Genomic DNA, 71883 nt, shown 5'->3' on the forward strand with positions numbered 1-71883 from the left:
TGGGAACGCGGGACGGTAGGCCATGTGTTGCCTGCATCTTGTTTCGATGGGTGAGCCGAGTGAAATGTGCGGAAAATGCATTTTTTCCCCACATTTCAGACTTTGCGGGGGTGTCTGGGTAATAAATTCTGGGCCGATTTGCGCAAATAATACCTCTGCGGATTCCCACGGGTGTGCTCTTTTTGGAAATGCATCGGGTTCCCTGTTTTCATTGGTGGCTTGGACACCCCAGGCCCATATCTGTATGGTTTGCCCATCTGCAGAGAGTGTGAAATTCAGGTGTGAAAACAGACTTGTAGTTACTTGTGTTTTAGGCTTTCCCCTTGGCGCCCAGGTAGGTGCACCCACACATGTGAGGTACTGTTTTCATCGGGACACCTGTGGGAACGCGGGACTGTAGGCCATGTGTTGTTGGCAGCGTGTTTCAATGGGTGAGCCGAGTGAAATGTGCGGAAAATGCGTTTTTTTCCCACGTTTCAGACTTTGCGAGGGTGTCTGGGTAATAAATTCTGGGCCGATTTGCACAAATTATACCTCTGCGGATTCCCACAGGTGTCCTCTTTTTGGAAATGCATGGGGTTCCCTGTTTTCCTTGGTGGCTTGGACAGCCGAGGCCCATATCTGTATGGTGTGCCCGTCTGAAGAGAGTGTGAAATTCAGGTGTGAAAACAGACTTGGGGTTACTTGTGTTTTAGGCTTTCCCCGTGGCGCCCAGGTAGGCGCACCCACACATGTGAGGCACTGTTTTCATCTGGACACCTTTTGGAACGCAGGATGGTAGGCCACGTGTTGCTGGCAGCATGTTTCGATGGGTAAACCGAGTGAAATGTGCGGAAAATGCGTTTTTTTCCCCACGTTTCGGACTTTGCGAGGGTGTCTGGGTAATAAATTCTGGGCCGATTTGCACAAATTATACCTCTGCGGATTCCCACAGGTGTCCTCTTTTCGGAAATGCATGGGTTTCCCTGTTTTCCTTGTGGCTTGGACACCCAAGGCCCACATCTGTGTGGTGTGCCAGTCTGCAGAGAGTGTAAAATTCAGGTGTGAAAACAGATTTGGGGTTACTTGTGTTTTAGGCTTTCCCCTTGGCGCCCAGGTAGGTGCACCCACACATGTGAGGTACTGTTTTTATCGGGACACCTGTGGGAACGTGGAATGGTAGGCCATGTGTTGTTGGTGGTGTGTTTCGAAGGGTGAGCCGATTCAAATGTGCAGAAAAAGCTTTTTTTTCACACATTTCGGACTTTGCGGGGGTGTGTTGGCAATAAATTCTGGGCCGATTTGCACAAATCATACCTCTGCGGATTCCCACGGGTGTGCTCTTTTCGGAAATGCATCGGGTTCCCTGTTTTCCTTGGTGGCTTGGACACCCCAGGCCCATATCTGTATGGTGTGCCCGTCTGCAGAGAGTGTGAAATTCAGGTGTGAAAACAGACTTGTAGTTACTTGTGTTTTAGGGTTTCCCCTTGGCGCCCAGGTAGGTGCACCCACACATGTGAGGTACCGTTTTCCTCGGGACACCTGTGGGAACGCGGGACTGTAGGCCATGTGTTGTTGGCGGCGTGTTTCAATGGGTGAGCCGAGTGAAATGTGCGGAAAATGCGTTTTTTTCCCACGTTTCTGACTTTGCGAGGGTGTCTGGGTATTAAAATCTGGGCCGATTTGAACAAATTATACCTCTGCGGATTCCCACAGGTGTCCTCTTTTCGGAAATGCATGGGGTTCCCTGTTTTCCTTGGTGGCTTGGACAGCCGAGGCCCATATCTGTATGGTGTGCCCTTCTGCAGAGAGTGTGAAATTCAGGTGTGAAAACAGACTTGGGGTTACTTGTGTTTTAGGCTTTCCCCGTGGCGCCCAGGTAGGCGCACCCACACATGTGAGGTACTGTTTTCATCGGGACACCTGTGGAAATGCGGGACGGTAGGTCATGTGTTGTTGGCAGCGTGTTTCGATGGGTGAGCCGAGTGAAATGTACGGAAAATGCATTTTTTGCCCGCATTTCGGATTTTGCGGTTGTGTCTGGGTAATAAATTTTGGGCCGATTTGCGCAAATCATACCTCTGTGGATGGCCACGAGTGTCCTCTTTTCAGAAATGCATGGGTTTCCCTGTTTTCCTTGGTGTCTTGGACACCCAATGCCCATATCTGTGTGGTGTGCCCATCTGCAGAGAGTGTGAAATTCAGGTGTGAAAACAGACTTGGGGTTACTTGTGTTTTAGGCTTTCCCCTTGGCGCCCAGGTAGGTGCACCCACACATGATGTACTGTTTTTATCAGGACACCTGTGGGAACGCGGGACTGTAGGCCATGTGTTGTTGGCGGCGTGTTTCGATGGGTGAGCCGATTGAAATGTGCGGAAAATGTGTTTTTTCCCCACATTTCGGATTTTGCGGGGGTGTCTGGGTAATACATTCTGAGCCGATTTGCGCAAATCATACCTCTTCGGATTCCCACGGGTGGCCTCTTTTCGGAAATGCATGGGGTTCCCTGTTTTCCTTGGTGGCTTGGACACCCGAGGCCCATATCTGTATGGTGTGCCTGTCTGAAGAGAGTGTGAAATTCAGGTGTGAAAACAGACTTGGCGTTACTTGTGTTTTAGGCTTTCCACTTGGCGCCCAGGTAGGTCCACCCACACATGTGAGGTACCGTTTTTATCGGGACACCTGTGGGAACATGGCACGGTAGGCCATGTGTTGTTGGAAGCGTGTTTCGATGGGTGAGCCGAGTGAAATGTGCGGAAAATGTTTTTTTTTCCCCACATTTCAGACTTTGCTGGGGTGTCTGGGTATAAAATACTTGTGTTTTAGGCTTTCCCCTTGGCGCCCAGGTAGGTGCACCCACACATGTAAGGTACCGTTTTCATCGGGCCACCTGTGGGAACGCGGGACGGTAGGCCATGTGTTGTTGGCAGCGTGTTTCGATGGGTGAGCCAAGTGAAATGTGCAGAAAATGCGTTTTTTTTCCCCACATTTCAGACTTTGCAGGGGTGTCTGGGTAATAAATTCTGGGCCGATTTGCGCAAATCATACCTCTGCGGATTGCCACGGGTGTCCTCTTTTCGGAAATGCATGGGTTTCCCTGTTTTCCTTGGTGGCTTGGACACCCAAGGCCCATATCTGTGTGGTGTGCCCGTCTGCAGAGAGTGTGAAATTCAGGTGTGAAAACAGACTTGGGGTTACTTGTGTTTTAGGCTTTCCCCGTGGCGCCCAGGTAGGTGCACCCACACATGTGAGGTACCATTTTTACCGGGACACCTGTTGGAACGCGGGACGGTAGGCCATGTGTTGCTGGCAGCGTGTTTCGATGGGTAAACCGAGTGAAATGTGCGGGAAATGCGTTTTTTTCACCACATTTCTGACTTTGCAGGGGTGTCTGGGTAATACATTCTGGGCCGATTTGCGCAAATCATGCCTCTGCGGATTGCCACGGGTGTCCTCTTTTCAGAAATGCATGGGGTTCCCTGTTTTCCTTGGTGGCTTGGACACCCAAGGCCCATATCTGTGTGGTGTGCCCGTCTGCATAGTGTGTAAAATTCAGGTGTGAAAACAGACTTGTGGTTACTTGTGTTTTAGGCTTTCCCCTTGGCGCCCAGGTAGGTGCACCCACACATGTGAGGTACCGTTTTTATCGGGACACCTGTGGGAACGAGGGACTGTAGGCCATGTGTTGTTGGCGGCGTGTTTCGATGGGTGAGCCGAGTGAAATGTATGGAAAATGCATTTTTTTCCCGACATTTCGGACTTTGCGGGGGTGTCTGGGTAATAAATTCTGAGCCAATTTGCGCAAATCATACCTCTGCGGATTCCCACGGGTGTCCTCTTTTTCGGAAATGCATGGGGTTCCCTGTTTTCCTTGGTGGTTTGGACAGCCGAGGCCCATATCTGTATGGTGTGCCCGTCTGCAGAGAGTGTGAAATTCAGGTGTGAAAACAGACTTGGGGTTACTTGTGTTTTAGGCTTTCCCCGTGGCGCCCAGGTAGGCGCACCCACAAATGTGTGAGGTACTGTTTTCATCGGGACACCTGTTGGAACGCGGGACGGTAGGCCATGTGTTGCTGGCAGCGTGTTTCGATGGGTAAACCGAGTGAAATGTGCGGGAAATTTGTTTTTTTCACCACATTTCTGACTTTGCTGGGGTGTCTGGGTAAAAAATTCTGGGCCGATTTGCGCAAATCACACCTCTGCGGATTCCCACGGGTGGCCTCTTTTCGGAAATGCATGGGGTTCCCTGTTTTCCTTGTGGCTTGGACACCCGAGGCCCATATCTGTATGGTGTGCCCGTCTGCAGAGAGTGTGAATTTCAGGTGTGAAAACAGACTTGGCGTTACTTGTGTTTTAGGCTTTCCCCTTGGCGCCCAGGTAGGTGCACCCACACATGTGAGGTACTGTTTTCATCGGGACACCTGTGGAAATGCGGGACGGTAGGCCATGTGTTGTTGGCAGCGTGTTTCGATGGGTAAGCCGAGTGAAATGTACGGAAAATGCATTTTTTTCCCCGCATTTCAGACTTTGCAGGGGTGTCTGGGTAATAAATTCGGGGCAGATTTGCGCATATCATACCTCTGCGGATTGCCACGGGTGTCCTCTTTTCAGGAATGCATGGGGTTCCCTGTTTTCCTTGGTGGCTTGGACACCCAAGGCCCATATCTGTGTGGTGTGCCTGTCTTAAGAGAGTGTGAAATTCAGGTGTGAAAACAGACTTGGGGTTACTTGTGTTTTAGGCTTTCCCCTTGGTGCCCAGGTAGGTGCACCCACACATGTGAGGTACCGTTTTTATCGGGACACCTGTGGGAACGCGGGACGGTAGGCCATGTGTTGTTGGCGGCGTGTTTCGATGGGTGAGCCGATTGAAATGTACGGAAAATGATTTTTTTTCCCACATTTCGGACTTTGCGGGGGTGTCTCGGTAATAAATTCTTGCCCGATTTGCGCAAATCATACCTCTGCGGATTCGCACGGGTGTGCTCTTTTCGGAAATGCATCGGGTTCCCGGTTTTCCTTGGTGGCTTGGACCCTCGAGGCCCATATCTGTATGGTGTGCCCGTCTGAAGAGAGTGTGAAATTCAGGTGTGAAAACAGACTTGGGGTTACTTGTGTTTTAGGCTTTCCCCTTGGCGCCCAGGTAGGTGCACCCATACATGTGTGTAAAGAAGACCGGTGGGGGGGTCTGTACTTCTGCTCTCTATATGGTAGAGGGGAGGCACAGAGGACCCCAGCCAAGATTCTCTAATACGGTAGCGATGGACGAGCAATCAAGGCCTAGCTTCTCAGGAGGTGATGCAGGCTGGTTCTTAAGTACAGTGTATCCCCAAGCCCCCACAAAGGAATGTCCACACACTGTATTACTGAAAACACAGTCTTTATATAATTAATATTCAAGGGTTATGTACACTTATCACAATAACGCACTTTGTGCTCAGGAAAATCAGCAATGGTAAATATCTACAATTCTAAAGTGGTACCACTAATATTAGACCTCATTAAAGTGCATTCACAATACTGTAGAAATGGCACACAGATCAATAAGAAGGAAACCAGCAATAGAGAGAGGAGAGATAACAGAGGGTTGAAACAATAGGCAGAATACTGGCCCTTGCTACTGGACACAGTTCTGTGTGGAGATCCCCCCACCTGGGCAACCTGCAAAATAAAGAGATATAACCCCAGCCCAGTCCAGATATTGTTCAATAGTCTATTTTTCTCCTATAATGTTTTTACCCCCCCAATGTACCTGGTGGAGTCGAGTTCCTCGAAAAGGCGTCGACAAGCGTCGAGGGACTCGCTGTTCGGCGACGGGGAATCGACGGCCCTTCTTGAATGCCTTCCTTTTCAGGCGGGAGGCACGGGGCGTCGAACGTCCGTCGACGAACGAGGCCGAACGTTGTCGAAGAGGCGGCAGCTCCGTCCGAGCGGTGCTCGTCGGCGTCGGGGCGTCGGCGTCCTGCAAGGCGGAGGTGTGCGGGGCACCTCGATGACAATAGTTCTGGACCGCAAAGATTGTAGAGACGGGAGCCCAGCAAGGGCGTCGAGTCGTCCGAGTCTTTGGGGTCGTCGGGTGGCGGGAAACCCACCGGCAGGTTTCTCCTCGGCGCGTTGGTCGTCCTCGACTTTCTCCGGCAGGATAAGCGGTCGACGATGCGGTCGAGAGAGTCCTTCGATTGAATGTTCTTAGGCAATGGAGCGGACGGCTCCGATCGTCGGCGGCACGGCGTCAAGTGGTTCCCACGGCTGGGCAACACAACTTCGACGGGCCTCCAGCGGTTACACAGACCTGCGAACCCTGGTCGACGGCAATGGACTTCGACAGCGTCGATGTCCGGGTGCTTCACTTCGATCTCCTCGGCGGTCCCGTCTCGGGTCGGCAGCCTTTCGAGGGTCTGACTTCCAGGGCGCTTCGGCGAAGATTCAGCGGTGCTCGATGGTCCCTCGGAGCACGGGAAGAGGGCGCCTTACCAGGTCCTCTCTCGGGTCAGTCCTCGACGATTTCGACAACCTTCAGTTCCGTCGAAGCAAATGCCACAGCAAGTCTTCTTCTTCCAGCTGGACGTCGAGGATCAGCAAATCCAGTTACTCTTGAGTGGAGACTCAGCTTCTGAATGCTTCTGAACAATTTCCAGTGGTGAGAGGTCCCCAGATATACTATTCTGTCTCTCATCCACACTGCTGGCACACACACAGCAGCCAATCACACAGAAGGGCATTCATGCAGTCAGTCAGCCAATCAGGCACACAGTGCATTCAGGCCACACTCCTCCCTTTCAGACACTCACAACAAGGAATGTGGATTGGGACAAGTACCCAGCCATTCAACACTACACACTGCATTCAGGCCAGTTTCGGGCAGGGCTGTCTCAGTCTTTGTCTCTCATGCCAGAAACCAGACAACCACAACAAGGAGTGTATATTGGTCACACACTCCATTCACCCAGGTCCCACCCACAGGAGGTACCCACAACATACAGTCACTGGGAAGGCTCCAGTCAGTCTAGCTGGGCCTTCACAACAACACCATATATGGAACTTCCACCCAACAGCCAGTCAGGGGGAAGGGACAGAGTCAGGGCATCCCAGGACTTTGGGAAAACAAGACAACAGGCAATAGAAAGCAAGAGGCCACAGGGGCCATCTTGTTTCTATCAGGAATCAACTGATCCCAATGGCAGGGCCTGGGTATCCCAAAATGGAGGACACCCAGAGCACCTGTCCAATTCAGCATGGAGCTGCCACCAGCCCATACCCTGCTCTGTGGGCCACCCACAGGTGCCCAAAAACATACACTAGGGGCACAGGGTTGTACCCCCCCACCCATGGGTGCCATAAGGGTATCCCAGGGGTCTGTTCACCAAACCAAAAGAGAGAGCTGCACTGCCAGGAGTCCCAAATGGATTCCTGGGCAGAAAACATAACAGAACACACGATAAAAGGCAGAAGAGGACAAGGATTCAGAGGCCCTGTCCCTCTGATACATTTCCAGCATCACAGTCGCCCCCCCCAGACTGAGGTGGAGGGTGCCTAATCTCCCACGGGATAGACACCCTCATCCAGACGGTCAACATACCTTCTGGAAAGGCCATCTGCATTATCGTGACTCTTCCCTGGTCTGTGCTCTATGGTGAAGTCTAGCCCTTGTAGGCTAATCGACCACCTGAGCAATTTCGGATTCTCACCCTTCATCTGCATAAGCCACTTCAGGGGCTTATGATCTGTTTGGACCTTGAAGGTGGACCCCGTAAGGTAGGGCCTAAAACGCCTAAGGCTCCAAACTATACTAAAACATTCCTTTTCAACAGTAGCCCACCTAAGTTCTCTACCCTTGAGTTGTCTACTGATGAATATGATAGGATGTTCTCTCCCTTTGTCATCTAACTGGGACAAGACAGCTCCAATTCCGGTGTCGCAGGCATCCGTCTGGACGATAAAGGGTCGGCTGTAGTCAGGCGCACTCAACACAGGTGCCCTACACAGACTTTCTTTCAAGCCATCAAAGGCCCTCTGACAGTCTTCAGTCCAATTAACCTTCCTAGGCTGTTTGGGTGAAGTTAGAGCTGTCAGGGGTGCAGCTATGGTTCCATAGTCTGCCATGAAATTGCGATAGTACCCAGTGAGGCCCAAAAAGGCTCTCACCTGGGTTTGAGTAGTGGGAGTCTCCCAGTTCTGTACGTCCTGTACTTTACTGGAGAGAGGTTGGATTTGACCCCCTCCTACCTCATGACCAAGATAGGTAACTTTCCCCTGAGCTATCTGGCACTTGGTGGCCTTGATAGTGAGGTTAGCCCTTTTCAAGGCCTGCAACACCTTATCCAGATGTGTCAAATGCTCTTCCCAGGTGGAACTGTAGACGGCAATGTCGTCTAAGTAAGCCACACAAAAGGCTTCCAGCCCACTGAGCGCATGGTTGACCAATCTCTGGAAGGTGGCAGGGGCATTCTTCAACCCAAAGGGCATGACCCTAAACTGGTAGAGTCCCTCAGGTGTGGAGAATGCCGTCTTTTCCTTGGCATGGTCCGTCAGAGCTATTTGCCAATAGCCTGAGGTAAGGTCAAAGGTGCTCACAAATTTGGCAGCACCTATAGTGTCCACGAGCTCATCAGCCCTGGGCAATGGGTGCGCGTCAGTTTTGGTGACGGCATTGACTCCTCGGTAGTCCACACAGAACCTCCAATCCTTGGTACCCGCCGGGGAACTTGCCTTGGGGACAAGGACCACTGGACTGGACCAGGGACTGGTGGAGGGTTCAATAACACCCAGATCCAACATCTTGGCGACCTCAGCCTGGATGTGGTTTTTGACGGTATCTGACATACGATAGCTCCTGCTTTTGACAGGCACACTGTCACCAGTGTCAATTTCGTGCTTACACCACGGTGTAAGGCCCGGTGTCAGTGAAAACAGAGGGGCATACTGCTGGAGCAAAGCCCGGCAGGCCCTCTGCTGCTCTGTTGTCAAATCGGGAGAGAGTTGTACTCCCTCCACTGAGCCATCCTGAGGGTTGCTATGCAGCAAATCAGGAAGGGGCTCACTCTCATCCTCTTCTTGCCCTGAAGCTAGCAAGAGACATGAGACTTCTGCTCGCCTGTGGAAAGGCTTGAGCCTGTTGACATGGAATACCTGGGGGGCTACCCCAGAGGCTCCCATGTCCACCAGATAATTGACTTCGCCCATCTTGGAGATGATCCTGAAGGGTCCAGTCCACTTGTCTGCCAAAGCTCTAGGCTTGGTAGGCTCCATCACAAGGATTTCCTGTCCCGGAGTCCAATCCACTTGCGAAGCTTTCAGGTCATGCCAGTACTTATTCAATTCCTGGCTGGCCTTGAGATTTGCTGTTGCCTGACCCATCATTTGTGTCATCCTCCGCCTGAGGCCTAACACATAGTCCCCCACTTGCTTGGCGGGACCTGGAGGGGTGGCTTCCAAGCCTTCTCGGATCAAGGCGAGGGGCCCCCTCACGGGATGTCCAAAGAGTAACTCAAAGGGGCTGAAACCAACACCCTCTTGAGGTACCTCTCTGTAAGCAAACAGCAGGCATGGCAGGAGGAGATCCCATTTCCTCCTTAGGGGCTCTTCCAAAGCACCTAGCATGCCCTTGAGAGTTTTGTTAAATCTCTCAACCAGACCATTGGTCTGGGGGTGGTAAGAGGTGGAGAACTTGTAGGTTACCCCGCACTCTTTCCACATGGTTTTCATGTAACTAGACATGAAGTTGGATCCTCGGTCAGAGACAACCTCCTTGGGGAATCCAACACGGGTGAAAATGCCCAGGAGAGCCCTGGCAACCACCTTGGCAGTAACAGTCCGAAGGGGTATTGCCTCAGGGTACCTGGTGGCATGATCTACCAAGACCAGGATGAACCGATGTCCACCTGAAGTGGGAGGGTCAAGGGGACCGACGATGTCGATGCCCACCCTCTCAAATGGGGTGCCAACCACTGGTAATGGCTGCAGTGGGGCAATGACCCTGCCTCCAGTCTTGCCAGACAACTGACAAGTTGGGCAGGTCCTGCAGTGGGACTCCACCTCTACTCCCATCCGTGGCCAGTAGAAATGGGCAGAGAGCCTCTGCTTAGTCTTCTTGGTCCCAAGATGACCAGCCAAGGGCACCTCATGCGCCAACTGCAGTAGGAAGGGCCTGTAAACCTGGGGTACCACCAACCTCTTGCGGGCACCAGGTTCGGGCTTAGTGGGCTCACTAACAAGGAGCTCACCCTCCCAATAAATCTTGAATGTCCTAGGCACTTCACCTTGTGCCTGGGACAGGGCCTGTTTCCTCAGGCCCTCGAGAGAGTGGCACTCTCTCTGTCCCTTACAGAAGTCTGCCCGGGAGGGTCCCCCTTCAGCTAACAAGCATTGAAGGTCGGGATGATCCTCCGGGTTGAGAACCTCTCCCACAGGAGAGTCTTCTGTCTCTTCTCCCACAGGAGTTGAGTTTGGGTTTTCCGCTGGACCCAGCCCGTCCGGAGCATGGATCCCATTGGGTGCTGTCGGAACAGCAGGAAGAGAAGGTGTTCCCTCCACAGAGGTGGCCTTCTTGGTCTTCCTTCTTCTTGCCTTAGGCCTCGCCTTTGGCTCGGATACCTGACTCACAGCCAGACCCGGTGTCACCTGTGACCTAGTGACTGCAGCAGCAGTCATGGGAAGACCATCCGAGATCAACCCCAACTCTACTAGATCGTTTCCTAACAGAATGTTAGCAGGGACATTGTCCTGAACCAGGACAGGAAGCTTTGCTGTCTTGTCTCCAATCATGAGTGTGACTAGGGTTACAGGCGATAATTTGGGAGGCCCACCAGCTAACCTGGTGGTTCTCAGAGGAGCACCTACATAGTCCTCTGGCTTGAGCAGGGTCCTGTCCACCACTGTCATGCTTGCCCCAGTGTCTCTCAAACCAGTAGAAGGCTGGCCATTCAAGAGGACACTTCTCAAAAACCTACGGGTGTTCTGCGGGATAGTCGCCAGTACTTCTGCGTACTGGTCCCAGGCCCCAAGGGACACTAAGGAAATCTCTACTGGAGCACCAAATGTGATTCCTGTAGAGGAGGGGAGGACAGTGGCCTCCACCTCAGACACGGGGTAAGGGTAGGTCAGGCTGACAGCCTGTACTCCAAGTGCCTTACCTTTACACTTGGGGTCACCCCTTTTGTGATCCAGAGCCCCACAATCCCAACAAGTGCCAGGAGTGCGGGGTACGGTACTGGAACCACTGGGAGCCTGCTTTGCAGCAGGTGGACCACTACTCTTATTCCCACCCACAGAGGACTTATCCCCACTAGATTTTTGGGTCTTAGGAGAGGAAGGTTTTGGTTTACCCGACTGTGACTGCTTTTGGGACTCCTCAGCTTTCTGAGAGGCCCCCTTTTCTTTGTCCTTGTCCTTCCCACTGGAGTCCTTAGGGGACACCCGGTGGGAGACCCACTTGTCAGCCAACCTAGCCAGCTTAAAGGGGTCCAAAATGTTCTGGTCAGCCACATACTGACGCAGCTCTGGTGAACAGGCTTCAGAAAAATGCTCAAAAAACAAGAGGTGGGACAACTCAACAAAAGTTTTCACCTTGTATCCATCAATCCACCCCATCATGTTCATGTGCGCAGTACTCACCCAGTCAACCCAAGACACATTCTCTCTTTTCTTAAATTCCCTGAACCTTTTAAGGTATTGGGCAGGTGTCTTGCCAAACTTGGCAATCAAAGCAGACTTCATACACTCATACTGACCCCTTTCTTCCACACTCAGCTTCAGAATACAGTCATATCCAGTTTGAGGCACTCTGCTTAACAAACACTTAGCCCAATCTCTTTTATCTACATCATGAATTGCACAAGCCATTTCAAACGCTTCAATCCATTGGAGGATATCTGAACCCTCCACAAACACACCAACCAAATCTTTCATAAACTTGGTGGCTGGGGACCTGACACTCTCACTGGATCTAGCTGAAGTCTCCACTCTGGCTTTCTCTAGCTGGATTCTCTGACATTCAGTGTCCTGGCTTTTGAGTTCAAGGTCCTTATTTCTGAGTTCAAGATCCCTATTCTTGAGTTCCACTTGCTGTGCCAGCTCCTCTTTCTTAAGCTCAGCTTCTATTTCCAACTTGCGATATTCAAAGGCTAACTTCATCCTCAATAACTCAAGTTCCATGGAATTGCTGGGGTTTGGAACAGAGGCAGCAGGAATGGTGGCATTCCCAGAAACAGATTCAGCGACAACCCCAGGGGCAGAGTCCTCACTGGTTGCATCCCCCCCTTCCTCAAGAGTTTCACCATCAGTCTGGTAATCCACCAGGGCAGCTATCAGCTCAGCCCTAGACTTATCCACAAAGTCTAACTCCCTGGCTTCACAAGCACTCTGGAGAGCCTCTAAGCTCATCCGAGTCAATTTACCATTTGCAATGGCCTCCATTGCTTGTAATGCAGTTATTTGGTACACACCCAAACCTTAATCTAATAAAAGTGCGGATATTTTGTAAGTGGCACGGTTATACACTGAGTCTTAAAACCATAAGCATCCCACCGCTGCCACCAGCTTTGTAAAGAAGACCGGTGGGGGGGTCTGTACTTCTGCTCTCTATATGGTAGAGGGGAGGCACAGAGGACCCCAGCCAAGATTCTCTAATACGGTAGCGATGGACGAGCAATCAAGGCCTAGCTTCTCAGGAGGTGATGCAGGCTGGTTCTTAAGTACAGTGTATCCCCAAGCCCCCACAAAGGAATGTCCACACACTGTATTACTGAAAACACAGTCTTTATATAATTAATATTCAAGGGTTATGTACACTTATCACAATAACGCACTTTGTGCTCAGGAAAATCAGCAATGGTAAATATCTACAATTCTAAAGTGGTACCACTAATATTAGACCTCATTAAAGTGCATTCACAATACTGTAGAAATGGCACACAGATCAATAAGAAGGAAACCAGCAATAGAGAGAGGAGAGATAACAGAGGGTTGAAACAATAGGCAGAATACTGGCCCTTGCTACTGGACACAGTTCTGTGTGGAGATCCCCCCACCTGGGCAACCTGCAAAATAAAGAGATATAACCCCAGCCCAGTCCAGATATTGTTCAATAGTCTATTTTTCTCCTATAATGTTTTTACCCCCCCAATGTACCTGGTGGAGTCGAGTTCCTCGAAAAGGCGTCGACAAGCGTCGAGGGACTCGCTGTTCGGCGACGGGGAATCGACGGCCCTTCTTGAATGCCTTCCTTTTCAGGCGGGAGGCACGGGGCGTCGAACGTCCGTCGACGAACGAGGCCGAACGTTGTCGAAGAGGCGGCAGCTCCGTCCGAGCGGTGCTCGTCGGCGTCGGGGCGTCGGCGTCCTGCAAGGCGGAGGTGTGCGGGGCACCTCGATGACAATAGTTCTGGACCGCAAAGATTGTAGAGACGGGAGCCCAGCAAGGGCGTCGAGTCGTCCGAGTCTTTGGGGTCGTCGGGTGGCGGGAAACCCACCGGCAGGTTTCTCCTCGGCGCGTTGGTCGTCCTCGACTTTCTCCGGCAGGATAAGCGGTCGACGATGCGGTCGAGAGAGTCCTTCGATTGAATGTTCTTAGGCAATGGAGCGGACGGCTCCGATCGTCGGCGGCACGGCGTCAAGTGGTTCCCACGGCTGGGCAACACAACTTCGACGGGCCTCCAGCGGTTACACAGACCTGCGAACCCTGGTCGACGGCAATGGACTTCGACAGCGTCGATGTCCGGGTGCTTCACTTCGATCTCCTCGGCGGTCCCGTCTCGGGTCGGCAGCCTTTCGAGGGTCTGACTTCCAGGGCGCTTCGGCGAAGATTCAGCGGTGCTCGATGGTCCCTCGGAGCACGGGAAGAGGGCGCCTTACCAGGTCCTCTCTCGGGTCAGTCCTCGACGATTTCGACAACCTTCAGTTCCGTCGAAGCAAATGCCACAGCAAGTCTTCTTCTTCCAGCTGGACGTCGAGGATCAGCAAATCCAGTTACTCTTGAGTGGAGACTCAGCTTCTGAATGCTTCTGAACAATTTCCAGTGGTGAGAGGTCCCCAGATATACTATTCTGTCTCTCATCCACACTGCTGGCACACACACAGCAGCCAATCACACAGAAGGGCATTCATGCAGTCAGTCAGCCAATCAGGCACACAGTGCATTCAGGCCACACTCCTCCCTTTCAGACACTCACAACAAGGAATGTGGATTGGGACAAGTACCCAGCCATTCAACACTACACACTGCATTCAGGCCAGTTTCGGGCAGGGCTGTCTCAGTCTTTGTCTCTCATGCCAGAAACCAGACAACCACAACAAGGAGTGTATATTGGTCACACACTCCATTCACCCAGGTCCCACCCACAGGAGGTACCCACAACATACAGTCACTGGGAAGGCTCCAGTCAGTCTAGCTGGGCCTTCACAACAACACCATATATGGAACTTCCACCCAACAGCCAGTCAGGGGGAAGGGACAGAGTCAGGGCATCCCAGGACTTTGGGAAAACAAGACAACAGGCAATAGAAAGCAAGAGGCCACAGGGGCCATCTTGTTTCTATCAGGAATCAACTGATCCCAATGGCAGGGCCTGGGTATCCCAAAATGGAGGACACCCAGAGCACCTGTCCAATTCAGCATGGAGCTGCCACCAGCCCATACCCTGCTCTGTGGGCCACCCACAGGTGCCCAAAAACATACACTAGGGGCACAGGGTTGTACCCCCCCACCCATGGGTGCCATAAGGGTATCCCAGGGGTCTGTTCACCAAACCAAAAGAGAGAGCTGCACTGCCAGGAGTCCCAAATGGATTCCTGGGCAGAAAACATAACAGAACACACGATAAAAGGCAGAAGAGGACAAGGATTCAGAGGCCCTGTCCCTCTGATACATTTCCAGCATCACAATGTGAAGTACCGTTTTTATCAGGATACCTGTGGGAACGCGGGACGGTAGGCCATGTGTTGTTCGCGGCGTGTTTCGTTGGGTGAGCTGATTGAAATGCACGGAAAATTATTTTTTTTCCCACATTTTGGACTTTGCGGGGGTGTCTTGGTAATAAATTCTTGGCCGATTTGCGCAAATCATACCTCTGCTGATTCCCACGGGTGTGCTCTTTTCGGAAATGCATCGGGTTCCCGGTTTTCCTTGGTGGCTTGGACACCGGAGGCCCATATCTGTATGGTGTGCCCGCCTGCAGAGTGTGAGAAATTCAGGTGTGAAAACAGACTTGGGGTTACTTGTGTTTTAGGCTTTCCCCGTGGCGCCCAGGTAGGCGCACCCCCACATGTGAGGTACTATTTTCATCGGGACACCTGTTGGAACGCAAGACGGTAGGCCATGTGTTGCTGGGAGCGTGTTTCGATGGGTAAACCGAGTGAAATGTGCGGGAAATGCATTTTTTTCACCACATTTCTGACTTTGCGGGGGTCTCTGGGTAATAAATTCTGGGCCGATTTGCGCAAATCATACCTCTGCGGATTGCCACGGGTGTCCTCTTTTCGGAAATGCATTGGGTTCCCTATTTTCCTTGGTGGCTTGGACCCTCGAGGCCCATATCTGTATGGTGTGTCCGTCTGAAGAGAGTGTGAAATTCAGGTGTGAAAACAGACTTGGGGTTACTTGTGTTTTAGGCTTTCCCCTTGGCGCCCAGGTAGGTGCACCCACACATGTGAGGTACCGTTTTTATCGGGACACCTGTGGGAACGCGGGACGGTAGGCCCTGTGTTGTTCGCGGCGTGTTTCGATGGGTGAGCCGATTGAAATGTACGGAAAATGATTTTTTTCCCCACATTTTGGACTTTGCAGGGGGTGCTGTGGTAATAAATTCTTGGCCGATTTGCGCAAATCATACCTCTGCGGATTCCCACGGGTGTGCTCTTTTCGGAAATGCATCGGGTTCCCGGTTTTCCTTGGTGGCTTGGACACCCGAGGCCCATATCTGTATGGTGTGCCCGTCTGCAGAGAGTGTGAAATTCAGGTGTGAAAACAGACTTGGGTTACTTGTGTTTTAGGCTTTGCCCTTGGCGCCCAGGTAGGTGCACCCACACATGTGAGGTACCGTTTTTATCGGGACACCTGTGGGAACATGGGATGGTATGCCATGTGTTGTTGGCGACGTGTTTCGATGGGTGAGCCTATTGAAATGTACGGAAAATGCATTATTTTCCCCGCATTTCAGACTTTGCGGGGGTGTCTGGGTAATAAATTCTGGGCCGATTTGCGCAAATCATACCTCTGTGGATTCCCACGGGTGTCCGCTTTTCGGAAATGCATGGGGTTCGTTGTTTTCCTTGGTGGCTTGGACAGCCGAGGCCCATATCTGTGTGGTGTGCCCGTCTGCAGAGAGTGTGAAATTCAGGTGTGAAAACAAACTTGGGGTTACTTGTGTTTTAGACTTTGCCCTTGGCGCCCAGGTAGGTGCACCCACACATGTGAGGTACTGTTTTTATCGGGACACCTGTGGGAACGCGGGATGGTAGGCCATGTGTTGTTGGCGGTGTGTTTCGATGGGTTAGCCGATTGAAATGTGCAGAAAAAGCTTTTTTTTCCCCACATTTCGGATTTTGCGGGGGTGTCTGGGTAATACATTCTGGGCCGATTTGCGCATATCATACCTCTGCGGATTCCCACGGGTGGCCTCTTTTCGGAAATGCATGGGGTTCCCTGTTTTCCTTGGTGGCTTGGACACCCGAGGCCCATATCTGTATGGTGTGCCCGTCTGAAGAGAGTGTGAAATTCAGGTGTGAAAACAGACTTAGGATTACTTGTGTTTTAGGCTTTCCCTTAGGAGCCCAGGTAGGTGCACCCACACATGTGAGGTACCGTTTTTATCGGAACACCTTTGGGAACGCGGGACTGTAGGCCATGTGTTGTTGGCGGCGTGTTTCAATGGGTGAGCCGAGTGAAATGTGCGGAAAATGCATTTTTTTCCCACGTTTCGGACTTTGCGAGGGTGTCTGGGTAATAAATTCTGGGCTGATTTGCACACATTATACCTCTGCGGATTCCCACAGGTGTCCTCTTTTCGGAAATGCATGGGGTTCCCTGTTTTCCTTGGTGGCTTGGACAGCCGAGGCCCATATCTGTATGGTGTGCCCGTCTGCAGAGAGTGTGAAATTCAGGTGTGAAAACAGACTTGGGTTACTTGTGTTTTAGGCTTTCCCCTCGGCGCCAGGTAGGTGCACCCACACTTGTGAGGTACTATTTACATCGGGACACCTGTAGGAACGCAGAACGGTAGGCCATGTGTTGCTGGCAGCTTGTTTCGATGGGTAAGTTGAGTGAAATGTGCGGGAAATGCGTTTTTTTACCACATTTCTGACTGCGGGGTTCTCTGGGTAATAAATTCTGGGCTGATTTGCGCAAATCATACCTCTGCGGATTGCCACGGGTGTCCTCTTTTCGGAAATGCATGGGTTTCCCTGTTTTCCTTGGTGGTTTGGACCCGCGAGGCCCATATCTGTATTGTGTGCCCGTCTGAAGAAAGTGTGAAAATCAGGTGTGAAAACAGACTTGGGGTTACTTGTGTTTTAGGCTTTGCCCTTGGCGCCCAGGTAGGTGCACCCACACATGTGAGGTACCGTTTTTATCGGGACACCTGTGTGAACACGGCACGGTAGGCCATGTGTTGTTGGCAGCGTGTTTCGATGGGTGAGCCAAGTGAAATGTGCAGAAAATGCGTTTTTTTCCCCCACATTTCAGACTTTGCGGGGGTGTCTGGGTAATAAATTCTGGGCCGATTTGCGCAACTAATACCTCTGCGGATTCCCACAGGTGTCCTCTTTTCGGAAATGCATAGGGTTCCCTATTTTCCTTGGTGGCTTGGACAGCCGAGGCCCATATCTGTATTGTGTGCCCGTCTGAAGAAAGTGTGAAAATCAGGTGTGAAAACAGACTTGGGGTTACTTGTGTTTTAGGCTTTCCCCGTAGCGCCCAGGTAGGCGCACCCACACATGTGAGGTACTATTTTCATCGGGACACCTGTTGGAACGCAGGACGGTAGGCCATGTGTTGCTGGCAGCGTGATTCAATGGGTAAACCGAGTGAAATGTGCGGGAAATGCGTTTTTTTCACCACATTTCTGACTTTGCAGGGGTGTCTGGGTAATAAATTCTGGGCCGATTTGCGCAAATGATACCTCTGCGGATTGCCAAGGGTGTCCTCTTTTCGGAAATGCATGGGTTTCCCTGTTTTCCTTGGTGGCTTGGACACCCAAGGCCCATATCTGTGTGGTGTGCCCGTCTGCAGAGAGTGTGAAATTCAGGTGTGAAAACAGACTTGGGGTTACTTGTGTTTTAGGCTTTCCCCGTGGCGCCCAGGTAGGTGCACCCACACATGTGAGGTACCATTTTTACCGGGACACATGTTGTAACGCGGGACGGTAGGCCATGTGTTGCTGGCAGCGTGTTTCGATGGGTAAACCGAGTGAAATGTGCGGGAAATGCGTTTTTTTCACCACATTTCTGACTTTGCAGGGGTGTCTGGGTAATACATTCTGGGCCGATTTGCGCAAATCATGCCTCTGCGGATTGCCACGGGTGTCCTCTTTTCAGAAATGCATGGGGTTCCCTGTTTTCCTTGGTGGCTTGGACACCCAAGGCCCATATCTGTGTGGTGTGCCCGTCTGCATAGTGTGTAAAATTCAGGTGTGAAAACAGACTTGTGGTTACTTGTGTTTTAGGCTTTCCCCGTGGCGCCCAGGTAGGCGCACCCACACATGTGAGGTACTATTTTCATCGGGACACCTGTTGGAACGCAGGACGGTAGGCCATGTGTTGCTGGCAGCGTGATTCGATGGGTAAACCGAGTGAAATGTGCGGGAAATGCGTTTTTTTCACCACATTTCTGACTTTGCAGGGGTGTCTGGGTAATAAATTCTGGGCCGATTTGCGCAAATCATACCTCTGCGGATTGCCAAGGGTGTCCTCTTTTCGGAAATGCATGGGTTTCCCTGTTTTCCTTGGTGGCTTGGACACCCAAGGCCCATATCTGTGTGGTGTGCCCGTCTGCAGAGAGTGTGAAATTCAGGTGTGAAAACAGACTTGGGGTTACTTGTGTTTTAGGCTTTCCCCGTGGCGCCCAGGTAGGTGCACCCACACATGTGAGGTACCATTTTTACCGGGACACATGTTGGAACGCGGGACGGTAGGCCATGTGTTGCTGGCAGCGTGTTTCGATGGGTAAACCGAGTGAAATGTGTGGGAAATGCGTTTTTTTCACCACATTTCTGACTTTGCAGGGGTGTCTGGGTAATACATTCTGGGCCGATTTGCGCAAATCATGCCTCTGCGGATTGCCACGGGTGTCCTCTTTTCAGAAATGCATGGGGTTCCCTGTTTTCCTTGGTGGCTTGGACACCCAAGGCCCATATCTGTGTGGTGTGCCCGTCTGCATAGTGTGTAAAATTCAGGTGTGAAAACAGACTTGTGGTTACTTGTGTTTTAGGCTTTCCCCTTGGCGCCCAGGTAGGTGCACCCACACATGTGAGGTTCCGTTTTTATCGGGACACCTGTGGGAACGGGGGACTGTAGGCCATGTGTTGTTGGCGGCGTGTTTCAATGGGTGAGCCGAGTGAAATGAGCGGAAAATGCGTTTTTTTTCGCACGTTTCGGACTTTGCGGGGGTGTCTGGGTAATACATTCTGGGCCAATTTGCGCAAATTATACCTCTGCGGATTCCCACAGGTGTCCTCTTTTCGGAAATGCATGGGGTTCCCTGTTTTCCTTGGTGGCTTGGACAGCCGAGGCCCATATCTGTATGGTGTGCCCGTCTGCAGAGAGTGTGAAATTCAGGTGTGAAAACAGACTTGGGGTTACTTGTGTTTTAGGCTTTCCACGTGGCGCCCAGGTAGGCGCACCCACACATGTGAGGTACTGTTTTCATCTGGACACCTGTTGGAACGCAGGATGGTAGGCCACGTGTTGCTGGCAGCATGTTTCGATGGGTAAACCGAGTGAAATGTGCGGGAAATGCGTTTTTTTCACCACATTTCTGACTTTGCGGGGGTGTCTGGGTAATAAATTCTGGGCCGATTTGCGCAAATCATACCTCTGCGGATTCCCACGGGTGGCCTCTTTCGGAAATGCATGGGTTTCCCTGTTTTCCTTGGTGGCTTGGACACCCAAGGCCCACATCTGTGTGGTGTGCCAGTCTGCAGAGAGTGTGAAATTCAGGTGTGAAAACAGACTTGGGGTTACTTGTGTTTTAGGCTTTGCCCTTGGCGCCTAGGTAGGTGCACCCACACATGTGAGGTACTGTTTTTATCGGGACACCTGTGGGAACATGGGATGGTAGGCCATGTGTTGTTGGCGGTGTGTTTCGATGGGTGAGCCGATTGAAATGTGCAGAAAAAGCTTTTTTTTTCCCACATTTCGGACTTTGCGGGGGTGTCTTGGTAATAAATTCTGGGCCGATTTGCACAAATCATACCTCTGCGGATTCCCACGGGTGTGCTCTTTTCGGAAATGCATCGGGTTCCCTGTTTTCCTTGGTGGCTTGGACACCCCAGGCCCATATCTGTATGGTGTGCCCGTCTGCAGAGAGTGTGAAATTCAGGTGTGAAAACAGACTTGGCGTTACTTGTGTTTTAGGCTTTCCCCTTGGCGCCCAGGTAGGTGCACCCACACATGTGAGGTTCCGTTTTTATCGGGACACCTGTTGGAACGCGGGACGGTAGGCCATGTGTTGCTGGCAGCGTGTTTCGATGGGTAAACCGAGTGAAATGTGCGGGAAATGCGTTTTTTTCACCACATTTCTGACTTTGCAGGGGTGTCTGGGTAATACCTTCTGGGCTGATTTGCGCAAATAATACCTCTGCGGATTCCCACGGGTGTGCTCTTTTCGGAAATGCATCGGGTTCCCTGTTTACATTGGTGGCTTGGACACCCCAGGCCCATATCTGTATGGTGTGCCCGTCTGCAGAGAGTGTGAAATTCAGGTGTGAAAACAGACTTGTAGTTACTTGTGTTTTAGGCTTTCCCCTTGGCGCCCAGGTAGGTGCACCCACACATGTGAGGTACCGTTTTCATCGGGACACCTGTGGGAACGCGGGACTCTAGGCCATGTGTTGTTGGCGGCGTTTTTCAATGGGTGAGCCGAGTGAAATGAGCGGAAAATGCGTTTTTTTCGCACGTTTCGGACTTTGCGAGGGTGTCTGGGTAATAAATTCTGGGCCGATTTGCACAAATTATACCTCTGCGGATTCCCACAGGTGTCCTCTTTTTGGAAATGCATGGGGTTCCCTGTTTTCCTTGGTGGCTTGGACAGCCGAGGCCCATATCTGTATGGTGTGCCCGTCTGCAGAGAGTGTGAAATTCAGGTGTGAAAACAGACTTGGGGTTACTTGTGTTTTAGGCTTTCCCCGTGGCGCCCAGGTAGGCGCACCCACACATGTGAGGCATTGTTTTCATCTGGACACCTGTTGGAACGCAGGATGGTAGGCCACGTGTTGCTGGCAGCATGTTTCGATGGGTAAACCGAGTGAAATGTGCGGAAAATGCATTTTTTGCCCGCATTTCGGACTTTGCGGTTGTGTCTGGGTGATAAATTTTGGGCCGATTTGCGCAAATCATACCTCTGTGGATGGCCACGAGTGTCCTCTTTTCAGAAATGCATGGGTTTCCCTGTTTTCCTTGGTGTCTTGGACACCCAATGCCCATATCTGTGTGGTGTGCCCATCTGCAGAGAGTGTGAAATTCAGGTGTGAAAACAGACTTGGGGTTACTTGTGTTTTAGGCTTTCCCCTTGGCGCCCAGGTAGGTGCACCCACACATGATGTACTGTTTTTATCGGGACACCTGTGGGAACGGGGGACGGTAGGCCATGTGTTGTTGGCGGCGTGTTTCAATGGGTGAGCCGATTGAAATGTGCGGAAAATGTGTTTTTTCCCCACATTTCGGATTTTGCGGGGGTGTCTGGGTAATACATTCTGAGCCGATTTGCGCAAATCATACCTCTTCGGATTCCCACGGGTGGCCTCTTTTCGGAAATGCATGGGGTTCCCTGTTTTCCTTGGTGGCTTGGACACCCGAGGCCCATATCTGTATGGTGTGCCTGTCTGAAGAGAGTGTGAAATTCAGGTGTGAAAACAGACTTGGCGTTACTTGTGTTTTAGGCTTTCCACTTGGCGCCCAGGTAGGTCCACCCACACATGTGAGGTACCGTTTTTATCGGGACACCTGTGGGAACATGGCACGGTAGGCCATGTGTTGTTGGAAGCGTGTTTCAATGGGTGAGCGGAGTGAAATGTGCGGAAAATGTGTTTTTTTCCCCACATTTCAGACTTTGCTGGGGTGTCTGGGTATAAAATACTTGTGTTTTAGGCTTTCCCCTTGGCGCCCAGGTAGGTGCACCCACACATGTAAGGTACCGTTTTCATCGGGCCACCTGTGGGAACGCGGGACGGTAGGCCATGTGTTGCTGGTAGCGTGTTTCGATAGGTGAGCCAAGTGAAATGTACAGAAAATACATTTTTTTCCCCGCATTTCGGACTTTGCGGGGGTATCTGGGTAATAAATTCAGGGCAGATTTGCGCAAATCATACCTCTGCGGATTGCCACGGGTGACCTCTTTTCGGAAATGCATGGGGTTCCCTGTTTTCCTTGCTGGCTTGGACACCCAAGGCCCATATCTGTGTGGTGTGCCCATCTGCAGAGAGTGTGAAATTCAGGTGTGAAAACAGACTTGGGGTTACTTGTGTTTTAGGCTTTGCCCTTGGCGCCCAGGTAGGTCCACCCACACATGTGAGGTACCGTTTTTATTGGGACACCTGTGTGAACACGGCACGGTAGGCCATGTGTTGTTGGCAGCGTGTTTCGATGGGTGAGCCAAGTGAAATGTGCAGAAAATGCGGTTTTTTTTCCCACATTTCAGACTTTGCGGGGGTGCCTGGGTAATAAATTCTGGGCCGATTTGCGCAAATAATACCTCTGCGGATTGCCAAGGGTGTCCTCTTTTCGGAAATGCATGGGTTTCCCTGTTTTCCTTGGTGGCTTGGACACCCAAGGCCCATATCTGTGTGGTGTGCCCGTCTGCAGAGAGTGTGAAATTCAGGTGTGAAAACAGACTTGGGGTTACTTGTGTTTTAGGCTTTCCCCGTGGCGCCCAGGTAGGTGCACCCACACATGTGAGGTACCATTTTTACCGGGACACCTGTTGGAACGCGGGACGGTAGGCCATGTGTTGCTGGCAGCGTGTTTCGATGGGTAAACCGAGTGAAATGTGCGGGAAATGCGTTTTTTTCACCACATTTCTGACTTTGAAGGGGTGTCTGGGTAATACATTCTGGGCCGATTTGCGCAAATCATGCCTCTGCGGATTGCCACGGGTGTCCTCTTTTCAGAAATGCATGGGGTTCCCTGTTTTCCTTGGTGGCTTGGACACCCAAGGCCCATATCTGTGTGGTGTGCCCGTCTGCATAGTGTGTAAAATTCAGGTGTGAAAACAGACTTGTGGTTACTTGTGTTTTAGGCTTTCCCCTTGGCGCCCAGGTAGGTGCACCCACACATGTGAGGTACCTTTTTCATCGGGACACCTGTGGGAACGAGGGACTGTAGGCCATGTGTTGTTGGCGGCGTGTTTCGATGGGTGAGCCGAGTGAAATGTATGGAAAATGCATTTTTTTCCTGACATTTCAGACTTTGCGGGGGTGTCTGGGTAATAAATTCTGAGCCAATTTGCGCAAATCATACCTCTGCGGATTCCCACGGGTGTCCTCTTTTTCGGAAATGCATGGGGTTCCCTGTTTTCCTTGGTGGCTTGGACAGCCGAGGCCCATATCTGTATGGTGTGCCCGTCTGCAGAGAGTGTGAAATTCAGGTGTGAAAACAGACTTGGGGTTACTTGTGTTTTAGGCTTTCCCCGTGGCGCCCAGGTAGGCGCACCCACAAATGTGAGGTACTGTTTTCATCGGGACACCTGTTGGAACGCGGGACGGTAGGCCATGTGTTGCTGGCAGCGTGTTTCGATGGGTAAACCGAGTGAAATGTGCGGGAAATGTGTTTTTTTCACCACATTTCTGACTTTGCTGGGGTGTCTGGGTAATAAATTCTGGGCCGATTTGCGCAAATCATACCTCTGCGGATTCCCACGGGTGGCCTCTTTTCGGAAATGCATGGGGTTCCCTGTTTTCCTGTGGCTTGGACACCCGAGGCCCATATCTGTATGGTGTGCCCGTCTGCAGGGAGTGTGAAATTCAGGTGTGAAAACAGACTTGGCGTTACTTGTGTTTTAGGCTTTCCCCTTGGCGCCCAGGTAGGTGCACCCACACATGTGAGGTACTGTTTTCATCGGGACACCTGTGGAAATGCGGGACGGTAGGCCATGTGTTGTTGGCAGCGTGTTTCGATGGGTGAGCCGAGTGAAATGTACGGAAAATGCATTTTTTTCCCCGCATTTCAGACTTTGCAGGGGTGTCTGGGTAATAAATTCGGGGCAGATTTGCGCATATCATACCTCTGCGGATTGCCACGGGTGTCCTCTTTTCAGGAATGCATGGGGTTCCCTGTTTTCCTTGGTGGCTTGGACACCCAAGGCCCATATCTGTGTGGTGTGCCTGTTTTAAGAGAGTGTGAAATTCAGGTGTGAAAACAGACTTGGGGTTACTTGTGTTTTAGGCTTTCCCCTTGGTGCCCAGGTAGGTGCACCCACACATGTGAGGTACCGTTTTTATCGGGACACCTGTGGGAACGCGGGACGGTAGGCCATGTGTTGTTGGCGGCGTGTTTCGATGGGTGAGCCGATTGAAATGTACGGAAAATGATTTTTTTTCCCACATTTCGAACTTTGCGGGGGTGTCTCGGTAATAAATTCTTGCCCGATTTGCGCAAATCATACCTCTGCGGATTCCCACGGGTGTGCTCTTTTCGGAAATGCATCAGGTTCCCGGTTTTCCTTGGTGGCTTGGACCCTCGAGGCCCATATCTGTATGGTGTGCCCGTCTGAAGAGAGTGTGAAATTCAGGTGTGAAAACAGACTTGGGGTTACTTGTGTTTTAGGCTTTCCCCTTGGCGCCCAGGTAGGTGCACCCACACATGTGAAGTACCGTTTTTATCAGGATACCTGTGGGAACGCGGGACGGTAGGCCATGTGTTGTTCGCGGCGTGTTTCGTTGGGTGAGCCGATTGAAATGCACGGAAAATGATTTTTTTTCCCACATTTTGGACTTTGCGGGGGTGTCTTGGTAATAAATTCTTGGCCGATTTGCGCAAATCATACCTCTGCTGATTCCCACGGGTGTGCTCTTTTCGGAAATGCATCGGGTTCCCGGTTTTCCTTGGTGGCTTGGACACCGGAGGCCCATATCTGTATGGTGTGCCCGTCTGCAGAGTGTGAGAAATTCAGGTGTGAAAACAGACTTGGGGTTACTTGTGTTTTAGGCTTTCCCCGTGGCGCCCAGGTAGGCGCACCCCCACATGTGAGGTACTATTTTCATCGGGACACCTGTTGGAACGCAAGACGGTAGGCCATGTGTTGCTGGGAGCGTGTTTCGATGGGTAAACCGAGTGAAATGTGCGGGAAATGCATTTTTTTCACCACATTTCTGACTTTGCGGGGGTCTCTGGGTAATAAATTCTGGGCCGATTTGCGCAAATCATACCTCTGCGGATTGCCACGGGTGTCCTCTTTTTGGAAATGCATTGGGTTCCCTATTTTCCTTGGTGGCTTGGACCCTCGAGGCCCATATCTGTATGGTGTGTCCGTCTGAAGAGAGTGTGAAATTCAGGTGTGAAAACAGACTTGGGGTTACTTGTGTTTTAGGCTTTCCCCTTGGCGCCCAGGTAGGTGCACCCACACATGTGAGGTACCATTTTTATCTGGACACCTGTGGGAAGGCGGGACGGTAGGCCCTGTGTTGTTCGCGGCGTGTTTCGATGGGTGAGCCGATTGAAATGTACGGAAAATGCATTATTTTCCCCGCATTTCAGACTTTGCGGGGGTGTCTGGGTAATAAATTCTGGGCCGATTTGCGCAAATCATACCTCTGTGGATTCCCACGGGTGTCCGCTTTTCGGAAATGCATGGGGTTCATTGTTTTCCTTGGTGGCTTGGACAGCCGAGGCCCATATCTGTGTGGTGTGCCCGTCTGCCCGTCTGCAGAGAGTGTGAAATTCAGGTGTGAAAACAAACTTGGGGTTACTTGTGTTTTAGACTTTGCCCTTGGCGCCCAGGTAGGTGCACCCACACATGTGAGGTACTGTTTTTATCGGGACACCTGTGGGAACGCGGGATGGTAGGCCATGTGTTGTTGGCGGTGTGTTTCGATGTGTTAGCCGATTGAAATGTGCAGAAAAAGCTTTTTTTTCCCACGTTTCGGACTTTGCGAGGGTGTCTGGGTAATAAATTCTGGGCCGATTTGCACACATTATACCTCTGCGGATTCCCACAGGTGTCCTCTTTTCGGAAATGCATGGGGTTCCCTGTTTTCCTTGGTGGCTTGGACAGCCGAGGCCCATATCTGTATGGTGTGCCCGTCTGCAGAGAGTGTGAAATTCAGGTGTGAAAACAGACTTGGGTTACTTGTGTTTTAGGCTTTCCCCTCGGCGCCAGGTAGGTGCACCCACACTTGTGAGGTACTATTTACATCGGGACACCTGTAGGAACGCGGGACGGTAGGCCATGTGTTGCTGGCTGCTTGTTTCGATGGGTAAGTTGAGTGAAATGTGCGGGAAATGCGTTTTTTTACCACATTTCTGACTGCGGGGTTCTCTGGGTAATAAATTCTGGGCCGATTTGCACAAATTATACCTCTGCGGATTCCCACGGGTGTCCTCTTTATGGAAATGCATGGGTTTCCCTGTTTTCCTGGGTGGCTTGGACACCCGAGGCCCATATCTGTATGGTGTGCCCGTCTGCAGAGAGTGTGAAATTCAGGTGTGAAAACAGACTTGTAGTTACTTGTGTTTTAGGCTTTGCCCTTGGCGCCCAGGTAGGTGCATCCACACATGTGAGGTACCGTTTTTATCGGGACACCTGTGTGAACAAGGCACGGTAGGCCATGTGTTGTTGGCAGCGTGTTTAGATGGGTGAGCCAAGTGAAATGTGCAGAAAATGCGTTTTTTTCCCCGACATTTCAGACTTTGCGGGGGTGTCTAGGTAATAAATTCTGGGCCGATTTGCGCAACTAATACCTCTGCGGATTCCCACAGGTGTCCTCTTTTCGGAAATGCATAGGGTTCCCTATTTTCCTTGGTGGCTTGGACAGCCGAGGCCCATATTTGTGTGGTGTGCCCGTCTGCAGAGAGTGTGAAATTCAGGTGTGAAAACAGACTTGGGGTTACTTGTGTTTTAGGCTTTCCCCGTGGCGCCCAGGTAGGTGCACCCACACATGTGAGGTACCATTTTTACCGGGACATATGTTGGAACGCGGGACGGTAGGCCATGTGTTGCTGGCAGCATGTTTCGATGCGTAAACCGAGTGAAATGTGCGGGAAATGCGTTTTTTTCACCACATTTCTGACTTTGCAGGGGTGTCTGGGTAATACATTCTGGGCCGATTTGCGCAAATCATGCCTCTGCGGATTGCCACGGGTGTCCTCTTTTCAGAAATGCATGGGGTTCCCTGTTTTCCTTGGTTACTTGGACACCCAAGGCCCATATCTGTGTGGTGTGCCCGTCTGCATAGTGTGTAAAATTCAGGTGTGAAAACAGACTTGTGGTTACTTGTGTTTTAGGCTTTCCCCTTGGCGCCCAGGTAGGTGCACCCACACATGTGAGGTACCGTTTTCATCGGGACACCTGTGGGAACGAGGGACTGTAGGCCATGTGTTGTTGGTGGCGTGTTTCGATGGGTGAGTGTTAGGCAGAAACCTGTGCAGTTCCCTTGGGGAACACTGCAAAAGATTTAAGACTACAGGTATAGCAGTAAACCCACTTGGTAGCAGTCTGCACCACCCAGATTTACCTGGTAGCTGTGGCTGAGCAGTCAGACTTCCCTCAAGAAGAGTTAGGCAGTATGCAAAGTATACACAATATGTACTCAGGCACAATAGCACAAGCAAACACTGACCAGAGCTTGGTTTCAAAAGTATATAGTTATTTATTGTTTAGAACACACAAATTGAAAACACTCTAGCAAAATATAATAAAACACTCCAAACACAGTTATATGGAAAGCAGTCCCAATCCTTATTCCTATCTAGACAACTCTAGGTTAACACCACATAATTAAAACAGAGGTGAGCGCTTAACGTTAGATGACACTCTAGTAGGTTAAAGAAGGGAGGGAAAAAGAGCAGAATTAGGATAAACACACCACTCTAAGGTCAAGAACGCTTTTGGTAAGCTCAAAGAAGCACAAAGTCACAGGTGAGCAAAAGTCACTAAGCAGGGCCCACTCTTAGAGCAGACAGAGCGAAAACGTGCCCAAGATCACACAGTTGGTAGGGATTCAGAGTCTTGCAAAAGAGTTCGGAAAAGAGTTAGAGAGGCTCAGAAAGTTTAGCCAAAGTGTCCCAGGCAATCCCAGGATCGAAAGCCGAGGGCTAAAACTACCTCGTACAGTCGGTGGCAAGGGAAGCCAGGCGGAACACGGTACCTTAACGGAAAGGATCCTCCAGCAGGGGCAGTTGTTCCAGGCAGTGGCAGCAAGGCTCGACGTCGGTCAGGGGAGAAGAAGATCTCGCTGAAGAGCAGAAGAAGAAGGTCGTTGCACTGCCCGGGAAGAAACCAGCCGCGGAGTCCTCCGGTTAAAGGGTTGTACCGACTTTCGCGGTTGGGGTAAAAGTGGTGGGGTTCCGGTTGCCGGGGTGCTTGGCACTGGCAAGGCGGCCACGGGATACCTCGAAGAACGGAAAGAAGGTGAAAACTGGTTGTCCCCACCAGTCAAGGGAAGGAGCCACTCCGTTAAGAGTTCTCCTCGGTCGTCGGGAAAAGTGGTGAGATGGTTCAGCAGGGCTCCACCGGCGGTGTCGTCGTAGCAGATCAGCTCAGCTCGTCCCTCGTTGGATTCTTAGGTCCTGTGGCGACTTCTGAAGTTCCAGTCCCCAAAGCCCTGCTTTTATGCAGCAAACCCCCATTCACCCAGCCTAGCTGTCACTCAAACATGCTAAGTGGTGAGCCGGCCGGCTCACCATTTGGGCCAATCAGGATGGAGTGCGACTTGAGTTACCAAGGTAACTCAGTCCAGGGTGCCTAAATCCCCCTCGACCCCTCCTAAGTACCCCAGACAGAGTGGCACCACTTTGGAGGGCTTCTGTGGAGAAGCCCGCCAAAAGTGGGACAAAGGGCTCCACTTTGGGTCAGAGTTACAGAGGCTAACGCCACCGCCATTTTAGTATCAAGTTTTGGCAAAAAATACCAACCGGAGTTATAATAATAAATATATAAACCGGCGGTATGTTTAAGGCTACCGTAAATAAATAATTAAATGTGTTAGCCTAAAACAATGGGAAATCCCATAGGAAAATATTCGCGGTCGAATATAAAAAGTAGTTTCCACTGCCACCAGCCAAAACTCGATCAGGGGGGACGGAGACGTGCCCCCGCGACTAACAGACCCTGGGGCAATCGAATTGCCCCAGCCAGTACGTCCACAATATGATGGTTTGTACTGGTTCTGTTCAGGATTTAAGACTAGTAAAGTCTTTGGTGACTTTACATGCCCTGGGAGACAGTAGTCAGTCCCAGGGTATGGAGTCTATGTTGGGGAGTCCCTAGGACACCCCTGGGTTACGGCACAGAGGGTGCTGTGTAACCCACATCCAAAAAATACATGAGGCCCTATGGAGTAAACGACCCCATAGCCCATCCAACACAAGGTTTAACCAAGGAAACACACTTCAACATGCCCAAGAGTGAGGGTAAAAGAGTCTCACTCTTGGCAGGAGAAAAAAAGAAACCCTAGAAATCCAGCAAAGCTGCTGGGGGACTCACTAGGTAGGGAAATTCAGCCTAAACAGAGAATTCTCCCTAACACTCGCCCCCCCCCAGACTAAGGGACAGGAGGATTTAATCCACTCCTGGATGATCCTCATACCTCTAGTCGATGATATACATCCTAGAGAGTCCATCAGCGTTTTGATGGTGACACCCTGACCTGTGCTCAATGGTGAAATCAAACCCTTGCAGGCAGATTGACCATCTCAATAGTTTTGGATTTTCCCCTTTCATTTGCATTAACCATCTCAAGGGTTGGTGGTCAGTCTGAATAAAAAAAGTAGAACCATACAAGTATGGCCTAAACTTCTTCAGTGCCCACACAATAGCAAAGCATTCTCTTTCGATAGTTGCCCACCTTGTCTCAGGATCCTTCAGTTTCCTACTGATGAAGCAAATGGGGTGCTCCCTACCCTTCTCATCCAGTTGGCTTAGAACTGCACCTATACCTACATTGGAAGCATCAGTTTGTACAATGAAAGTTTGGTGGTAGTCAGGAGCTCTTAACACTGGAGCTTGGCAAAGAGCTCTCTTCAGTTTTTCAAAGGCCTGATTGCACTCCTCATTCCATTTTACCTTTTTAGGGAATTTGGGAGAGGAGATTACATTCAGTGGAGAAGCTATGGTCCCATAGTTCTCAATGAAATTCCTGTAATACCCAGTGAGGCCTAGGAAAGCTCTCACTTGGGTTTGAGTAGTTGGTGTTGTCCAATTTTGCACAGCTTCAATCTTGCTGAGCAAAGGCCTTATTTCTCACCTCCTACCTCATGTCCAAGGTAGACCACCTTACTTTGACCAATCTGGCACTTACTGGCTTTGATTGTCAAATGGGCCTGTTCAAGGGCCTGCAACACATGTCCTAGGTGGTTCACATGCTCCTCCCAGGAGTGGCTGAAGACTGCAATGTCATCCAAGTATGCCATGCAGAAATCTTCCATCCCAGCTAGAACTTGGTTCACCATCCTTTGGAATGTGGCAGGTGCATTTTTTAGTCCAAAAGGCATGACCTTAAACTGGTACAAGCCAACTGGGGTTGAAAATGCAGTTTTCTCCTTGGCATGGTCTGTCAGGGCTATTTGCCAATAGCCTGACGTCAGGTCAAATGTGCGGGGGTACTTGGCTGCACCAAGTTTATCCACCAACTCATCTGTCCTGGGCAAAGGGTGGGCATCAGTCTTTGTGACTGCATTTAGAGCTCTATAGTCCACACAGAATCTCAAGTCTTTGGATCCTGCCTTTGGTACTAACACAACTGGGCTAGACCATGGACTAGTAGAGGGCTCTATTACCCCGAGATCAAGCATCTTCTTGACCTCTCCTTTGATGTGGGTTCTGATATGTTCTGACATTCTGTATCCTCTGCTTTTGACTGGCAGACAGTCACCAGTGAGTATCTCATGCTGGCCCCAAGGGGTCAAGCCTGGTGACAGTGAGAACAGGGAGGCAAACTGATTTAACATAGATTTGCACTCCTCTTGTTGCTCAGGTGTCAGGTCTGAAGAGAGATTGACTCCTTCAACTTTTTCATCTAAAGGCACACCTCTGGGGAGATCAGGGAGAGATTCACTCTCTTCTTCCTCTGCAGCTGAAGCTAGAAGCAAGGCTCCTACATCAGGTCTGGAGATGTATGCTTTTAGTCGGTTGGTGTGGAAGACTCTAGGAGCTTCCCTGGGTCTGCCCAGATCCACCAGATAGTTGACCTCTCCAAGTTTTCCCACAATCTTGAAGGGTCCCATCCATTTGTCTTGCAAGGCCCTCTGCCTTGTTGGGAGCATAACTAGAACTAGCTGGTCTTGAGTAAACTCAACCATGTTAGCCTTCTGGTCGTGCCAATGTTTGACCAGAGCTTGACCAGCTTTCAAGTTGTCACTTGCTTCTGCCATCATGTGTGACATTCTCCTCCGGAGACCTATCACATAGTCAGTCACTCGGACTGGCTTGAGGGGAGGAGCACCTTCCAATCCCTCCTTAATCAGGGCCAATGGACCTCTGACTGGATGGCCATGGAGAAGCTCAAAGGGAGAATAACCTACTCCCTTCTGAGGGACTTCTCTATAAGCAAAGAGAAGGCATGGCAGTAGAAGGTCCCACTTTTTCTTAAGGGGTTCTTCTAAAGCACCTATCATGCTCTTCATGGTTCTGTTAAACCTTTCAACCAACCCGTTTGTCTGAGGGTGGTATGCGGTTGAGAACTTGTAGGTAACTCCACAGGTTTTCCACATGGCTTTCATGTAGTGGGACATAAAGTTTGACCCCCTGTCAGAGATTACCTCCTTAGGAAACCCAACCCTGGTAAAAATACCAAGGAGGGCCTTAGCCACAGCCGGAGCTGTAACAGTCCTCATAGGAATTGCCTCAGGGTACCTAGTAGCATGGTCTACTACAACAAGGATAAACCTGTTGCCTGAGGAGGTTGGGGGGATCAAGGGGACCAACAATGTCAATCCCTACCCTCTCAAATGGGACTCCCACAACTGGGAGAGGCACTAAAGGTGCCACATTCTTGGCACCAACCTTACCAGAAGTCTGGCAGGTGTGGCAGCTCTTACAATATCTGTCTACTTCAGCCCCCATCTTTGGCCAATAAAAGTAGAGAGAGAGCCTTTCCTTGGTCTTCTTGAAACTCAAGTGACCAGCCAAAGGTATCTCATGGGCTAGTTGTAAGAACTGTTGTCTGTTCTCTTGTGGGACTACAAGGCGTTTGTAGTCTCCAGGTTCAGACTCAGTTGGTTCACTGTAGAAGAGGCCATCTTCCCAGTGTAACCTATACTTCCCAGGCTCTTGCCCATCAGCCTGAGAAGCTGCCTGGTGGCGGAGACCTTCCAGAGTTGGACATTCTCTTTGCCCCTTACGAAAAGCTGCCCTGCTAGGCCCACCTTCTGCCAGTAAAGACTGCAGCTCAGGATGGTCCTCAGGGTCCAAATCTCCAATAAGGTTGGGGCCTCCTTCTAGCTCTTCCTCAGAGTCTAGCTCAACCACACAGGGTTGTACCTCCCTCTCAGCCTCAGCTGGAGGTGGAGTTACAGGTGTAACTTTGGACAACCTAGGGGAAGTCCTTGTTGGAAGCACTGGAGTGCTTGCTGCTGGCTTTTTCCTAGGAGTCTTGGGTTGCCCCTTTGCTCCTGATCTGGTAGTTACTGCAGTAAGTTGCTCCAGTGGGAGAGGAGTGATTTCTGTCATCACCTCCTGAGATAACCCTCGCAGGGTTTTCTCTCTTGCAGGTTTTGTGAGCTCCTGTAACCTTTTGCTAGGTGGTCTGGGGGTATGTGACACAACTCCAAGAGCCTTGAGGTCATTACCCAACAGAACCCTACCTGGCACTTCACATTGTACACTGACAGGTATTTTTACAGCCATATCATTACATTGGATGAGAACTGGTAACTGGGGACACATGTGCACAGGCCCACCAGCTAACTTGGTGAGGCATTTGGGTGCCTTAGCAACATCCTCTGCCTTGAAAAATGATTCATCCACCACAGTTATGCTGGCTCCAGTGTCCCTAATGGCAGGAGTCTCCTGACCATTCACCTGGACACTGTCCTTATAATACTCTTTAGTATTATCTGGGATGGAGTTATAGACATCTAAATTCTGTTGCTCCCACAACCCCAGAGAGACTAAAGAAACACTACCTGAGACTCCAGTGGGTTCATCAGCTAGTAATAGAAAGTTTCCACTTGCCATATGTACTTCCTCTTCTGGAGCGAAGGCTAAGGAGGCAAGCTGGACCCCTGAAGGTTTACCCTTACATCTGGGATCTCCTTTCACATGGTCAGTAGCCTTACAAACAAAGCATGAGCCAAAGGCTCGCTGGAATGGAGGCTTGGTCTGACCCCCTTCTGGTCTGCGACCAGAAGGTACACTAGCCTGATTCGGTTTCCCTGGTGGCTTACCCTTATAGTTTTGTTTGGGGCCCTCTTTGGAATTTGTAGTATTAGAATTCTCTTTGGAGTCCTTTTTAGGCTGTTTCTCCCCATCCCTCTTCTGAGTTACCCCAGAGTCCTTGTGAGTGGCCCTGTTGGCAACCCACAAGTCAGCAGCCCTAGCTAGCTTCCGGGAATCTAATTCCTTGGAATCAGCCAAGTGTTGTCTGAGCTCAGGAGAGCAGGCATCATAAATAGTCTCCAACATAAACAAATTCTTCATACCTTCATAAGTGTTCACCTTGTAACCCTTAATCCATCCCTCTAAGTTTTTCAACCCTTCACTCACCCAGGTAGCCCAAGGGGTACCATCATGCTTTTTGAGGCTCCTAAACCTCTTAAGATACTGGGAAGGGGTCTTCCCAAATCTAGCTATCAAAGCTAGCTTCACACATTCATAGTCCTTCTTATCCTCCTCCCCCATCTCCATTACCACATCAGTTGCAACAGGGGGAAGCCTAGAGAACAACCAGGTGAGTAAGTCATTTCCTGTGATGTTCTGGAGCCCATGATTATATTCAAACAGAGACAACCAATCCAACACATCCAACTTAGGTTCATACATACCAACCAATTCTTTAGGCATCCGGGGTCTTTTAGGACTGGAACTTCTAGATGAGCCAGAGAGAGAAGCATTTTCAACAGATAATTTCTTCATTTCTAAGTCATACTTGAGCTCCATTTCCCTTAGCCTTAGTTCTTTGTCAGTTTGAGCATTAAGTTTCTTATACTCCAATTCTAGTTTCATTTTCTCCAGTTCAAAGTACTGAGGACTAAATGTGGGACCTGGTAAAGGTCCAGTAGGTACAGCAGGTAGAGCAGGCAGAGGCCTAGGGGGGACAGTCACAACAGCCTCACCCTCCTCTTCTGACTCTTCCTCAGAATCATCAACATTTTGCTCCATGTTAATTTCAATACTGTCATCTACAGTTGCTGGAGTGGTAGGTTCCTCTGAACCATCACCCAGACTTTGGTTAGCTAACAATCTTTCAATCAGCTCCATTTTCTTGCCCTTAGTCAGGAGATCCTTATGTTTACAGAGCACTCTTAAACAATCAGCAGTTTTGGCTGCAAGGGACTCTTGACTATAGCTTTCTATAACTGACATGTTAGAGGATTACTTTTACAGTGCTAAGCTTTGTGGTTAGTTGCACTAAGGTATCTAGAGCACAATAAAATGTATACTCAATACAAATCCCACCGCTGTACACCAGTGTTAGGCAGAAACCTGTGCAGTTCCCTTGGGGAACACTACAAAAGATTTAAGACTACAGGTATAGCAGTAAACCCACTTGGTAGCAGTCTGCACCACCCAGATTTACCTGGTAGCTGTGGCTGAGCAGTCAGACTTCCCTCAAGAAGAGTTAGGCAGTATGCAAAGTATACACAATATGTACTCAGGCACAATAGCACAAGCAAACACTGACCAGAGCTTGGTTTCAAAAGTATATAGTTATTTATTGTTTAGAACACACAAATTGAAAACACTCTAGCAAAATATAATAAAACACTCCAAACACAGTTATATGGAAAGCAGTCCCAATCCTTATTCCTATCTAGACAACTCTAGGTTAACACCACATAATTAAAACAGAGATGAGCGCTTAACGTTAGATGACACTCTAGTAGGTTAAAGAAGGGAGGGAAAAAGAGCAGAATTAGGATAAACACACCACTCTAAGGTCAAGAACGCTTTTGGTAAGCTCAAAGAAGCACAAAGTCACAGGTGAGCAAATGTCACTAAGCAGGGCCCACTCTTAGAGCAGACAGAGCGAAAACGTGCCCAAGATCACACAGTTGGTAGGGATTCAGAGTCTTGCAAAAGAGTTCGGAAAAGAGTTAGAGAGGCTCAGAAAGTTTAGCCAAAGTGTCCCAGGCAATCCCAGGATCGAAAGCCGAGGGCTAAAACTACCTCGTACAGTCGGTGGCAAGGGAAGCCAGGCGGAACACGGTACCTTAACGGAAAGGATCCTCCAGCGGGGGCAGTTGTTCCAGGCAGTGGCAGCAAGGCTCGACGTCGGTCAGGGGAGAAGAAGATCTCGCTGAAGAGCAGAAGAAGAAGGTCGTTGCACTGCCCGGGAAGAAACCAGCCGCGGAGTCCTCCGGTTAAAGGGTTGTACCGACTTTCGCGGTTGGGGTAAAAGTGGTGGGGTTCCGGTTGCCGGGGTGCTTGGCACTGGCAAGGCGGCCACGGGATACCTCGAAGAACGGAAAGAAGGTGAAAACTGGTTGTCCCCACCAGTCAAGGGAAGGAGCCAGTCCGTTAAGAGTTCTCCTCGGTCGTCGGGAAAAGTGGTGAGATGGTTCAGCAGGGCTCCACCGGCGGTGTCGTCGTAGCAGATCAGCTCAGCTCGTCCCTCGTTGGATTCTTAGGTCCTGTGGCGACTTCTGAAGTTCCAGTCCCCAAAGCCCTGCTTTTATGCAGCAAACCCCCATTCACCCAGCCTAGCTGTCACTCAAACATGCTAAGTGGTGAGCCGGCCGGCTCACCATTTGGGCCAATCAGGATGGAGTGCGACTTGAGTTACCAAGGTAACTCAGTCCAGGGTGCCTAAATCCCCCTCCACCCCTCCTAAGTACCCCAGACAGAGTGGCACCACTTTGGAGGGCTTCTGTGGAGAAGCCCGCCAAAAGTGGGACAAAGGGCTCCACTTTGGGTCAGAGTTACAGAGGCTAACGCCACCGCCATTTTAGTATCAAGTTTTGGCAAAAAATCCCAACCGGAGTTATAATAATAAATATATAAACCGGCGGTATGTTTAAGGCTACCGTAAATAAATAATTAAATGTGTTAGCCTAAAACAATGGGAAATCCCATAGGAAAATATTCGCAGTCGAATATAAAAAGTAGTTTCCACTGCCACCAGCCAAAACTCGATCAGGGGGGACGGAGACGTGCCCCCGCGACTAACAGACCCTGGGGCAATCGAATTGCCCCAGCCAGTACGTCCACAATATGATGGTTTGTACTGGTTCTGTTCAGGATTTAAGACTAGTAAAGTCTTTGGTGACTTTACATGCCCTGGGAGACAGTAGTCAGTCCCAGGGTATGGAGTCTATGTTGGGGAGTCCCTAGGACACCCCTGGGTTACGGCACAGAGGGTGCTGTGTAACCCACATCCAAAAAATACATGAGGCCCTATGGAGTAAACGACCCCATAGCCCATCCAACACAAGGTTTAACCAAGGAAACACACTTCAACATGCCCAAGAGTGAGGGTAAAAGAGTCTCACTCTTGGCAGGAGAAAAAAAGAAACCCTAGAAATCCAGCAAAGCTGCTGGGGGACTCACTAGGTAGGGAAATTCAGCCTAAACAGAGAATTCTCCCTAACAGTGAGCCGAGTGAAATGTATGGAAAATGCATTTTTTCCCCGACATTTCAGACTTTGCGGGGGTGTCTGGGTAATAAATTCTGAGCCAATTTGCGCAAATCATACCTCTGCTGATTCCCACGGGTGTCCTCTTTTTCGGAAATGCATGGGGTTCCCTGTTTTCCTTGGTGGCTTGGACAGCCGAGGCCCATATCTGTATGGTGTGCCCGTCTGCAGAGAGTGTGAAATTCAGGTGTGAAAACAGACTTGGGGTTACTTGTGTTTTAGGCTTTCCCCGTGGCGCCCAGGTAGGCGCACCCACAAATGTGAGGTACTGTTTTCATCGGGACACCTGTTGGAACGCGGGACGGTAGGCCATGTGTTGCTGGCAGCGTGTTTCGATGGGTAAACCGAGTGAAATGTGCGGGAAATGTGTTTTTTTCACCACATTTCTGACTTTGCTGGGGTGTCTGGGTAATAAATTCTGGGCCAATTTGCGCAAATCATACCTCTGCGGATTCCCAAGGGTGGCCTCTTTTCGGAAATACATGGGGCTCCCTGTTTTCCTTGTGGCTTGGACACCCGAGGCCCATATCTGTATGGTGTGCCCGTCTGAAGAGAGTGTGAAATTCAGGTGTGAAAACAGACTTGGCGTTACTTGTGTTTTAGGCTTTCCCCTTGGCGCCCAGGTAGGTGCACCCACACATGTGAGGTACCGTTTTTATCGGGACACCTGTTGGAACGCGGGACGGTAGGCCATGTGTTGCTGGCACCGTGTTTCGATGGGTAAACCGAGTGAAATGTGCGGGAAATGCGTTTTTTTCACCACATTTCTGACTTTGCAGGGGTGTCTGGGTAATACCTTCTGGGCTGATTTGCGCAAATCATGCCTCTGCGGATTGCTACGGGTGTCCTCTTTTCAGAAATGCATGGGGTTCCCTGTTTTCCTTGGTGGCTTGGACACCCAAGGCCCATATCTGTGTGGTGTACCCGTCTGCAGAGAGTGTGAAATTCAGGTGTGAAAACAGACTTGGGGTTACTTGTGTTTTAGGCTTTGCCCTTGGCGCCCAGGTAGGTCCACCCACACATGTGAGGTACCGTTTTTATCGGGAAACCTGTGGGAACATGGCACGGTAGGTCATGTGTTGTTGGCAGCGTGTTTCGATGGGTGAGCCAAGTGAAATGTGCGGAAAATGCGTTTTTTTTCCCCACATTTCAGACTTTGCGGGGGTGTCTGGGTAATACATTCTGGGCCGATTTGCGCAAATAATACCTCTGCGGATTCCCACGGGTGTGCTCTTTTCGTAAATGCATCAGGTTCCCTGTTTTCATTGGTGGCTTGGACACCCCAGGCCCATATCTGTATGGTGTGCCCGTCTGCAGAGAGTGTGAAATTCAGGTGTGAAAACAGACTTGTAGTTACTTGTGTTTTAGGCTTTCCCCTTGGCGCCCAGGTAGGTGCACCCACACATGTGAGGTACCGTTTTCATCGGGACACCTGTGGGAACGCGGGACTGTAGGCCATGTGTTGTTGGCGGCGTGTTTCAATGGGTGAGCCGAGTGAAATGAGCGGAAAATGCGTTTTTTTCGCACGTTTCGGACTTTGCGAGGGTGTCTGGGTAATAAATTCTGGGCCGATTTGCACAAATTATACCTCTGCGGATTCCCACAGGTGTCCTCTTTTCGGAAATGCATGGGGTTCCCTGTTTTCCTTGGTGGCTTGGACAGCCGAGGCCCATATCTGTATGGTGTGCCCGTCTGCAGAGAGTGTGAAATTCAGGTGTGAAAACAGACTTGGGGTTACTTGTGTTTTAGGCTTTCCCCGTGGCGCCCAGGTAGGCGCACCCACACATGTGAGGTACTGTTTTCATCTGGACACCTGTTGGAACGCAGGATGGTAGGCCACGTGTTGCTGGCAGCATGTTTCGATGGGTAAACCGAGTGAAATGTGCGGGAAATGCGTTTTTTTCAACACATTTCTGACTTTGCGGGGGTGTCTGGGTAATAAATTCTGGGCCGATTTGCGCAAATCATACCTCTGCGGATTCCCACGGGTGGCCTCTTTTCGGAAATGCATGGGTTTCCCTGTTTTCCTTGGTGGCTTGGACACCCAAGGCCCACATCTGTGTGGTGTGCCAGTCTGCAGAGAGTGTAAAATTCAGGTGTGAAAACAGACTTGGGGTTACTTGTGTTTTAGGCTTTCCCCTTGGCGCCCAGGTAGGTGCACCCACACATGTGAGGTACTGTTTTTATTGGGAGACCTGCGGGAACGCGGGACGGTAGACCATGTGTTTTGGCGGCGTGTTTCGATGGGTGAGACGATTGAAATGTGCAGAAAATTCGTTTTTTTCCCACATTTCGGATTTTGCGGGGGTGTCTGGGTAATACATTCTGGGCCAATTTGCGCAAATCATACCTCTGCGGATTCCCACGGGTGGCCTCTTTTCAGAAATGCTTGGGGTTCCCTGTTTTCCTTGGTGGCTTGGACACCCGAGGGCCATATCTGTATGGTGTGCCCATCTGAAGAGAGTGTGAAATTCAGGTGTGAAAACAGACTTGGGGTTACTTGTGTTTTAGGCTTTGCCCTTGGCGCCCAGGTAGGTGCACCCACACATGTGAGGTACTGTTTTTATCGGGACACCTGTGGGAACATGGGATGGTAGGCCATGTGTTGTTGGCGGTGTGTTTCGATGGGTGAGCCGATTGAAATGTGCAGAAAAAGCTTTTTTTTTCCCACATTTCGGACTTTGCGGGGGTGTCTTGGTAATAAATTCTGGGCCGATTTGCACAAATCATACCTCTGCGGATTCCCACGGGTGTGCTCTTTTCGGAAATGCATCGGGTTCCCTGTTTTCCTTGGTGGCTTGGACACCCCAGGCCCATATCTGTATGGTGTGCCCGTCTGCAGAGAGTGTGAAATTCAGGTGTGAAAACAGACTTGTAGTTACTTGTGTTTTAGGGTTTCCCCTTGGCGCCCAGGTAGGTGCACCCACACATGTGAGGTACCGTTTTCATCGGGACACCTGTGGGAACGCGGGACTGTAGGCCATGTGTTGTTGGCGGCGTGTTTCAATGGGTGAGCCGAGTGAAATGTGTGGAAAATGCGTTTTTTTCCCACGTTTCTGACTTTGCGAGGGTGTCTGGGTAATAAATTCTGGGCCGATTTGCACAAATTATACCTCTGCGGATTCCCACATGTGTCCTCTTTTCGGAAATGCATGGGGTTCCCTGTTTTCCTTGGTGTCTTGGACACCCAAGGCCCATATCTGTGTGGTGTGCCCATCTGCAGAGAGTGTGAAATTCAGGTGTGAAAACAGACTTGGGGTTACTTGCGTTTTAGGCTTTCCCCTTGGCGCCCAGGTAGGTGCACCCACACATGTGAGGTACTGTTTTTATCGGGACACGTGTGGGAACGCGGGACGGTAGGCCATGTGTTGTTGGCGGCGTGTTTCAATGGGTGAGCCGATTGAAATGTGCGGAAAATGTGTTTTTTTCCCCACATTTCGGATTTTGCGGGGGTGTCTGGGTGAAATGTACGGAAAATGCATTTTTTTCCCCCGCATTTCAGACTTTGTAGGGGTGTCTGGGTAATAAATGCGGGGCAGATTTGCGCAAATCATACCTCTGCGGATTGCCACGGGTGTCCTCTTTTCGGGAATGCATGGGGTTCCCTGTTTTCCTTGGTGGCTTGGACACTCAAGGCCCATATCTGTGTGGTGTGCCCGTCTGCAGAGAGTGTGAAATTCAGGTGTGAAAACAGACTTGGGGTTACTTGCGTTTTAGGCTTTGCCCTTGGCGCCCAGGGCACCCCACACATGTGAGGTACCATTTTTATCGGGACACCTGTGGGAAAACGGCACGGTAGGCCATGTGTTGTTGGCAGCGTGTTTCGATGGGTGAGCCGAGTGAAATGTGCGGAAAATGCGTTTTTTACCCACATTGTAGACTTTGCGGGGGTGTCTGCGTAATAAATACTGGGCCGATTTGCGCAAATCATACCTCTGCGGATTCCCACGGGTGGCCTCTTTTCGGAAATGCATGGGGTTCACTGTTTTCCTTGTGGCTTGGACACCTGAGGCCCATATCTGTATGGTGTGCCCGTCTGAAGAGAGTGTGAAATTCAGGTGTGAAAACAGACTTGGCGTTACTTGTGTTTTAGGCTTTCCCCTTGGCGCCCAGGTAGGTGCACCCACACATGTGAGGTACCGTTTTCATCGGGACACCTGTGGAAATGCGGGACGGTAGGCCATGTGTTGTTGGCAGCGTGTTTCGATGGGTGAGCCGAGTGAAATGTATGGAAAATGCATTTTTTCCCCGACATTTCGGACTTTGCGGGGGTGTCTGGGTAATAAATTCTGAGCCAATTTGCGCAAATCATACCTCTGCTGATTCCCACGGGTGTCCTCTTTTTCGGAAATGCATGGGGTTCCCTGTTTTCCTTGGTGGCTTGGACAGCCGAGGCCCATATCTGTATGGTGTGCCCGTCTGCAGAGAGTGTGAAATTCAGGTGTGAAAACAGACTTGGGGTTACTTGTGTTTTAGGCTTTCCCCGTGGCGCCCAGGTAGGCGCACCCACAAATGTGAGGTACTGTTTTCATCGGGACACCTGTTGGAACGCGGGACGGTAGGCCATGTGTTGCTGGCAGCGTGTTTCGATGGGTAAACCGAGTGAAATGTGCGGGAAATGTGTTTTTTTCACCACATTTCTGACTTTGCTGGGGTGTCTGGGTAATAAATTCTGGGCCGATTTGCGCAAATCATACCTCTGCGGATTCCCACGGGTGGCCTCTTTTCGGAAATACATGGGGTTCCCTGTTTTCCTTGTGGCTTGGACACCCGAGGCCCATATCTGTATGGTGTGCCCGTCTGAAGAGAGTGTGAAATTCAGGTGTGAAAACAGACTTGGCGTTACTTGTGTTTTAGGCTTTCCCCTTGGCGCCCAGCTAGGTGCACCCACACATGTGAGGTACCGTTTTTATCGGGACACCTGTTGGATCGCGGGACGGTAGGCCATGTGTTGCTGGCACCGTGTTTCGATGGGTAAACCGAGTGAAATGTGCGGGAAATGCGTTTTTTTCACCACATTTCTGACTTTGCAGGGGTGTCTGGGTAATACCTTCTGGGCTGATTTGCGCAAATCATGCCTCTGCGGATTGCTACGGGTGTCCTCTTTTCAGAAATGCATGGGGTTCCCTGTTTTCCTTGGTGGCTTGGACACCCAAGGCCCATATCTGTGTGGTGTACCCGTCTGCAGAGAGTGTGAAATTCAGGTGTGAAAACAGACTTGGGGTTACTTGTGTTTTAGGCTTTGCCCTTGGCGCCCAGGTAGGTCCACCCACACATGTGAGGTACCGTTTTTATCGGGAAACCTGTGGGAACACGGCACGGTAGGTCATGTGTTGTTGGCAGCGTGTTCCGATGGGTGAGCCAAGTGAAATGTGCGGAAAATGCGTTTTTTTTCCCCACATTTCAGACTTTGCGGGGGTGTCTGGGTAATACATTCTGGGCCGATTTGCGCAAATAATACCTCTGCGGATTCCCACGGGTGTGCTCTTTTCGGAAATGCATCGGGTTCCCTGTTTTCATTGGTGGCTTGGACACCCCAGACCCATATCTGTATGGTGTGCCCGTCTGCAGAGAGTGTGAAATTCAGGTGTGAAAACAGACTTGTAGTTACTTGTGTTTTAGGCTTTCCCCTTGGCGCCCAGGTAGGTGCACCCACACATGTGAGGTACCGTTTTCATCGGGACACCTGTGGGAACGCGGGACTGTAGGCCATGTGTTGTTGGCGGCGTGTTTCAATGGGTGAGCCGAGTGAAATGAGCGGAAAATGCGTTTTTTTCGCACGTTTCGGACTTTGCGAGGGTGTCTGGGTAATAAATTCTGGGCCGATTTGCACAAATTATACCTCTGCGGATTCCCACAGGTGTCCTCTTTTCGGAAATGCATGGGGTTCCCTGTTTTCCTTGGTGGCTTGGACAGCCGAGGCCCATATCTGTATGGTGTGCCCGTCTGCAGAGAGCGTGAAATTCAGGTGTGAAAACAGACTTGGGGTTACTTGTGTTTTAGGCTTTCCCCGTGGCGCCCAGGTAGGCGCACCCACACATGTGAGGTACTGTTTTCATCTGGACACCTGTTGGAACGCAGGATGGTAGGCCACTTGTTGCTGGCAGCATGTTTCGATGGGTAAACCGAGTGAAATGTGCGGGAAATGCGTTTTTTTCAACACATTTCTGACTTTGCGGGGGTGTCTGGGTAATAAATTCTGGGCCGATTTGCGCAAATCATACCTCTGCGGATTCCCACGGGTGGCCTCTTTTCGGAAATGCATGGGTTTCCCTGTTTTCCTTGGTGGCTTGGACACCCAAGGCCCACATCTGTGTGGTGTGCCAGTCTGCAGAGAGTGTAAAATTCAGGTGTGAAAACAGACTTGGGGTTACTTGTGTTTTAGGCTTTCCCCTTGGCGCCCAGGTAGGTGCACCCACACATGTGAGGTACTGTTTTTATTGGGGGACCTGCGGGAACGCGGGACGGTAGACCATGTGTTTTGGCGGCGTGTTTCGATGGGTGAGACGATTGAAATGTGCAGAAAATGCATTTTTTTCCCACATTTCGGACTTTGCGGGGGTGTCTGGGTAATACATTCTAGGCCAATTTGCGCAAATCATACCTCTGCGGATTCCCACGGGTGGCCTCTTTTCAGAAATGCTTGGGGTTCCCTGTTTTCCTTGGTGGCTTGGACACCCGAGGGCCATATCTGTATGGTGTGCCCATCTGAAGAGAGTGTGAAATTCAGGTGTGAAAACAGACTTGGGGTTACTTGTGTTTTAGGCTTTGCCCTTGGCACCCAGGTAGGTGCACCCACACATGTGAGGTACCGTTTTCATCGGGACACCTGTGGGTGTTAGGACAGTTTTTCTGAAGTCCAGTTAAGGGCCTAGCAAAACCATTCTACTGAGGCAGTACAAGACTCCACTCTTAGAATAAGGCTGTACCACCTGAGTTCGGGGTAGCGTAGACAGAGCAGCCAGGCTTATCTTAGGAGGGAGAGAGGGCAGTAGATACAGTACAAGTGAAAATTGTAATACAAATGATCCAAAGAAACACTGAAACACTATGTATTATAAAAATAAAGGATTTATTTAAATACAAGTAGGCCCAGATAAATCTAGGGGTTAAGTAAATACTGAAACATTATATGAAATCACAATATAAAACACAACACTATACTTGAAAGTACACAGACCCAAGTATAGACCTTATTTGGAACACCTAACAGTAGTTCTAGGGAAGTCAAAACCTTGTTATACACATTTAGTGTAGGCCAAGCCTATTCCTTGGGAGTAAAAGACCAATGGTTATTTTTAGATTACTTTTGTTAATACAAGGACAGTAGGCCCTTCCAGTTGTACAGTGACTCTTGTAACAAATCACATAAACAGTCAACTGGACAATATACTTTTGATGAATAGTGAAACACTTATTCTAGGTGCAGTAAAAACCTATCACTACTTTTGTCATAACACACAGTTATACCAGGTGAGCAAAACCTAATGGATGTAATATACAATTACAGATGCTTTGGAAATCAGGGAACCCCAGATGGAGATAAGCAATAACTCTTGTAACTTGTTTTGGATGGCACACAGCTAACACAAGGTAAGTAAAACCCACTTACTTTAACTTTAAACCCAATGTCACACTTTACAGAATAGATATTCTAGGTAGGCAACAACCTATTGTAGACTTATTAAAGACAGGCTAGCAGCAAGTCAGGGGAAGCAAGACCCAGTTGGGGGACACTCATACAGTTATCCTAACAGGACTAACCTGGTGATACCAACAGTTGGAGGACACTCATACAATTACCCTTCAGGAATAATCTGGTGAAACCAACACATTACTTTTGTAAAGAGGCACAACCTAATCACAGGAGAGTAAAATACCTTCACATCTACTTTCTTTTAGACTGGCAAAACAGTGGCTAAGGAAGGAAAGATGTTAACCATACTTTTAAGAATAGTGCATCACACATCCAAGATCAGTAAGAACTTTTGTAACTGTTCACTCTTAGAATTACAGTTACCAACCAACCAACTCTTTACAAGTAAGTAAAACCACTTGATTTCTTTTCTAGGCAGAAGTCCCAATCCCTTCAAAGTCTTTCCCTTTGAGCATGAGTGTTCTCAGTGGCAGAAGGGGGGTCACTAGGACTAGTGACCAACAGGCAGTGTTAGAATAAGTTCTTTAGTAGCAAAAGCCAGAGTTTCCTTAGGAAAACTGGGCAAACAAGTGAGTACTTTACTTCTAGGGTTAGAAGAGGGTCCAGGGGCTTCACAGAAGACACCCCAGCAGGATTCTAGCAGTGGGACTGGGTGTACTGGACGAGGGACCTCCCAATCACAGAAAACACCCCAGGACTACACAGAAATCCCAACAGGCTTAAGGTAAGTATATACCCAAGCCAACACAGTACCTCAGCAATGAAGAAGAGATTGCAGCAGGAGAACTTCAGGGACTGCAGCCAAATACCCGGTCACTGGATTCCTTGTCCTGGAGACTGAACACAAGACCTCAGAAGGGACTTTGCAGCAGGGATCAATGAAGAAGGCTCTAGGCAAAATTTCTCTCACGGCTGAATGCGGTTCTGCGGGTTTGGCGCCTTTTCAAGGAGCACAGATGAAGACAGAAAATCGCGGTTGAATTCTCGTCGTTTAAAAGGTCCAGCACTCTTGTGAGGGGACTTTTTGGACTCGATTCGTGTCTCTGGAGATAGACCAAGGTGCCCACGAAGTTTCAGCGAGATTCGGAATTCGGAAGACCATGCACCGCACAGTGGCAGGAGGTCCCAGGGTATTGGGGTATTGCAAGAACGCAAGGTCGCAGGAACCCGTGGGATGGCTCAAAATGCAGGTCGTCTTGAGTCTAGTGGGTCTCATCAGGCTCTGGGTTCGGGTCGTCGTTTTCGGAGACCCCAGGTCGATCGGAAGGAAGGGCTGCAGCAGGCTCCGGTTACAAAGCAGGCTCTCCGGCCGCTGGAAATCATTCCCGCCGCTTTTCCTTCGTCATCCTCTTCGGTTTTCGGTTCCAGTGGTCGACATGACTTCAGCTTCCAGGTTTCCAGTATTTATTAGGAACTGCAACACAACCTCTGCATTCTCTCCCCGCATTTTACAAGAAAGGGGCGTTTGGCTGTCCAATCAGGACAGCCAACCCCCCACTGGGATTTGGCCCAGTTGAAGGAAGACCTAAGACAAAGGAGGGGGAAGTTTGGGACCCCTCCCCCACTTCCTGTGCTTACAGACTGACTGGAGCCTGGGCGGGGTGTCCGGGGGACTCCCGCCGAAGACAAAACTCAAAAAAAGGATTTTCCCGCCCTGGATGTCAGGGGAAGGAACAAGAAACGACAAGAAACACTAAAATGGCAGAAAAAGAAGACAGGGGCCATTTTGGTAAAAATGAGCACCCTTAGGTGCCTTTACGGCAGCTGTGATTACAGCACGCGGTAAAGGTGCACCAAATTAGTAAAAGGTATCACTGCCACCAGCCATTAAAGGTAAGCTTGTCACTGTAACAGAATTGTTACAGTTTAAATGTGAAAGGGGATACATTGTATCTCCCCAGCACTCCACATAAGGTGGGGTGTGCTGGTTTCACAGAAGTAAATGTAAAAGGGATCCAAAGATCCTTTCTACCCTTGGGAACTGTAGTTCACTCAAGGTTAGCACAAGAAAGTTAAATGGGGAGCCCAGCAACAACAGGCACTTATTGCCAATAAGTTGTTAGACATGATAACTTTAAAAAGACACTATGGAGAGTCTTAAAAATGACACCCATAAAAAGAGTTAAAGACAGGTGAGTGTGGAAAAAGGTTCCCACTCACTGAGGTATTAATGGAAAATATCTCACTAGAAAAGCAAAAAGTTCTGGAGTTGAACCAGGCAAGGAAGATTTACCAGCCCTGTGGAAATCTTACCTAACAGTGGGAACGCGGGACTGTAGGCCATGTGTTGTTGGCGGCGTGTTTCAATGGGTGAGCCGAGTGAAATGTGTGGAAAATGCGTTTTTTTCCCACGTTTGTGACTTTGCGAGGGTGTCTGGGTAATAAATTCTGGGCCGATTTGCACAAATTATACCTCTGCGGATTCCCACATGTGTCCTCTTTTCGGAAATGCATGGGGTTCCCTGTTTTCCTTGGTGGCTTGGACAGCCGAGGCCCATATCTGTATGGTGTGCCCTTCTGCAGAGAGTGTGAAATTCAGGTGTGAAAACAGACTTGGGGTTACTTATGTTTTAGGCTTTCCCCGTGGCGCCCAGGTAGGAGCACCCACACATGTGAGGTACTGTTTTCATCGGGACACCTGTGGAAATGCGGGACGGTAGGTCATGTGTTGTTGGCAGCGTGTTTCGATGGGTGAGCCGAGTGAAATGTACGGAAAATGCATTTTTTCCCCGCATTTCGGACTTTGCGGTTGTGTCTGGGTAATAAATTTTGGGCCGATTTGCGCAAATCATACCTCTGTGGATTGCCATGGGTGTCCTCTTTTCAGAATTGCATGGGTTTCCCTGTTTTCCTTGGTGTCTTGGACACCCAAGGCCCATATCTGTGTGGTGTGCCCATCTGCAGAGAGTGTGGAATTCAGGTGTGAAAACAGACTTGGGGTTACTTGCGTTTTAGGCTTTCCCCTTGGCGCCCAGGTAGGTGCACCCACACATGTGAGGTACTGTTTTTATCGGGACACGTGTGGGAACGCGGGACGGTAGGCCATGTGTTGTTGGTGGCGTGTTTCAATGGGTGAGCCGATTGAAATGTGCGGAAAATGTGTTTTTTTCCCCACATTTCGGATTTTGCGGGGGTGTCTGGGTGAAATGTACGGAAAATGCATTTTTTTCCCCCGCATTTCAGACTTTGCAGGGGTGTCTGGGTAATAAATTCGGGGCAGATTTGCGCAAATCATACCTCTGCGGATTGCCACGGGTGTCCTCTTTTCGGGAATGCATGGGGTTCCCTGTTTTCCTTGGTGGCTTGGACACTCAAGGCCCATATCTGTGTGGTGTGCCCGTCTGCAGAGAGTGTGAAATTCAGGTGTGAATTTACTTGCGTTTTAGGCTTTGCCCTTGGCGCCCAGGGCACCCCACACATGTGAGGTACCATTTTTATCGGGACACCTGTGGGAAAACGGCACGGTAGGCCATGTGTTGTTGGCAGCATGTTTCGATGGGTGAGCCGAGTGAAATGTGCGGAAAATGCGTTTTTTACCCACATTTTAGACTTTGCGGGGGTGTCTGCGTAATAAATACTGGGCCGATTTGCGCAAATCATACCTCTGCGGATTCCCACGGGTGGCCTCTTTTCGGAAATGCATGGGGTTCCCTGTTTTCCTTGTGGCTTGGACACCTGAGGCCCATATCTGTATGGTGTGCCCGTCTGAAGAGAGTGTGAAATTCAGGTGTGAAAACAGACTTGGCGTTACTTGTGTTTTAGGCTTTCCCCTTGGCGCCCAGGTAGGTGCACCCACACATGTGAGGTACCGTTTTCATCGGGACACCTGTGGAAATGCGGGACGGTAGGCCATGTGTTGTTGGCAGCGTGTTTCGATGGGTGAGCCGATTGAAATGTACGGAAAATGTTTTTTTTTCCCCACATTTCAGACTTTGCTGGGGTGTCTGGGTATAAAATACTTGTGTTTTAGGCTTTCCCCTTGGCGCCCAGGTAGGTGCACCCACACATGTGAGGTACCGTTTTCATCGGGACACCTGTGGGAACGCGGGACGGTAGGCCATGTGTTGGCGGCGTGTTTCGATGGGTGAGCCGAGTGAAATGTGCGGAAAATGCGTTTTTTTCCCACATTTCGGATTTTGCGGGGGTGTCTGGGTAATACATTCTGGGCTGATTTGCGCAAATTATACCTCTGCGGATTCCCACGGGTGTCCTCTTTTCGGAAATGCATGGGGTTCCCAGTTTTCCTTGGTGGCTTGGACACCGAAGGCCCATATCTGTGTGGTGTGCCCATCTGCAGAGAGTGTGAAATTCAGGTGTGAAAACAGACTTGGGGTTACTTGTGTTTTAGGCTTTACCCGTGGCGCCCAGGTAGGCGCACCCACGCATGTGAGGTACTGTTTTCATTGGGACACCTGTTGGAACGCGGGACGGTAGGCCATGGGTTGCTGGTAGCGTGTTTCGATAGATGAGCCGAGTGAAATGTACAGAAAATGCATTTTTTTCCCCGCCTTGCGGACTTTGCGGGGGTATCTGGGTAATAAATTCGGGGCAGATTTGCGCAAATCATACCTCTGCGGATTGCCACGGGTGTCCTCTTTTCGGAAATGCATGGGGTTCCCAGTTTTCCTTGGTGGCTTGGACACCGAAGGCCCATATCTGTGTGGTGTGCCCATCTGCAGAGAGTGTGAAATTCAGGTGAGAAAACAGACTTGGGGTTACTTGTGTTTTAGGCTTTGCACTTGGCGCCCAGGTAGGTCCACCCACACATGTGAGGTACCGTTTTTATCGGGACACCTGTGGGAACGCGGGACGGTAGGCCATGTGTTGCTGGCATCTTGTTTCGATGGGTGAGCCGAGTGAAATGTGCGGAAAATGCGTTTTTTCCCCACATTTCAGACTTTGCGGGGGTGTCTGGGTAATAAATTCTGGGCCGATTTGCGCAAATAATACCTCTGCGGATTCCCACGGGTGTGCTCTTTTCGGAAATGCATCGGGTTCCCTGTTTTCATTGGTGGCTTGGACACCCCAGGCCCATATCTGTATGGTGTGCACATCTGCAGAGAGTGTGAAATTCAGGTGTGAAAACAGACTTGTAGTTACTTGTGTTTTAGGCTTTCCCCTTGGCGCCCAGGTAGGTGCACCCACACATGTGAGGTACCGTTTTCATCGGGACACCTGTGGGAACGCGGGACTGTAGGCCATGTGTTGTTGGCGGCGTGTTTCAATGGGTGAGCCGAGTGAAATGTGCGGAAAATGCGTTTTTTTCCCACGTTTCGGACTTTGCGAGGGTGTCTGGGTAATAAATTCTGGGCCGATTTGCACAAATTATACCTCTGCGGATTCCCACGGGTGTGCTCTTTTCGGAAATGCATCGGGTTCCCTGTTTTCCTTGGTGGCTTGGACACCCCAGGCCCATATCTGTATGGTGTGCCCGTCTGCAGAGAGTGTAAAATTCAGGTGTGAAAACAGACTTGGGGTTACTTGTGTTTTAGGCTTTCCCCTTGGCGCCCAGGTAGGTGCACCCACACATGTGAGGTACTGTTTTTATCGGGACACCTGTGGGAACGTGGGATGGTAGGCCATGTGTTGTTGGCGGTGTGTTTCGATGGGTGAGCCGATTGAAATGTGCAGAAAAAGCTTTTTTTTCCCACATTTCGGACTTTGCGGGGGTGTGTTGGTAATAAATTCTGGGCCGATTTGCACAAATCATACCGCTGCGGATTCCCACGGGTGTGCTCTTTTCGGAAATGCATCGGGTTCCCTGTTTTCCTTGGTGGCTTGGACACCCCAGGCCCATATCTGTATGGTGTGCCCGTCTGCAGAGAGTGTGAAATTCAGGTGTGAAAACAGACTTGTAGTTACTTGTGTTTTAGGGTTTCCCCTTGGCGCCCAGGTAGGTGCACCCACACATGTGAGGTACCGTTTTCATCGGGACACCTGTGGGAACGCGGGACTGTAGGCCATGTGTTGTTGGCGGCGTGTTTCAATGGGTGAGCCGAGTGAAATGTGCGGAAAATGCGTTTTTTTCCCACGTTTCTGACTTTGCGAGGGTGTCTGGGTATTAAATTCTGGGCCGATTTGCACAAATTATACCTCTGCGGATTCCCACAGGTGTCCTCTTTTTGGAAATGCATGGGGTTCCCTATTTTCCTTGGTGGCTTGGACAGCCGAGGCCCATATCTGTATGGTGTGCCCTTCTGCAGAGAGTGTGAAATTCAGGTGTGAAAACAGACTTGGGGTTACTTGTGTTTTAGGCTTTCCCCGTGGCGCCCAGGTAGGCGCACCCACACATGTGAGGTACTGTTTTCATCGGGACACCTGTGGAAATGCGGGACGGTAGGTCATGTGTTGTTGGCAGCGTGTTTCGATGGGTGAGCCGAGTGAAATGTACGGAAAATGCATTTTTTGCCCGCATTTCGGACTTTGCGGTTGTGTCTGGGTAATAAATTTTGGGCCGATTTGCGCAAATCATACCTCTGTGGATGGCCACGAGTGTCCTCTTTTCAGAAATGCATGGGTTTCCCTGTTTTCCTTGGTGTCTTGGACACCCAATGCCCATATCTGTGTGGTGTGCCCATCTGCAGAGAGTGTGAAATTCAGGTGTGAAAACAGACTTGGGGTTACTTGCGTTTTAGGCTTTCCCCTTGGCGCCCAGGTAGGTGCACCCACACATGATGTACTGTTTTTATCGGGACACCTGTGGGAACGCGGGACGGTAGGCCATGTGTTGTTGGCGGCGTGTTTCGATGGCTGAGCCGATTGAAATGTGCGGAAAATGTGTTTTTTCCCCACATTTCGGATTTTGCGGGGGTGTCTGGGTAATAAGTTCTGAGCCGATTTGCGCAAATCATACCTCTTCGGATTCCCACGGGTGGCCTCTTTTCGGAAATGCATGGGGTTCCCTGTTTTCCTTGGTGGCTTGGACACCCGAGGCCCATATCTGTATGGTGTGCCTGTCTGAAGAGAGTGTGAAATTCAGGTGTGAAAACAGACTTGGCGTTACTTGTGTTTTAGGCTTTCCACTTGGCGCCCAGGTAGGTCCACCCACACATGTGAGGTGCCGTTTTTATCGGGACACCTGTGGGAACATGGCACGGTAGGCCATGTGTTGTTGGAAGCGTGTTTCGATGGGTGAGCCGAGTGAAATGTGCGGAAAATGTGTTTTTTTCCCCACATTTCAGACTTTGCTGGGGTGTCTGGGTATAAAATACTTGTGTTTTAGGCTTTCCCCTTGGCGCCCAGGTAGGTGCACCCACACATGTAAGGTACCGTTTTCATCGGGCCACCTGTGGGAACGCGGGACGGTAGGCCATGTGTTGCTGGTAGCGTGTTTCGATAGGTGAGCCAAGTGAAATGTACAGAAAATACATTTTTTTCCCCGCATTTCGGACTTTGCGGGGGTATCTGGGTAATAAATTCAGGGCAGATTTGCGCAAATCATACCTCTGCGGATTGCCACGGGTGTCCTCTTTTCGGAAATGCATGGGGTTCCCTGTTTTCCTTGCTGGCTTGGACACCCAAGGCCCATATCTGTGTGGTGTGCCCGTCTGCAGAGAGTGTGAAATTCAGGTGTGAAAACAGACTTGGGGTTACTTGTGTTTTAGGCTTTGCCCTTGGCGCCCAGGTAGGTCCACCCACACATGTGAGGTACCGTTTTTATCGGGACACCTGTAGGAACGCGGGACGGTAGGCCATGTGTTGCTGGCATCTTGTTTCGATGGGTAAGCCGAGTGAAATGTACGGAAAATGCATTTCTTTCCCCACATTTTGGATTTTGCGGGGGTGTCTGGGTAAATATATCTGGGCCGATTTGCGCAAATCATACCTCTGCAGATTGCCACGGGTGTCCTCTTTTCAGAGATACATGGGGTTCCCTGTTTTCCTTGGTGGCTTGGACACCCAAGGCCCATATCTGTGTGGTGTGCCCATCTGCAGAGAGTGTGAAATTCAGGTGTGAAAACAGACTTGGGGTTACTTGTGTTTTAGGCTTTGCCCTTGGCGCCCAGGTAGGTCCACCCACACATGTGAGGTACCGTTTTTATCGGGACACCTGTGTGAACACGGCACGGTAGGCCATGTGTTGTTGGCAGCGTGTTTCGATGGGTGAGCCAAGTGAAATGTGCAGAAAATGCGTTTTTTTCCCCCATATTTCAGACTTTGCGGGGGTGTCTGGGTAATAAATTCTGGGCCGATTTGCGCAAATCATACCTCTGCGGATTCCCACGGGTGGCCTCTTTTCGGAAATGCATGGGGTTCCCTGTTTTCCTTGTGGCTTGGACACCCGAGGCCCATATCTGTATGGTGTGCCCGTCTGCACAGAGTGTGAAATTCAGGTGTGAAAACAGACTTGGCGTTACTTGTGTTTTAGGCTTTCCCCTTGGCGCCCAGGTAGGTGCACCCACACATGTGAGGTACTGTTTTCATCGGGACACCTGTGGAAATGCGGGACGGTAGGCCATGTGTTGTTGGCAGCGTGTTTCGATGGGTGAGCCGAGTGAAATGTACGGAAAATGCATTTTTTTCCCCGCATTTCAGACTTTGCAGGGGTGTCTGGGTAATAAATTCGGGGCAGATTTGCGCATATCATACCTCTGCGGATTGCCACGGGTGTCCTCTTTTCAGGAATGCATGGGGTTCCCTGTTTTCCTTGGTGGCTTGGACACCCAAGGCCCATATCTGTGTGGTGTGCCTGTCTTAAGAGAGTGTGAAATTCAGGTGTGAAAACAGACTTGGGGTTACTTGTGTTTTAGGCTTTCCCCTTGGTGCCCAGGTAGGTGCACCCACACATGTGAGGTACCATTTTTATCGGGACACCTGTGGGAACGCGGGACGGTAGGCCATGTGTTGTTGGCGGCGTGTTTAGATGGGTGAGCCGATTGAAATGTACGGAAAATGATTTTTTTTCCCACATTTCGGACTTTGCGGGGGTGTCTCGGTAATAAATTCTTGCCCGATTTGCGCAAATCATACCTCTGCGGATTCCCACGGGTGTGCTCTTTTCGGAAATGCATCGGGTTCCCGGTTTTCCTTGGTGGCTTGGACCCTCGAGGCCCCTATCTGTATGGTGTGCCCGTCTGAAGAGAGTGTGAAATTCAGGTGTGAAAACAGACTTGGGGTTACTTGTGTTTTAGGCTTTCCCCTTGGCGCCCAGGTAGGTGCACCCACACATGTGAAGTACCGTTTTTATCAGGATACCTGTGGGAACGCGGGACGGTAGGCCATGTGTTGTTCGCGGCGTGTTTCGTTGGGTGAGCCGATTGAAATGCACGGAAAATGATTTTTTTTCCCACATTTTGGACTTTGCGGGGGTGTCTTGGTAACAAATTCTTGGCCGATTTGCGCAAATCATACCTCTGCTGATTCCCACGGGTGTGCTCTATTCGGAAATGCATCGGGTTCCCGGTTTTCCTTGGTGGCTTAGACACCGGAGGCCCATATCTGTATGGTGTGCCCGTCTGCAGAGTGTGAGAAATTCAGGTGTGAAAACAGACTTGGGGTTACTTGTGTTTTAGGCTTTCCCCGTGGCGCCCAGGTAGGCGCACCCCCACATGTGAGGTACTATTTTCATCGGGACACCTGTTGGAACGCAAGACGGTAGGCCATGTGTTGCTGGGAGCGTGTTTCGATGGGTAAACCGAGTGAAATGTGCGGGAAATGCATTTTTTTCACCACATTTCTGACTTTGCGGGGGTCTCTGGGTAATAAATTCTGGGCCGATTTGCGCAAATCATACCTCTGCGGATTGCCACGGGTGTCCTCTTTTCGGAAATGCATTGGGTTCCCTATTTTTCTTGGTGGCTTGGACCCTCGAGGCCCATATCTGTATGGTGTGTCCGTCTGAAGAGAGTGTGAAATTCAGGTGTGAAAACAGACTTGGGGTTACTTGTGTTTCAGGCTTTCCCCTTGGCGCCCAGGTAGGTGCACCCACACATGTGAGGTACCGTTTTTATCGGGACACCTTTGGGAACGCGGGACGGTAGGCCCGGTGTTGTTCGCGGCGTGTTTCGATGGGTGAGAAGATTGAAATGTACGGAAAATGATTTTTTTCCCCACATTTTGGACTTTGCAGGGGGTGCTGTGGTAATAAATTCTTGGCCGATTTGCGCAAATCATACCTCTGCGGATTCCCACGGGTGTGCTCTTTTCGGAAATGCATCGGGTTCCCGGTTTTCCTTGGTGGCTTGGACACCCGAGGCCCATATCTGTATGGTGTGCCCGTCTGCAGAGAGTGTGAAATTCAGGTGTGAAAACAGACTTGGGTTACTTGTGTTTTAGGCTTTGCCCTTGGCGCCCAGGTAGGTGCACCCACACATGTGAGGTACCGTTTTTATCGGGACACCTGTGGGAACATGGGATGGTAGGCCATGTGTTGTTGGCGACGTGTTTCGATGGGTGAGCCTATTGAAATGTACGGAAAATGCATTATTTTCCCCGCATTTCAGACTTTGCGGGGGTGTCTGGGTAATAAATTCTGGGCCGATTTGCGCAAATCATACCTCTGTGGATTCCCACGGGTGTCCGCTTTTCGGAAATGCATGGGGTTCGTTGTTTTCCTTGGTGGCTTGGACAGCCGAGGCCCATATCTGTGTGGTGTGCCCGTCTGCAGAGAGTGTGAAATTCAGGTGTGAAAACAAACTTGGGGTTACTTGTGTTTTAGACTTTGCCCTTGGCGCCCAGGTAGGTGCACCCACACATGTGAGGTACTGTTTTTATCGGGACACCTGTGGGAACGCGGGATGGTAGGCCATGTGTTGTTGGCGGTGTGTTTCGATGGGTTAGCCGATTGAAATGTGCAGAAAAAGCTTTTTTTCCCCACATTTCGGATTTTGCGGGGGTGTCTGGGTAATACATTCTGGGCCGATTTGCGCAAATCATACCTCTGCGGATTCCCACGGGTGGCCTCTTTTCGGAAATGCATGGGGTTCCCTGTTTTCCTTGGTGGCTTGGACACCCGAGGCCCATATCTGTATGGTGTGCCCGTCTGAAGAGAGTGTGAAATTCAGGTGTGAAAACAGACTTAGGATTACTTGTGTTTTAGGCTTTCCCCTTGGAGCCCAGGTAGGTGCACCCACACATGTGAGGTACCGTTTTTATCGGAACACCTGTGGGAACGCGAGACGGTGGGCCATGTGTTGTTGGCGGCGTGTTTCGATGGGTGAGCCGATTGAAATGTACAAAAATGCATTTTTTTTCCCCACATTTCGGACTTCGCGGGGGTGTCTTGGTAATACATTCTTGGCCGATTTGCACAAATCATACCTCTGTGGATTCCCACGGATGTGCTCTTTTCGCAAATGCATCGGGTTCCCTGTTTTTCTTGGTGGCTTGGACATCCCAGACCCATATCTGTATGGTGTGCCCGTCTGCAGAGAGTGTGAAATTCAGGTGTGAAAACAGACTTGTAGTTACTTGTGTTTTAGGCTTTCCCCTTGGCGCCCAGGTAGGTGCACCCACACATGTGAGGTACCGTTTTCATCGGGACACCTGTGGGAATGCGGGACTGTAGGCCATGTGTTGTTGGCGGCGTGTTTCAATGGGTGAGCCGAGTGAAATGTGCGGAAAATGCGTTTTTTTCCCACGTTTCGGACTTTGCGAGGGTGTCTGGGTAATAAATTCTGGGCCGATTTGCACACATTATACCTCTGCGGATTCCCACAGGTGTCCTCTTTTCGGAAATGCCTGGGGTTCCCTGTTTTCCTTGGTGGCTTGGACAGCCGAGGCCCATATCTGTATGGTGTGCCCGTCTGCAGAGAGTGTGAAATTCAGGTGTGAAAACAGACTTGGGTTACTTGTGTTTTAGGCTTTCCCCTCGGCGCCAGGTAGGTGCACCCACACTTGTGAGGTACTATTTACATCGGGACACCTGTAGGAACGCGGGACGGTAGGCCATGTGTTGCTGGCAGCTTGTTTCGATGGGTAAGTTGAGTGAAATGTGCGGGAAATGCGTTTTTTTACCACATTTCTGACTGCGGGGTTCTCTGGGTAATAAATTCTGGGCTGATTTGCGCAAATCATACCTCTGCGGATTGCCACGGGTGTCCTCTTTTCGGAAATGCATGGGTTTCCCTGTTTTCCTTGGTGGTTTGGACCCGCGAGGCCCATATCTGTATTGTGTGCCCGTCTGAAGAAAGTGTGAAAATCAGGTGTGAAAACAGACTTGGGGTTACTTGTGTTTTAGGCTTTCCCCTTGGCGCCCAGGTAGATGCACCCATACGTGTGAGGTACCGTTTTCATTGGGACACCTGTGGGAACGTGGGACGGTAGGTCATGTGTTGTTGGCGGCGTGTTTCGATGGGTGAGCCGAGTGAAATGTGCAGAAAATGCGTTTTTTTCCCCACATTTCGGACTTTGCGAGTGTGTCTGGGTAATAAATTCTGGGCCGATTTGCACAAATTATACCTCTGCTGATTCCCACGGGTGTCCTCTTTTCGGAAATGCATGGGTTTCCCTGTTTTCCTGGGTGGCTTGGACACCCGAGGCCCATATCTGTATGGTGTGCCCGTCTGCAGAGAGTGTGAAATTCAGGTGTGAAAACAAACTTGTAGTTACTTGTGTTTTAGGCTTTGCCCTTGGCGCCCAGGTAGGTGCACCCACACATGTGAGGTACCGTTTTTATCGGGACACCTGTGGGAACGTGGGATGGTAGGCCATGTGTTGTTGGCGACGTGTTTCGATGGGTGAGCCTATTGAAATGTACGGAAAATGAATTTTTTCCCCGCATTTCGGACTTTGCGGGGTGTCTGGGTAATAAATTCTGGGCCGATTTGCGCAAATCATACCTCTGCGGATTCCCACGGGTGTCCGCTTTTCGGAAATGCATGGGGTTCCCTGTTTTCCTTGGGGGCTTGGACAGCCGAGGCCCATATCTGTGTGGTGTGCCCGTCTGCAGAGAGTGTGAAATTCAGGTGTGAAAACAAACTTGTGGTTACTTGTGTTTTAGGCTTTCCCCTTGGCGCCCAGGTACGTGCACCCACACATGTGAGGTACTGTTTTTATCGGGACACCGGTGGGAACGCGGGACGGTAGGCCATGTGTTGTTGGCGGTGCGTTTCGATGGGTGAGCCGAGTGAAATGTGCGTAAAATGTGTTTTTTTCCCACATTTCGGACTTTGCGGGGGTGTCTGGGTAATAAATTCTGGGCCGATTTGCACAAATCACACCTCTGCGGATTCCCACGGGTGTGCTCTTTTCGGAAATGCATCGGGTTCCCTGTTTTCCTTGGTGGCTTGGACACCCCCCCAGGCCCATATCTGTATGGTGTGCCCGTCTGCAGAGAGTGTGAAATTCAGGTGTGAAAACAGACTTGTAGTTACTTGTGTTTTAGGCTTTGCCCTTGGCGCCCAGGTAGGTGCACCCACACATGTGAGGTACCGTTTTTATCGGGACACCTGTGGGAACGTGGGATGGTAGGCCATGTGTTGTTGGCGACGTGTTTCGATGGGTGAGCCTATTGAAATGTACGGAGAAATGCATTTTTTTCCCCGCATTTCGGACTTAACGGGGGTGTCTGGGTAATAAATTCTGGGCCGATTTGCGCAAATCATACCTCTGCGGATTCCCACGGGTGTCCGCTTTTCGGAAATGCATGGGGTTCCCTGTTTTCCTTGGTGGCTTGGACAGCCGAGGCCCAAATCTGTGTGGTGTGCCCGTCTGCAGAGAGTGTGAAATTCAGGTGTGAAAACAAACTTGGGGTTACTTGTGTTTTAGACTTTGCCCTTGGCGCCCAGGTAGGTGCACCCACACCTGTGAGGTACTGTTTTTATCGGGACACCTGTGGGAATGCGGGATGGTAGGCCATGTGTTGTTGGCGGTGTGTTTCGATGGGTGAGCCGATTGAAATGTGCAGAAAAAGCTTTTTTTCCCCACATTTCGGACTTTGCGGGGGTGTCTGGGTAATACATTCTGGGCCGATTTGCGCAAATCATACCTCTGCGGATTCCCACGGGTGGCCTCCTTTCGGAAATGCATGGGGTTCCCTGTTTTCCTTGGTGGCTTGGACACCCGAGGCCCATATCTGTATGGTGTGCCCGTCTGAAGAGAGTGTGAAATTCAGGCGTGAAAACAGACTAAGGATTACTTGTGTTTTAGGCTTTCCCCTTGGAGCCCAGGTAGGTGCACCCACACATGTGAGGTACCGTTTTTATCGGGACACCTGTGGGAACACGAGACGGTGGGCCATGTGTTGCTGGCGGCGTGTTTCGATGGGTGAGCCGATTGAAATGTACTGACAATGCATTTTTTTCCCCACATTTCGGATTTCGCGGGGGTGTCTTGGTAATAAATTCTGGGCCGATTTGCACAAATCATACCTCTGCGGATTCCCACGGATGTGCTCTTTTCGGAAATGCATCGGGTTCCCTGTTTTCCTTGGTGGCTTGGACACGCCAGACCCATATTTGTATGGTGTGCCCGTCTGCAGAGAGTGTGAAATTCAGGTGTGAAAACAGACTTGGGGTTACTTGTGTTTTAGGCTTTCCCCGTGGCGTCCAGGTAGGCGCACCCACACATGTGAGGTACTGTTTTCATCTGGACACCTGTTGGAACGCAGGACGGTAGGCCACATGTTGCTGGCAGTGTGTTTCGATGGGTAAACCGAGTGAAATGTGCGGGAAATGCGTTTTTTTCACCACATTTCTGACTTTGCGGGGGTGTCTGGGTAATAAATTCTTGGCCGATTTGCGCAAATCATACCTGTGCGGATTGCCACGGGTGTCCTCTTTTCAGAAATGCATGGGTTTCCCTGTTTTCCTTGGTGTCTTGGTCACCCAAGGCCCATATCTGTGTGGTGTGCCCATCTGCAGAGAGTGTGAAATTCAGGTGTGAAAACAGACTTGGGGTTACTTGTGTTTTAGGCTTTCCCCTTGGCGCCCAGGTAGGTGCACCCACACATGTGAGGTACTGTATTTATCGGGACACCTGTGGGAACGCGGGACGGTAGGCCATGTGTTGTTGGCGGCGTGTTTCGATGGGTGAGCCGATTGAAATGTGCGGAAAATGTGTTTTTTCCCCACATTTCGGATTTTGCGGGGGTGTCTGGGTAATACATTCTGAGCCGATTTGCGCAAATCATACCTCTGCGAATTCCCACGGGTGGCCTCTTTTCGGAAATGCATGGGGTTCCCTGTTTTCCTTGGTGGCTTGGACACCCGAGGCCCATATCTGTATGGTGTGCCTGACTGAAGAGAGTGTGAAATTCAGGTGTGAAAACAGACTTGGCGTTACTTGTGTTTTAGGCTTTCCCCTTGGCGCCCAGGTAGGTCCACCCACACATGTGAGGTACCGTTTTTATCGGGACACCTGTGGGAACACGGCACAGGAGGCCATGTGTTGTTGGAAGCGTGTTTCGATGGGCGAGCCGAGTGAAATGTGCGGAAAATGCATTTTTTTTCCCACATTTCGGACTTTGCGGGGTGTCTGGGTAATACATTCTGGGCCGATTTGCGCAAATTATACCTCTGCGGATTGCCACGGGTGTCCTCTTTTCGGAAATGCATGTGGTTCCCTGTTTTCCTTGGGGGCTTGGACACCCAAGGCCCATATCTGTGTGGTGTGCCCGTCTGCAGAGAGTGTGAAATTCAGGTGTGAAAACAGACTTGGGGTTACTTGTGTTTTAGGCTTTGCCCTTGGCGCCCAGGTAGGTCCACCCACACATGTGAGGTATCGTTTTTATCGGGACACCTGTGGGAACACGGCACGGTAGGCCATGGTTGTTGGCAGCGTGTTTCGATGGGTGAGCCAAGTGAAATGTGCGGAAAATGCGTTTTTTCCCCCACATTTCGGACTTTGCGAGCAAATTATACCTCTGCGGATTCCCACGGGTGTCCTCTTTTCGGAAATGCATGGGGTTCCCTGTTTTCCTTGGTGCCGTGGACAGCCGAGGCCCATATCTGTATGGTGTGCCCGTCTGCAAAGAGTGTGAAATTCAGGTGTGAAAACAGACTTGGGTTTACTTGTGTTTTAGGCTTTCCCCGTGGCGCCCAGGTAGGCGCACCCACACATGTGAGGTACCGTTTTTATCGGGACACCTGTTGGAACGCGGGACGGTAGGCCATGTGTTGCTGGCAGCGTGTTTCGATGGGTGAGCCGATTGAAATGTACGGAAAATGCATTTTTTTCCCCGCATTTCGGACTTTGCGGGGGTGTCTGGGTAATACATTCTGAGCCAATTTGCGCAAATCATACCTCTGCGCATTCCCACGGGTGGCCTCTTTTCGGAAATGCATGGGGTTCCCTGTTTCCCTTGGTGGCTTGGGCACCCCAGGCCCATATCTGTATGGTGTGCCCGTCTGCAGAGAGTGTGAAATTCAGGTGTGAAAACAGACTTGGGGTTACTTGTGTTTTAGGCTTTCCCCGTGGCGCCCAGGTAGGCGCACCCACACATGTGAGGTACCGTTTTTATCGGGACACCTGTTGGAACGCGGGACGGTAGGCCATGTGTTGCTGGCAGCGTGTTTCGATGGGTGAGCCGATTGAAATGTACGGAAAATGCATTTTTTTCCGCGCATTTTGGACTTTGCAGGGGTGTCTGGGTAATAGATTCTGGGCCGATTTGCGCAAATCATACCTCTGCGGATTCCCACGGGTGCCCTCTTTTTCAGAAATGCATGGGGTTCCCTGTTTTCCTTGTGGCTTGGACACCCGAGGCCCATATCTGTATGGTGTGCCCGTCTGAAGAGAGTGTGAAATTCAGGTGTGAAAACAGACTTGGCGTTACTTGTGTTTTAGGCTTTCCCCTTGGCGCCCAGGTAGGTCCACCCACACATGTGAGGTACCGTTTTTATCGGGACACCTGTGGGAACACGGCACGGGAGGCCATGTGTTGTTGGAAGCGTGTTTCGATGGGTGAGCCGAGTGAAATGTGCGGAAAATGTGTTTTTTTCCCCACATTTCAGACTTTGCTGGGGTGTCTGGGTATAAAATACTTGTGTTTTAGGCTTTTCCCTTGGCGCCCAGGTAGGTGCACCCACACATGTGAGGTACCGTTTTCATCGGGACACCTGTGGGAACGCGGGACGGTAGGCCATGTGTTGGCGGCGTTTTTCGATGGGTGAGCCGAGTGAAATGTGCGGAAAATGCGTTTTTTCCCACATTTCGGACTTTGCAGGGGTGTCTGGGTAATAAATTCTGGGCCGATTTGCGCAAATCATAACTCTGCGGATTCCCACGGGTGTCCTCTTTTCGGAAATACATGGGGTTCCCTGTTTTCGTTGGTGGCTTGGACACCCAAGGCCCGTATCTGTGTGGTGTGCCCGTCTGCAGAGAGTGTTAAATTCAGGTGTGAAAACAGACTTGGGGTTACTTGTGTTTTAGGCTTTGCCCTTGGCGCCCAGGTAGGTGCACCCACACATGTGAGGTACTGTTTTCATCGGGACACCTGTGGAAATGCGGGACGGTAGGCCATGTGTTGTTGGCAGTGTGTTTTGATGGGTGAGCTGAGTGAAATGTGCGGAAAATGAGTTTTTTCCCCACATTTCAGACTTTGCGGGGGTGTCTGGGAAATAAATTCTGGGCCGATTTGCGCAAATCGTACCTCTGCGGATTGTCACGGGTGTCCTCCTTTCGGAAATACATGGGGTTCCCTGTTTTCCTTGGTGGCTTGGACACCCGAGGCCCATATCTGTGTGGTGTGCCCGTCTGCAGAGAGTGTGAAATTCAGGTGTGAAAACAGACTTGGGGTTACTTGTGTTTTAGGCTTTCCCCTTGGGGCCCAGGTAGGTGCACCCACACATGTGAGGTACCGTTTTCATCGGGAGACCTGTGGGAACGCAGGACGGTAGGTCATGTGTTGTTGGCGGCGTGTTTCGATGGGTGAGCTGAGTTAAAATGTGCGGAAAATGTGTTTTTTTCCACATTTCGGACTTTGCGAGGGTGTATGGGTAATAAATTCTGGGCCGATTTGCGCAAATTATACCTCTGCGGATTCCCACAGGTGTCATCTTTTGCGAAATGCATGGGGTTCCCTGTTTTCCTTGGTGGCTTGGACAGCCGAGGCCCATATCTGTATGGTGTTCCCGTCTGCAGAGAGTGTGAAATTCAGGTGTGAAAACAGACTTGGGTTTACTTGTGTTTTAGGCTTTCCCCGTGGCGCCCAGGTAGGTGCACCCACACATGTGAGGTACCGTTTTTATCGGGACACCTGTTGGAACGCGGGACGGTAGGCCATGTGTTGCTGGCAGCGTGTTTCGATGGGTAAACCGAGTGAAATGTGTGGAAAATGCGTTTTTTTCCCCACATTTCAGACTTTGCGAGGGTGTCTGGGTAATAATTTCTGGGCCGATTTGAGCAAATTATACCTCTGCGGATTCCCACGGGTGTCCTCTTTTCGGATATGCATGGGGTTCCCTGTTTTCCTTGGTGCCGTGGACAGCCGAGGCCCATATCTGTATGGTGTGCCCGTCTGCAGAGAGTGTGAAATTCAGGTGTGAAAACAGACTTGGGGTTACTTGTGTTTTAGGCTTTCCCCTTGGTGCCCAGGTAGGTGCACCCACACATGTGAGGTACTATTTTCATTGGGACACCTGTGGAAACGCGGGACTGTAGGCCATGTGTTGTTGGCAGCATGTTTCGATGGGTGAGCCGAGTGAAATGTACGGAAAATGCATTTTTTTGCCCGCATTTTGGACTTTGCAGGGGTGTCTGGGTAATAAATTCTGGGCCGATTTGCGCAAATCATACCTCTGCGGATTCCCAAGGGTGTCCTCTTTTTCAGAAATGCATGGGGTTCCCTGTTTTCCTTGGTGGCTTGGACAGCCGAGGCCCATATCTGTATGGTGTGCCCTTCTGCAGCGAGTGTGAAATTCAGGTGTGAAAACAGACTTGGGGTTACTTGTGTTTTAGGCATTCCCCTTGGCGCCCAAGTAGGTGCACCCACACATGTGAGGTACTGTTCTCATCGGGACACCTGTGGGAATGCAGGACGGTAGGCCATGTGTTGTTGGCGGCGTGTTTCGATGGGTGAGCCGAGTGAAATGTACGAAAAATGCGTTTTTTTTCCCCCCGCATTTCTGACTTTGCGGGGGTGTCTGGGTAATAAATTCTGGGCCGATTTGCGCAAATCATGCCTCTGCGGATTCCCACGGGTGGCCTCTTTTCGGAAATGCATGGGGTTCCCTGTTTTCCTTGTGGCTTGGACACCCGAGGCCCATATCTGTATGGTTTGCCCGTCTGAAGAGAGTGTGAAATTCAGGTGTGAAAACAGACTTTGCGTTACTTGTGTTTTAGGCTTTCCCCTTGGCGCCCAGGTAGGTGCACCCACACATGTGAGGTACTGTTTTCATCGGGACACCTGTGGAAATGCGGGAGGTAGGCCATGTGTTGTTGGCAGCGTGTTTCGATGGGTGAGCCGAGTGAAATGTACGGAAAATGCATTTTTTTCCCCGCATTTCAGGCTTTGCAGGGGTGTCTGGGTAATACATTCTGGGCCGATTTGCGCAAATCATACCTCTGCGGATTGCCACGGGTGTCCTCTTTTCAGAAATGCATGGGTTTCCCTGTTTTCCGTGGTGTCTTGCACACCCGAGGCCCATATCTGTATGGTGTGCCCGTCTGAAGAGAGTGTGAAATTCAGGTGTGAAAACAGACTTTGCTTTTCCTTGTGTTTTAGGCTTTCCCCTTGGCGCCCAGGTAGGTGCACCCACACATGTGAGGTACTGTTTTTATCGGGACACCTGTGGGAACATGGGACGGTAGGCCATGTGTTGTTGGAAGCGTGTTTCGATGGGTGAGCCGAGTGAAATGTGCGGAAAATGTGTTTTTTCCCCACATTTCAGACTTTGCTGGGGTGTCTGGGTATAAAATACTTGTGTTTTAGGCTTTCCCCTTGGCGCCCAGGTAGGTGCACCCACACATGTGAGGTACCGTTTTCATCGGGACACCTGTGGGAACGCGGGACGGTAGGCCATGTGTTGGCGGCGTGTTTCGATGGGTGAGCCGAGTGAAATGTGCGGAAAATGCATTTTTTTTCCCACATTTCGGAATTTGCGGGGGTGTCTGGGTAATACATTCTGGGCCGATTTGCGCAAATTATACCTCTGCGGATTGCCACGGGTGTCCTCTTTTCGGAAATGCATGTGGTTCCCTGTTTTCCTTGGGGGCTTGGACACCCAAGGCCCATATCTGTGTGGTGTGCCCGTCTGCAGAGAGTGTGAAATTCAGGTGTGAAAACAGACTTGGGGTTACTTGTGTTTTAGGCTTTGCCCTTGGCGCCCAGGTAGGTCCACACACACATGTGAGGTACCGTTTTTATCGGGACACCTGTGAAAATGCGGGACGGTAGGCCATGTGTTGTTGCCAGTGTGTTTTGATGGGTGAGTTGAGTGAAATGTGCGGAAAATGAGTTTTTTCCCCACATTTCAGACTTTGCGGGGGTGTCTGGGAAATAAATTCTGGGCCGATTTGCGCAAATCATACCTCTGCGGATTGTCACGGGTGTCCTCTTTTCGGAAATACATAGGGTTCCCTGTTTTCCTTGGTGGCTTGGACACCCAAGGCCCATATCTGTGTGGTGTGCCAGTCTGCAGAGAGTGTGAAATTCAGGTGTGAAAACAGACTTGGGGTTACTTGTGTTTTAGGCTTTGCCCTTGGCGCCCAGGTAGATCCACCCACACATGTGAGGTATCGTTTTTATCGGGACACCTGTGGGAACACGGCACGGTAGGCCATGTGTTGTTGGCAGCGTGTTTCGATGGGTGAGCCAAGTGAAATGTGCGGAAAATGCGTTTTTTCCCCCACATTTCGGACTTTGCGAGCAAATTATACCTCTGCGGATTCCCACGGGTGTCCTCTTTTCGGAAATGCATGGGGTTCCCTGTTTTCCTTGGTGCCGTGGACAGCCGAGGCCCATATCTGTATGGTGTGCCCGTCTGCAGAGAGTGTGAAATTCAGGTGTGAAAACAGACTTGGGTTTACTTGTGTTTTAGGCTTTCCCCGTGGCGCCCAGGTAGGCGCACCCACACATGTGAGGTACCGTTTTTATCGGGACACCTGTTGGAACGCGGGACGGTAGGCCATGTGTTGCTGGCAGCGTGTTTCGATGGGTGAGCCGATTGAAATGTACGGAAAATGCATTTTTTTCCCCGCATTTCGGACTTTGCGGGGGTGTCTGGGTAATACATTCTGAGCCAATTTGCGCAAATCATACCTCTGCGCTTTCCCACGGGTGGCCTCTTTTCGGAAATGCATGGGGTTCCCTGTTTCCCTTGGTGGCTTGGACACCCCAGGCCCATATCTGTATGGTGTGCCCGTCTGCAGAGAGTGTGAAATTCAGGTGTGAAAACAGACTTGGGGTTACTTGTGTTTTAGGCTTTCCCCGTGGCGCCCAGGTAGGCGCACCCACACATGTGAGGTACCGTTTTTATCGGGACACCTGTTGGAACGCGGGACGGCAGGCCATGTGTTGCTGGCAGCGTGTTTCGATGGGTGAGCCGATTGAAATGTACGGAAAATGCATTTTTTTCTCCGCATTTTGGACTTTGCAGGGGTGTCTGGGTAATAGATTCTGGGCCGATTTGCGCAAATCATACCTCTGCGGATTCCCACGGGTGTCCTCTTTTTCAGAAATGCATGGGGTTCCCTGTTTTCCTTGTAGCTTGGACACCCGAGGCCCATATCTGTATGGTGTGCCCATCTGAAGAGAGTGTGAAATTCAGGTGTGAAAACAGACTTCGCGTTACTTGTGTTTTAGGCTTTCCCCTTGGCGCCCAGGTAGGTGCACCCACACATGTGAGGTACTGTTTTCATCGGGACACCTGTGGAAATGCGGGACCGTAGGCCATGTGTTGTTGGCAGCGTGTTTCGATGGGTGAGCCGACTGAAATGTACGGAAAATGCATTTTTTTCCCCGCATTTCTGACTTTGCAGGGGTGTCTGGGTAATAAATTCGGGGGCAGATTTGCGCAAATCATACCTCTGCGGATTGCCACGGGTGTCCTCTTTTCGGGAATGCATGGGGTTCCCTGTTTTCCTTGGTGGCTTGGACACCCAAGGCCCATATCTGTGTGGTGTGCCCGTCTGCAGAGAGTGTGAAATTCAGGTGTGAAAACAGACTTGGGGTTACTTGTGTTTTAGGCTTTGCCCTTGGCGCCCAGGTAGGTCCACCCACACATGTGAGGTACCATTTTTATCGGGACACCTGTGGGAACACGGCACGGTAGGCCATGTGTTGTTGGCAGCGTGTTTCGATGGGTGAGCCGAGTGAAATGTGCGGAAAATGCGTTTTTTCCCCACATTTTAGACTTTGCTGGGGTGTCTGCGTAATAAATTCTGGGCCGATTTGCGCAAATCATACCTCTGCAGATTCCCACGGGTGTGCTCTTTTCGGAAATGCATCGGGTTCCCGGTTTTCCTTGGTGGCTTGGACCCTCGAGGCCCATATCTGTATGGTGTGCCCGTCTGAAGAGAGTGTGAAATTCAGGTGTGAAAACAGACTTGGGGTTACTTGTGTTTTAGGCTTTCCCCTCGGCGCCAGGTAGGTACATCCACACATGTGAGGTACTATTTTCATTGGGACACCTGTAGAAACGCGGGACGGTAGGCCATGTGTTGCTGACAGCTTGTTTCGATGGGTAAGTTGAGTGAAATGTGCGGGAAATGCATTTTTTTACCACATTTCTGACTTTGCGGGGGTGTCTGGGTAATAAATTCTGGGCCGATTTGCGCAAATCATACCTCTGCGGATTCCCACGGGTGTCCTCTTTTCGGAAATGCATGTGGTTCCCTATTTTCCTTGGTGGCTTGGACCCTCGAGGCCCATATCTGTATGGTGTGCCCGTCTGAAGAGAGTGTGAAATTCAGGTGTGAAAACAGACTTGGGGTTACTTGTGTTTTAGGCTTTCCCCTTGGCGCCCAGGTAGGTGCACCCACACATGTGAGGTACTGTTTTTATCGGGGCACCTGCGGGAACGCGGGACGGTAGGCCATGTGTTGCTGGCAGCGTGTTTCAATGGGTAAACCGAGTGAAATGTGCGGGAAATGCGTTTTTTCACCACATTTCTGACTTTGCAGGGTTGTCTGGGTAATAAATTCTGGGCCGATTTGCGCAAATCATACCTCTGCGGATTGGCACGGGTGTCCTCTTTTCAGAAATGCATGGTTTTCCCTGTTTTCCTTGGTGGCTTGGACACCCAAGGCCCATATCTGTGTGGTGTGCCCGTCTGCAGAGAGTGTGAAATTCAGGTGTGAAAACAGACTTGGGGTTACGTGTGTTTTAGGCTTAGCCCTTGCTGCCCAGCTAGGTCCACCCACACATGTGAGGTACCATTTTTATCGGGACACCTGTGGGAACGCGGGACTGTAGGCCATGTGTTGCTGGCAGCGTGTTTCGATGGGTAAACCGAGTGAAATGTGCGGGAAATGCGTTTTTTTCACCACATTTCGGACTTTGCGGGGGTGTCTGGGTAATAAATTCTGGGCCGATTTGCGCAAATCATACCTCTGCGGATTCCCACAGGTGTGCTCTTTTCGGAAATGCATCGGGTTCCCGGTTTTCCTTGGTGGCTTGGACACCCGAGGCCCATATCTGTATGGTGTGCCCGTCTGCAGAGTGTGAAATTCAGGTGTGAAAACAGACTTGGAGTTACTTGTGTTTTAGGCTTTCCCCGTGGCGCCCAGGTAGGCGCACCCCCACATGTGAGGTACTATTTTCATCGGGACACCTGTTGGAACGCAAGACGGTAGGCCATGTGTTGCTGGCAGCGTGTTTCGATGGGTAAACCGAGTGAAATGTGCGGGAAATGCATTTTTTTCACCACATTTCTGACTTTGTGGGGGTGTCTGGGTAATAAATTCTGGGCCGATTTGCGCAAATCATACCTCTGCGGATTGCCACGGGTGTCCTCTTTTCGGAAATGCATGGGGTTCCCCATTTTGCTTGGTGGCTTGGACCCCCAAGGCCCATATCTGTATGGTGTGCCCGTCTGAAGAGAGTGTGAAATTCAGGTGTGAAAACAGACTTGGGGTTACTGGTGTTTTAGGCTTTCCCCTCGGCGCCAGATAGGTGCACCCACACATGTGAGGTACTGTTTTCATCGGGACACCTGTGGGAACGCGGGACGGTAGGCCATGTGTTGCTGGCAGCTTGTTTCGATGGGTAAGCCGAGTGAAATGTACGGAAAATGCGTTTTTTTCCCCACATTTTGGACTTTGCGGGGGTGTCTGGGTAATACATTCTGGGCCGATTTGCGAAAATCATAACTCTGCGGATTCCCACAGGTGTCCTCTTTTCGGAAATACATGGGGTTCCCTGTTTTCCTTGGTGGCTTGGACACCCGAGGTCCATATCTGTATGGTGTGCCCGTCTGCAGAGAGTGTGAAATTCAGGTGTGAAAACAGACTTGCGGTTACTTGTGTTTTAAGCTTTCCCCTTGGAGCCAAGGTAGGTGTACCCACACATGTGAGGTACTGCTTTCATCGGGACACCTGTGGAAATGCGGGACGGTAGGCCATGTGTTGTTGGCAGTGTGTTTTGATGGGTGAGCCGAGTGAAATGTGCGGAAAATGCGTTTTTTCCCCACATTTCAGACTTTGCGGGGGTGTCTGGGAAATAAATTCTGGGCCGATTTGCGCAAATCATACCTCTGCGGATTGCCACAGGAGTGCTCTTTTCGGAAATGCATGGGGTTCCCTGTTTTCCTTGGTGGCTTGGACACCCAAGGCCCATATCTGTATGGTGTGCCCGTCTGGAGAGAGTGTGAAATCCAGGTGTGAAAACAGACTTGGGGTTACTTGTGTTTTAGGCATTCCCCTTGGCGCCCAAGTAGGTGCACCCACACATGTGAGGTACTGTTCTCATCGGGACACCTGTGGGAATGCAGGACGGTAGGCCATGTGTTGTTGGCGGCGTGTTTCGATGGGTGAGCCGAGTGAAATGTACGAAAAATGCGTTTTTTTTCCCCCGCATTTCAGACTTTGCAGGGGTGTCTGGGTAATAAATTCTGGGCCGATTTGCACAAATTATACCTCTGCGGATTCCCACGGGTGTCCCCTTTTCGGAAATGCATGGGGTTCCCTGTTTTCCTTGTTGGCTTGGACACCCGAGGCCCATATCTGTATGGTGTGCCCGTCTGCAGAGAGTGTGAAATTCAGGTGTGAAAACAGACCTGTGGTTACTTGTGTTTTAGGCTTTCCCCGTGGCGCCCAGGTAGGCGCACCCACACATGTGAGGTACTGTTTTCATCCGGACACCTGTTGGAAGGCGGTACGGTAGGCCATGTGTTGCTGGCAGCGTGTTTCAATGGGTAAACCGAGTGAAATGTGCGGGAAATGTGTTTTTTTCACCACATTTCTGATTTTGCGGGGGAGTCTGGGTAATAAATTCTGGGCCGATTTGCGCAAATCATACTTCTGCGGATTGCCACGGGTGTCCTCTTTTTCGGAAATGCATGGGTTTCCCCGTTTTCCCTGGTGGCGTGGACACCCGAGGCCCATATCTGTGTTGTGTGCCCGTCTGCAGAGTGTGTGAAATTCAGGTGTGAAAACAGACTTGGGGTTACTTGTGTTTTAGGCTTAGCCCTTGCTGCCCAGCTATGTCCACCCACACATGTGATGTACCATTTTTATCGGGACACCTGTGGGAACGCGGGACGGTAGGCCATGTGTTGCTGGCAGCGTGTTTCGATGGGTAACCGAGTGAAATGTGCGGAAAATGCGTTTTTTTCACCACATTTCTGACTTTGCGGGGGTGTCTGGGTAATAAATTCTGGGCCGATTTGCGCAAATCATACCTCTGCGGATTCCCACGTGTGTGCTCTTTTCGGAAATGCATCGGCTTCCCGGTTTTCCTTGGTGGCTTGGACACCCGAGGCCCATATCTGTATGGTGTGCCCGTCTGCAGAGTGTGAAATTCAGGTGTGAAAACAGACTTGGAGTTACTTGTGTTTTAGGCTTTCCCCGTGGCGCCCAGGTGGGCGCACCCCCACATGTGAGGTACTATTTTCATCGGGACACCTGTTGGACCACAAGACGGTAGGCCATGTGTTGCTGGCAGCGTGTTTCGATGGGTAAACCGAGTGAAATGTGCGGGAAATGTATTTCTTTCACCACATTTCTGACTTTGTGGGGGTGTCTGGGTAATAAATTCTGGGCCGATTTGCGCAAATCATACCTCTGCGGATTGCCACGGGTGTCCTCTTTTCGGAAATGCATGGGGTTCCCTATTTTCCTTGGTGGCTTGGACCCCCGAGGCCCATATCTGTATGGTGTGCCCGTCTGAAGAGAGTGTGAAATTCAGGTGTGAAAACAGACTTGGGGTTACTTGTGTTTTAGGCTTTCCCCTCGGTGCCAGGTAGGTGCACCCACACATGTGAGGTACTATTTTCATCGGGACACCTGTAGGAACGCGGGACGGTAGGCCATGTGTTGCTGGCAGCGTGTTTCGATGGGTGAGCCGATTGAAATGTGCAGAAAATGCGTTTTTTCCCCACATTCCGGACTTTGCAGGGGTGTCTGGGTAATACATTCTGGGCCGATTTGCGCAAATCATACCTCTGCGGATTGCCACGGGTGTCCTCTTTTTGGAAATGCATGGGGTTCCCGGTTTTCCTTGGTGGCTTGGACACCTAAGGCCCATATCTGTATGGTGTGCCCGTCTGCAGAGAGTGTGAAATTCAGGTGCGAAAACAGACTTGGGGTTACTTGTGTTTTAGGCTTTCCCCTTGGCGCCCAGATGGGTGCACCCACACATGTGAGGTACTGTTTTTATCGGGACACCTGTGGGAACGCGGGACAGTAGGCCATGTGTTGTTGGCAGCGTGTTTCGATGGGTGAGCCGAGTGAAATGTGCGGAAAATGCATTTTGTTTCCCAGATTTCGGACTTTACGAGGGTGTCTGGGTAATAAAGTCTGGGCCGATTTGCGCAAATCATACCTCTGCGGATTCCCACGGGTGGCCTCTTTTCGGAAATGCATGGGGTTCCCTGTTTTCCTTGGTGGCTTGGACAACCGAGGCCCATATCTGTATGGTGTGCCCGTCTCAAGAGAGTGTGAAATTCAGGTGTGAAAACAGACTTGGCGTTACTTGTGTTTTAGGCTTTCCCCTTGGGGCCCAGGTAGGTGCACCCACACATGTGAGGTACTGTTTTCATCGGGGCACCTGTGGAAACGCG

This window comes from Ambystoma mexicanum, chromosome 11, assembly GCF_040938575.1.
Source record: "Ambystoma mexicanum isolate Mex_15411 chromosome 11, UKY_AmexF1_1, whole genome shotgun sequence".
NCBI lineage: Eukaryota > Metazoa > Chordata > Amphibia > Caudata > Ambystomatidae > Ambystoma > Ambystoma mexicanum.